Below are 72,089 nucleotides of genomic sequence, written 5' to 3'. Positions count from 1 at the left end.
CAGGGCTTTACAAACAAGAGTTTTCTTTCAAGCATACATGTTTCACAATAACACTACATCTGATTGTGTTGCATGAAAAATACCTTGTTGCCTCCAAATACTTTTTCTTCTTGATTGATTGATTTCATAAGTGCCCTTTGAAATTACAAATTAATTTTGTTAAGAATGTTATATTGCACCCTTGCATTTTGCATGTGAAAAATATTAAAGAAGGCAATAATGACAACATATAATTGTATCCATATATATTTAATCATTTTTATTTTATATAAGGAACAAAATATAACATAGTATCTGTTTCCCTTGTGACAATAATTTGAGGAATGAAATGTTATCATGTGTAGGCTACTTTGTAAACAGTGAACATTGTTAATACATTTTGTATACTGTTGTTGTATATCATAAACATGTCATCTCTGTATTTTTGCTATAATAATAATGCTAAAAAATAAAAATGCAGTAATATGAGGCATCAAGTTTGGACATAAGCTAATTTGTGTTGGCACAATTCAACTGAATAAATTCAGGCATAATAAACTAAAGGCATAATACATAAACTATGAACAAGTTCAAGATTAATTCAATTCACAGAAATAAAACTGGACAGTGAGAATCATTTTATTATGCTACAGTGCAAGACATTTAAACGTAGCGCCAATATTTTTGTCCTCCTTCGTTTTCCGTTCATCCAGCGGTGTTTCATGGCGCATGCGCAGTCAGCAGGGGGAACACATTCCAAAGGGAACAGAATCGACTGCAACACCGGCGGGAGAGAACAAGGTAGGGTTGCACCAGCCGTTCGTAAGTTCTTTCTTAAATTGGAACGTAAAGTCCACACTAGTGGCTTAGTAACTACTAGCTAGTTTGTAACTAACTCTGTACTTTATTCGGTTGCACCATTTGTTCTTAAGGCAGAACGTAGCTAGTAGCTCGTAAGGTCTCCGTAAAGTAATGCGTAGTCGCATAATATGACGTTTACCTTCAGTTATCCTTCAAATACAGGAGCAGAAGTTGTTGAAATTCCGTGAATTTCAGTTTATCCTTCATTCTGACTTATTTTGCCTCACGTAGCTAACAGTAAAAATAAGTTCCCATTAAATATAATAGCCTACTACTTAATCATAAATGTTTTTATATGTAAATAACATTCAGAAACTGTATTTGAAACGAAATTAATAAGGATCAATAAATAAATACTGAAACAACAACAAAAACATAAGAAATTACAGATTTTATTTGACATGCACAACACGGAGTGATAGGACCGATGCACACAGCGGTGCGCTGTTTAACGCTGTTGAAGAGTGTCTAACAAAGTAATCTTTTCACATGATGTTCTCTCTCTTAAAATTTAAGAGAGTGTAAATGTCAGCAGCATCATATATGTGTAAAGAATGAAGTCTGTCAGGTAAAACAAGAGCTTATTGATGCAGTTCAGTCAGTCTGCTATTTTATTCCAACCGTTACTCCTGATAGGAGGCTTCCGTAAATATTTAGTGTGTACGTAGAGTTACGCTTCAACTAAGGCTACGTTCACACTGCAGGGCTTAATGCTCAATTCCGATTTTTTGCAAGGCCGTTCACATTTTCAATTAAATGTGACCTTTTGTGATCTCCTGTGTGAACGTGAAATGACCCAGAAGTGACCCGCATGCGCAGAAGAGTATGCAACGGTCAACGACGTCACTCGTTGTTTGCGGAAGTAGACGGCCACTTTGTTTGTTCCAGTCTTTAACCTCCTTGTATTTGGCTCGGAGGCTTTTTATTTTTCGCTGACATTGGAGCCAGGATCGTCTGTAACCACGCTCGGCCATTCCGCTGGAAATGTTATCGTAAACCGCCCGGTTCCGATAAGAGCCCTCGAGTTTGGCCTGAATAGAGCTGTCACCCCAAATATTAATTAAATCTGTGACCTCGCTTCCCTTCCATTGACTGGTCTCAGCAGCATCGTCCGCCATGGTTGTTGTTTATCTTCTCGTTCCCGCCTACTTCAACGCACAATTATGACATTTGTAGCGTATCAATGACGTACGGGTCGGATACATGTGGCCTGGCCGTTCAGACGGAGGTCGCATTTCAAAAGATCGGATACGCATCGGATTCAGGACCACATACCCAAGTGGCCTGGGTCACATTTGAAAAGATCGGATCTGTGTCGTTCAGACTGTCATGAAAAGATCAGATACAGGTCGCATGGGGCAAAAAAATCGGAATTGGGTCGTTTCAGCCTGCAGTGTGAACGTAGCCTAAGTTTAATGGTGCAACACAAAAATATTTAGTAGTGCGTAAGTTGTAACTTAATGCCCATTTACATCAAAACTAGTCTACGTAGTAACTTGCGCACAGCTGGTGCAACTGGCCCCCAGTTCTACAGTTCCAGTAAGTCGGCTGTCAAGGCTATTTTATTCAAAAACATCGGATGAAGTGATTATTTTCTCTTTAATGCTGACGGTGCTGAGTAATTAGTCATAACAACAAAAAAAAAAAGATGATAACTGATGATTTTATTTTCAAGTGAGTCCGCTATTTTAGCGATTATAATGTTAAGTTACCTAGCTTATTTACCATATCTTGTTGGATATTATAAGAAAAGTCACCCACACCAACAACAATTAACATTGTGATACGAATATGTGAACTGTAATAAGGCTAACAGATTTACTGTTGTGTGTTCGGTTATGCTTAGTGTGTATTCACAAAGACTAAAAGGGACTTTGGTATTCATCGTATTTTGGTGACTTGGTTGTAAACAACTTTAAAAAAAATTAATTAAAAAAAAAATATATATATATATATAAGATTTTGAAGAATATTTTGGCCAATTTAGTCAGTTTTTTCATTGAACCAAAGAGAAACAATGAGCATAATGGCAGTCTCCATGCTACACTAATAATAGTAGGTTTTCTTCTCTGTAACATTACATATATTCTTTATAAGTAAAATTTTGGCTGTGTTATTTGTGTCCCCTTCAAAAATTGCTCTTAAGAAATGTTATGTTTATTGTCCCCCCCTACTGTCAGATGAAATTACGCCCCTGCATGTGGGTAAACTCTTGATTCTGGAAATTAAGCAAAATAACTGAGAAAAATGAGAATTAGTCCTCAGATTCCATGTCCGTAAATTAAAGCAAAAAATCTAGCGTTAATTCGATCTCACATGGATTCATTAAAATAAGGTATTACTCAACCACCTGCGTGACATCATTCACGTGGCTGAAAGACAGGTTTGCGACAATACAGTTTTGTGGAAACAGTCGTGACTAGCTAGTTGATTTTTTCAACGATACATCGTACTATGGCAGTGAAGCAGCGAGTTACACTACGTTGTTGTATGGGAAACGCACCCCTGGTAAGTTATCCACCAGCTACTATTCAAAGAAATTGTTTATATGCCATTTACTCACAGTCTGACTCTGCATTGCTCCATTTCATCCTCTGAACAACACACTCCTGTTTGGTTTTGCTATTCTGTCTTTGAGTCTGGTTTAACCTGACAAATACTCTCTCAATTACATAAATTACAAAAAAAAAAAAAAAAAAAAATCAGAAATTCATTAAATGAAGCCTACATTCGTTTTAACACGTTAGTTACCTATTAACAAAGTCCTTTTAAGACAAGTCATTTCACTCGGCGGCCATCTTTGAAACGCCTCTCGGGCATCCTGGGCATGATGCAATCTCTTTGAATGGGGAAACATCAAATTCTCCAAAACTGTTCGCCAACCTTACAACTAAATTTCATATTTGAAATCACCAATGAAATCTAACAACAACAGGCTCATAAATTTAGTTTCTAAACGCTCGAATCATGACAAAAAAAACTGTATTTTTCAGGCTGGATCAAGCTAATGCGCATGCGCAGACCTAAATGTGCGTCTCTTAGGAGGCGCTAGTCTGACTGTTTCTATAGAAACCGGTGATTCTAACAGCAGCTGAAGTGACGCGTGACTTTACCAGTCGGCGATTGGCTCTTATTTAGAAGGGGGGACTTAAACGCGAGATGCGGCGCTCAGGAGTGGTTTTAAAAAAAGCGCAGCGTAGAACGCGAGGGTCTCGAGACGCGCTTTTGAAACGTGAGGCAATAACGACAATAACGGAAATAATAGAAATAGGCAAACAGCAGAATTGAAAGATACAAGTTTTTGACATGGAAAAAAAGAAAATAAGATAATAATGAGCGCCCCCTCCGCCATGTTGCCGTCATATAAAACAGTTGTCATGCCAACTTGCTACTGTAAACAGAAGCTCGCAACGCTTGCCCCGCCTCCGAGTTCTTCTGGTTGGTTCACTGTTTTGGAACTGACATTGAGCGGCGCTGCGTGTAAAAGTTGAAATTCTTTTAACTTGACACGGCGTCTTAAAAACATGGCGCTCATGTGAGAGGCGCTGCCAAAGACGCGAGACGCGAGCGTAACGGTCATGCACGTCCGTCAAGCGCGTGTTTACATAGAAAAACAATGGGAAAGTAGCGCATTGGAATAGAAAAACGCGTTCTGTGTGAACGGCCCCTTATACTGCATTCACGCCACCTCGTATTAACCGGAATCTTGAGATAACGTGACATTTTTATTCGGAGCCGTCCTTTTGGTCCTTGGGCTGGGAATTATGCATTTCCATGGCACCACTATCAACGCCTAAATGAATCTACAGTGGACATGTGGGAGCTTTCAGAAAACTCCCAGCTTACAAACTGTAATTACGAGGTCTACGAGGACGTGAACGCTTTTTACAAGCTAGAAACCCGTAACTACAGGATTTACGAGGCCACGTGAACGCACCTTTATTCCGCCATAATGCGCGTTACACTTTCTCCCATTCAAAACAATACGGGTGACACGTCTTGTGTTATTCTATAGTCTTAGCTATTAACTATTTTAGTTGATAATATAATACATCTGATATTAAATACAATTTATAATCACAAAAATTGTTTATTGTTTTCACATTTGATCAATTCTTCATTTTTTTTTTTTTTTTGTTGTATGTAAAATGTGACACTTTTTTTTCTTTTTTAGTAAACACTAAAACGGATAGCTAACTTTGCCTGGGGTTACAATTAGATGTTATGAGTGGTTTTGCATACAGGGTATATGAGCAATTACCACTGTGCCCTTTAGCAAAGCACCTAATCTCAGCTTGCTCCAGGGGAGCTGCACCTGTAATAAATATACTGTAAAAAGAGAAAAGCAACTGTTAAATGACAACTTGCTATTAACTTAATAAATGTAAATCTCAACATGAACGTGATATTCATAATTGCTTATATTTAATTACAGATATAGAATATATCTGCAAGCATCAATTACAGGGCCAAGAACAGCCAATCTGCACAATGCCAAGATTCACGGACGACAGAGGTGCAACTCCACAATAGGTGGAGTTCACACACATCCTCTGGAGTAAAACAGCATTCCTTAGATTTATTTATTTATTTATTATTTTTTTACCAACATTGTCAAATACACAAGGGTGTGATTCAAAACCAGTTGCAAAAATCTTAAATCATACTAAATCTGATAACTTTTATTTGGCTTAAAAGTTAAATTTGGCCAATACTAATGGATTACTAACAAAATAACTAACACATACAATAGGAGCTGTGGGTCACAATACCAGGGGAAAAGTAAAAAATAAATATTTCCAGTGTAATACCAGTTTAATAGCACTGCAGATGGATGGATGTTTCCCATGTGTTTTGTGTTTAAAATCTGTGCATCAAAAAATGACAATTTATTTTAGTAGGCTATGAAAACGTGTCCTTTTTACAGCCTAATTATACATTTAAGTACTGAGTAATATTAATTAACAATGTGTACTTACTGAAGAGTAAGGAACAGGGTTTGGTTTAGGTTTATGTAATTATGCATAACTGTTATTACTAAATACTACATACTGTTATTGCTTCTAACATATGTAACAAGGACACCGTAAAATACAGTTACCCAAACTAGCTAAGGTTGTTTGAGATGCCTTTACCATCCTTAAACAATTAACAAAATTGCAAGGTAAAAGAAAATATGATGAAAACTATATATTATCTATTTTCAAGGGTAATGCTTTTGTGTGTTATTGGACTCTTGCTGCTCATGGTAATTAATAGATGTTTGACAAAGTACTTTTTTGTTCACTTTTATACAATTTTGCTATTGTGACTAATTTAAAATCTGGGTTCGGAAGCAGTTCACCACTAATCATGTAATGCAAAAATATACCATGTGCTTGTTTCCTGGAAATCTGCCCTCTCTCCTTTTCTCTGTGAAGATTGCAGAATGGTCACTGGATGTGAACTGAATAATCAGCAAATCTACATCTTCCTCCCAGTAGGATGGAAACGTGACATAAGACGAGAGAAAGAGAGCGGTGCAAGAGCTTGTCAAGTTATTCTTATTTTGTTGGAAGAGTGGGAAACAGAAGCTTCTCATATGTGATTCCACACACCTGAGGGTAAAGAAACAGAGGTCAAGAGAGGTTAGGAAATGTTGCTCAGAAGAAAAGAACACTGGTGCCTGTTTTAAGTGTATTGATTCATTGTTTGTCTGTAGCTTCTTTTCCTGTATAACACAAGCAGGGGTGGGGGGTCAGTTCTTTTGATCTACTTCTACTACAGGTTACCTTCAGTTAGACTGTAACACATGTGTTTTTCACTTATTCACCCCGTCTCATCACAGTGACTAAAATAGTTTTCACACATATCAGGAATGATATACTCAAGGTGTAAAACATGAGGTTCCAAACAAAGTCGCACAAATTCCGTGATAATAAAAGTTCAGCTTTTTAACACAACTTTGTATTGCTTTACTGTATACATAATGGTATTCATATATATTCTATCAAGAACACAGTCATCAAAGATGATTGACAGTTAGCTGTTATGGGATATAAGACTCAGACAGATTGTTAATGGAAAAATGGTGGAACTTTATTATAGCGAGTGAGCAAATGGAAATACAGCTAAAAAATTCAAAATAATAGCAGTTTGTGGTGATAAATGGATTGTAACTGGATTGTTTTGCAGGTGACGGAGGAGATCGTAAACTAGGTGATTGGTGATACCCTCGTCTGGGTAGTGGTATAAGGTAATCTTGCACAGGTTATCAGGACTGAAGACGCTGGAGATGCGAGGGAGCAAAAATACACGCAGGAGAATCGTAGGAGATACGCTGGAGCTTGGAAGTGAGTAGTCCTTGCTCAAACAAGACAGGACAATGTGTGCATCCGTGGTGTGTGTGTTTATATCTGCGTCTTGATGAGATGATGATCAGTGGCGGGTGCGGGTGATGGCTGAATGAGTGCAGGTGAGAACTAGGAGGGATGCTGGGAAACGTAGTCCAGAGTGTGAGTGCAGTGAAGGAGAACCAGTGCACTGATGACATTAGCATACAGTTTGGATTGGTGATATGGTTCTGTTCTGGGCAAGAACTCCCTGCCCATGCAGCCTAGCATGGAAAAGAGAAGGGAGTGCAGCGATAACCAACAGTATTGCAGATATCATTCATGTTCTTAATGACAATAATTTAATGTAGATAAAGATAAATGACAGTCTGATTTGAAGAGGAATATCAGAAGGCCAAGTCCTGATTGTGGACGAGAGGAGGAGCTGGGGATGGAAGAGGGTAATTAGCTCCTGAACAACGTGATAAACTGCTGATAATACTGAATGGATTTTATATTTGGATGCTGTGATAGGCGTTGTATTCCTATAGTTGGACGTGGATCAGCTGAGAGTCAGCTAATGCAAGACTGACTGACGTGACCTGCCAGAACTGATACTATGCTTGATTTGTGAGTAAACAGAAGGTTGACTTCAAGTCAAGTCAAGTCACCTTTATTTATATAGCGCTTTTTACAATGCAGATTGTGTCAAAGCAGCTTTACAGAGATAATAGAAAAATTATTTTGGCTTCACAGCAGCTTTAGAAGAAAATGGTGTCATTGTCCAGTTTAAGTAAGTTCAGTATTAATACATTCCGTTGTAAAATCTTTAGTTATTAATTTAGTTCATTTATCTTTATAAAACTGTTAGTTCCTGTCCTTGATTCTGATTGGTCAATAGCTGTGTTTTATTCACAATATAACACGGTTCTGTGTATCACTACACAACACCCTTAGCAACCACTCTTAGCAACGTAAACTGTATGTTCTCAATTGATATTGTTCATTGAAGCTTACTGTATTATGTAGAAGAGTATTGTGAGAAAAAGATCGAGTGAGCGAGTTTATTAAGTGCATTCAGATTTAGCATTTTCCTTCAGGTCAGTCCTATGTTCATAATAAAAAGGGGTTTTCCCCTGACTGACAGCGCTAGTCAAAGCATTTGTCAGTTGTGTTTTTTTTTTTTTCGTTTTCAAAACAATTCAGTCTTTTCAATATAAAAGTCTTCGCTACTGACTGACACACTGATAAAGACAGTTTTTGTCGCCATCTAATGGCGTGAAAATGTAACTTCTGTTGCTGTTCATGGTCAGGGACTATTTTTTCCGGTGGAATGAAGGCTTTTAGTGAAAGTTAACTTCATGAAAGTTGCATTGATACATATTTCTGGCTTTAATATTTGTATTGTGTGGTAACCATTTTATAAAAGCAATAAAGGTACTCGAGGCTAGTGCTATACTGTGAATAAGTCACAGCTTTACGTCGTGCCTAACAACGCCCTTCAGCCGCGACTTATTCACAATACAGCACAGCTCTGGAAAAAACAGTAATGTCATCGTCCAGCTCAGTTCAATTCGCACAGAATGGTGTCAATTAGGGCTGCACGATTTATCACATGACACGAAAAATAACATTGAACTTAAATGCAATTATTGCTTAAACGTGATTCATGGTGCGATTATGAAATCACAAAGGCTGCGATTTTTTTTTTTTAATTTATTTTTTTTAATGTGCAGCTTGTCAATAAAGTATGGCTTCAAATGCTAATCCATCTGAAAGCACTGCGAGTTTGAGTCGCTTATAATGTACATTTGAAAAAGCAACACGCTTAAAATATCGTTCCAGACAAGAGAACCATTTATTAACATCTTGTCCAACAAAAGACAACATTTAATAACATGTTTTTACTCCAAACTCACTTCATAATGACAGTTGAGCGTCCTTCTGTGAGATATGGCTTCTTACACAGAATAAAGGCAGTCATTAGTCAGTTATTAGTCATGTTTAATCAATCAAAGCATTTAAATATTCTGTTTATTCAGCTACAACGATATGACGCATGTTATCTTCTACTGCGGCATGGCATATTTTGAGTTTCTGCACGAGAGCGCCTTCTGGCTTTCAGATGAAGCATTTACTCTTGTTCACAGAGCCGTACAGCTCTGACAAGCTGCACAGTAAATAATATCAGCCTTTGCCAAATCGTGTGCGGTTTAATCGTGATAAATTGTGCAGCCCTAGAATGGAGACAGATCAAAAACATTGTTGAATATCAAGTTGAATGTCAAGTGTCCCCAACTAAGCAAGCAAGAGACAACAGCAGCAAGAAACCCAAACTCCATCACGTGACAAAAATGGAGAAAAAAAACTTAGTTTTTAGAAACCAGGCTTAGTTGGGGGGGCCAGTTCTCCTCTGTCCAACAATGAACAGTGCATGATTATGATTCAGATAGCGTTATGAGTCATAAGTCTGATTGGGATTGGAACAGTCAAAATATTTAATCCAGTTCAAAAACAATGTCCAAAAAATCTGTGTGTCTGTGCATTAGTGGTGGGGATCTTTTTGGGAGATTGTCACATTGATACGCGATAGGAGGTGACAAGCAGCTATCTTTATGGGGCAGTCATTTGAATCATTTACTCATTATGTCAGGTTGGGTGGGTGGTGGAAGGAGCGAGGACTCAATTGCAGGGAAGAGGGCTTTTATTTATAATAAAAAATAAAACAAAAACACAACAAAAACAACCCCGTGGGGGAAAACAGACTTGACCTTACTTGACTCGACTTGACTTGACAAAAGGAAACACATAGGAAGATACGACGACGAACCAGCCCAGGACTGCAAACACAAGGAGAATAAATAGGAGAGCAAACAAGGCAGGTAATGAGGGAGGACAGGTGGGGCAAATCAACCAATAATGAGGTAACAAGGTGGGCGGGGTCAAGACAATAGACATGAGAGCACATGGCACAAAGAAACACATGACAAGCCATGTGCTCACATCAAACAAAACAAAGACACAAGCACATGGCCAATGAAGACAAATCACAAGCCATGTGCTTACACAAGACAAGACATGAACACGTGACTATGGAAACTCATAAGCCACGTGTTCACACAAAACAAGACAACATGAGAGCACGCAGCCCGTGAAACACAGACTGCGTGCTACACAAGACAAGACAAAAACATGAAAGCACGCGGCAGGTGGAAATAACCGTGTGCTACACAAAACATGAGACAAGAGCGCACGGCAAGTGAAAGTACACACAAACCGTGCGCTCACAATAAAGACAGAACTGGGAGCGCGAGTGTCCGAATCCCGACACGAAACCGAAACCAAACTAGACACGAGTGCCGGGATCCGAACACCACGCTCCCAACATGAAACAAGGCGCGCAGACAAGAGAGCGCACAGCCCCGAGAACACTCGAGACTGTACGCTCACACAAAAACACGACAAGAACGGGAGTGTCAGAGCTCTGTCACAAAACCAAGAAATAAACTAGACCGAAGTGACAGAACCCTGACACATTAGCTTAAAAAAACACTGAGTTTCAGGCTTAGGGCAATTGTACTTTTTTTCCCCCAATATAACCAACCTATGTATATGACCTTTTTAAATTTACATTTGAAGGTGTCTGCATGTTTTATTTAGGTTGTTCTAATTGCTCGTTTGCTTTGAGCTTTTTGTAAAAATATGGCTTTTTTTCACAATACAGCAAGAGCATTTCATTTTTATATCAGTATGTGTCCTGAAATTCATTCCATCATACAAAGGTAATTAGTGGTCAGGAAAGCAACAGTGGCAAACCTCTGTTTTTTTCATTCTATATCAGATTCCAGAAGCTCGTCTTTTCTTCTTTTATGACTGGGGAGCGGAATTTCACAAGAACACACTGCAACTGCACTTCTCTATATAAATAACACATTGGCAGATAAACAACCAAACTAGCCTGCAGGAAACACTTTAAAGCGTGTACTGAGGCAATGCGTCAGAACAATGACGTCCATGTTGTGATTCTAGTAATATTATTATTTATTAGATAGCATGACAAAAATATCAGCCTTATAACCAATAATAATAAGAAGAAAACATAGGAAAACTCAACAGGAAATTAAAGGTCCTTATATCTTTTACATAAGGCAATGCTCATTTTTCATTACAAAGCTTATTTTCTGTATATGAAATGTGACCCTACTGAGAGTAATAACATATGCACTTACTTCAATAAGCAATAGTCCAGAGGCCTGTAATGGTGACACTTGCACCAGCACTGGATTACTCATTATAACACCTCTACTGAGCCCCTCACAGGTTATACATAATAATTCACAAAACAAATGCTTTAAAGAAACCCATCTTTGCCTGTATGAACGCACATTCACCGTTGATAAAGTTTGAATTGTTCTGCTGCTTGTGGGTGGCTGCACCTCTTTGAACGTGCACTTTTAAAAACCATCTTTCAAAAACAAAGAGCAGAGAGTGTGTGTCCATGACAACGAGGACGTGAGCCTGTACCTTGTGAAACACAAAGTACAAATGGCAATGGCAGGGACGTAGAAACCGCAGAAGGTAATGACTGTTCTTCAGGAAGCTACACAGATGAATCCAGACCAAATCAGTTAATAGTCTGAAGACTTCAGCCACAGCAAATTGTAACATTTATTATAAATAGATTATACCTAGAGCTAAACTTATCCTATTGGTAAATCTTGTTTTAACAAAATTTTGTTCGATTTATGGTATAAGAAGGATAAGCTTAAATGGGAACATATCATGAAAATCTGACTTTTTCCATGTTTAAGTGCTATAATTGGTTCCCCGGTGCATTTAGCAACCCAGAAAATGTGAAAAAGGACAACCCAGTAACCCTTAATCTGCATTTCCACCCACAGCGCCATATGGGGGTTAATAAAGGCCTTCTGAAGCAAAGTGATGTGTTTGTGTAAGAAAAATATCCATATTTAACAAGTCATGAAGTAAAATATCTAGCTTCCAGATCGCCTTCCATATTCAACATAAGAAGAATTCATAAGTTGAATACGGAAGGTGTAGGATGTAGCGTAAGTGTTTTGAACTGCGAGAAGCATTACACTTTCTTTGTGAGTTGAATAAAGAAGGCGGTCTGGCGGAAGCTAGATATTTTACTTCATAACTTGTTAAATATGGATATTTTTCTTACACAAATGCATTGCTTCACTTAAGAAGGCCTTTATTAAAGGGATAGTTCACCCAAAAATGAAAATTTGATGTTTATCTGCTTACCCCCAGGGCATCCAAGATGTAGAGGACTTTTTTTTCTTCAGTCGAACGCAAATTATGATTTTTAACTGCAACCGCTGCCGTCTGTCAGTCAAATAATAGCAGTGATTGGGAACTTGAACAATAAGAGTCGAAAAAACTTCCATAGACAAATCCAAATTAAACCCTGCGGCTCGTGACGGCACATTGATGTCCTAAGACACGAAACGATCGATTTGTGCGAGAAACTGAACAGTATTTATATAATTTTTTACCTCTAATACACCACTATGTCCAACTTCGTTCAGCTTCCGGCTAGTGAGGTCTGATCGCGCTCTGACAACGGAAGTGATGTCTCGCGCTCATTGAAGTATATGGGCGAGACATCACTTCCGTCATCACAATGCGTTTTTTGACCTCACTAACAGGAAGCTGAACGAAGTTGGACATAATGGTGTATTAGAGGTAAGAATTATATAAATAATGTTCGGTTTCTCACACAAACCGATCGTTTCGTGTCTTAGGACATTAATGTGTCGTCACGAGCCGCAGGTTTTAATTTTGATTTGTCTAAGCAAGTTTTATTTACTGTTATAGTTGAAGTTCCCATCTACTGCTATTATTTGACTGACAGACGGCAGCGGTTGCAGTTAAAAATCATAATTTGCGTTCGACTGAAGAAAAAAAGTCACCTACATCTTGGATGCACTGGGGGTAAGCAGATAAACATCAAATTTTCATTTTTGGCTGAACTATCCCTTTAATATAACTCTGATTGGTTTCATCAGAAAGAAGAAAGTCATATACACCTAGGATGGCTTGAGGGTGAGTAAAGCTTGAGCTAATTTTCATTTAAAGAGTTAGTTCACCCAAAAATGAAAATTCTGTCATTTATTACTCACCCTCATGTTGTTCCATACCTGTAAGACCTTCGTTAATCTTCAGAACACAAATTAAGATATTTTAGTTGAAATCCGATAGCTCCGTGAGGCCTCCATAGGGAGCAATGGACGCTTCCTCTCTCAAGATCCATAAAGGTACTAAAAACATTTTTAAATCGGTTCATGTGAGTACAGTGGTTCAATATTAATATTATAAAGCGACGAGAATATTTTTGGAACACCAAAAAAACAAAATAACGACTTATTTAGTGATGGCCGATTTCAAAACACTGCTTCAGGAGGCATCGGAGCATAAATGAATCAGTGTGTCGAGTCATGATTCAGATCGCGTGTCAAACTGCCAACGGCTGAAATCACGTGACTTTGGCGCTCCGGACAGCAGATTCGACACACTGATTCATCTGTGCTCCGATGCTTCCTGAAGCAGTTTTTTTAAATCAGCCATTAGTAAATAAGTTGCTATTTAGTTTGTTTTGGTGCTCCAAAAATATTCTCGTTGCTTTATAATATTAATATTGAACCACTGTACTCACATGAACCAATTAAATATGTTTTTTAGTACCTTTATGGATCTTGAGAGAGGAAATGTCATTGCTCCCTATGGAGGCCTCACGGAGCCATCGGATTTCAACTAAAATATCTTCATTTGTGTTTCTGAAGATTAATGAAGGTCTTACAGGTATGGAACAACATGAGGGTGAGTCATAAATGACAGAATTTTCATTTTTGGGTGAACTAACCCATTAAAGTGAACAAATCCTTTAAAGCTCCGCTCTCTTTTGAAAAGCGGGCAGGGAGCAACAGCTCATTTGCATTTAAAGGGACACACACAAAAACGTCATGATTTTGCTCACACTCAAATAGGGGCAAATTTGACAAGCTATAATAAATGATATGTGGGGTATTTTTAGCTGAAACTTCAAAGACACATTCTGGGACACCAGAGACTTATATTAATTATTGTGTAAAGGGGCATAATAGGTCTCAAGTAAATGTTTGAAATTTTTCCTCAAGTAATTTGTTGGATGGTGTGATATTTTTACTGGAAAACAACAATTTTTGTTGTTTTGTTTTTCTGTTTTGATCACTTGTCGCTTTGTTCACACTGAATATGATGAAAAAAAGTTTAAAAAAATTGAAATTGAAATTGTTTGGTCTACTCACACCAAGACCAAAGTGAATGAAATGCAAATTTACTCCAAAACCTTTCAGTTGCTTTCAGCTGCTCTACAGACTATAACAGAGAAACAAGTTCAATACTCTCATATCAGCAACAAAGATGTGAAGTTTAACTAAAGTTATTTGCTACTTTTGTGGAATTTAATCATCAAAGGCCAGCAGCAAATTGAGTTTTAAAGAGATTAAGAAATAAATTATTAAAGTCAAAATTTAAGTTTTTTTAGCTTTTATTATGAATATGTTAGCCTTTATGTTATGAATAAGCCAGTGTGTTCCAAAACAATGACAAAATTCACATTTTGGAAATGTAAGCATTCAAAACTTAGTCTCTAACTAAAATGGATCACAGATTTTCATGACATCACATCGCACTTCAGTTTCTCATCAAATCTTCGGTCCAATCAAATCCTCTCTAGAATCCGAAGTCCCGCCGCCTCCTATACTATCAACAGACACTGAAGCTAAGGCTGAAAACAGTCATTTGTTCACACATTTACTAGTTTCTACATGGTTAAGTGCACATAGCAATTCAGACTGTGCAAATATGTCTTCTATTGACGCGAATAAAGTCCATTTTCCTGTTAGTATAACGTGAACCGACGCAGCGCGAGCACAGTCTACTCTGGCCCATTGGACCCATTTAACCCTTAAATGCATGATTGTTTCGCCAATCATTCTTACATATTCGGGTCTTTATCGACCCGGATCAATATCTAACACGGAAGGATCTCTACCTGCCGCGATAATATAAAACTCCTCTGATATTAGAGTAACAATTACAGAAGAATAAAATAAATCATATTTTGTTACCTTTTGGAGCTTGAAAGGGCTCAGTTTGAGCAGATGTTTTATGCCATCATCACTGTCCTCGTCAGAGCTCATTTCCCAGTAAATTCAGCAAATAATGGGCTAGTTTTATGTTTGAGGTCACAAATATAAGCCCATTCGCGATATCAAATGTATTCTCAAAACTATATAATTTTCAACATTTTCATAATCAATATTTCGATCGTTAACAGCTTCACTAGATCCATCCAGTAACAGTTACAGTCATATTTGATTGCGTTCAGTACTTGCTCTGCAGTAAATCGCTGAGCCATTTCATGTTTTTCTTATTCTTTCGTTTTCTGTCTAAATGAGTCGTCATTTCAGCATTGTGTATCAGACATTGCCACCTTGTGGAATAAAGGTGAATTGCACTTCTTCCGTCATCTAAGATTCAATTATTGTTGTGCAGAAAAATATATATATACGTACACTCATACACACCTCGGGTCAATAGCGACCCTATACAATTTTTACAAAAAATGAATACAAAAATAGGCATACTTTTATAATTTTATGATTTTTTTCTTGTTATATTCTTTATAATGAATTGATTAAGGAAAACCAAGAAGGTTGATGTCTAACTTTAAAAAATGAATGAGGAGGAGGGTAGTGAATGACGTCCTGGGTCACTAAAGATCCGAGGTATGCATTTAAGGGTTAAATTCTGCACAGAATGCTATATTTTAAAGTGATATAGAAGAGATTAGGAGGATAAACGGTTAGATATTAAAAGGAAACAGAGGTTTTAATGAGTTTAACAGCTCTGACCGAGCTGTGATATAAACAAAACGCTATTAGCTATTTAAAAAAAAAAGGGGTGGGGCAGTTTTTTTTTTCCCCTTATTTTTAATTTAATAAAAATGTGAAGGGGAATAGATAGAAAAGGTGACTCTGTTCTGGGCCCTTATCAAACATCTGTACATCTTTTGCTTTCATTATTGTTGCTAGAAGTGATTTCTTGCATTTATATTCAGATTTACCTTGATTTCAGGTTTGTCAGACTAAAGAATTGTCCATTATTCTAGCTACTAAAACAAAAAAGTACCCTCTTTACTGAACAACTGATTCACACAAATGAACTTTTATTTTAGCCTGTACCATTCAATAATGACATCTCACCCTAACCTTAAACCCATCAGTTCCAGAGCCACTAATTCTCACTGTACAGTTAGGATGAGAGTCCTCCAGTGCTGCTTCTGGTTGAGAGAAATAACATCTATCTTGTGTAGAGAAACTCTTTTGCCAAATTTAGCAAACATTACCTTTCAGATATAAGCCCTCTTGTTACTCTTGGTGAATCAGGTGGTGATTCACTGCACCACTGATTGATTATAATAGCCTAGAAAAGACTTTTATTAGATTTGCCTTAAGGCAAAATTTGACTCTTAACAAGCAACAATCCAACCCAATTCTAAAGCATATTCAAGAAATTAGATTATGAGATGTTGATATTTAGTAAGAATTTGCCCTGGAGGTAAGCCAAGGAATTTATTTATCCACTAATAGTGAAACAACTGCAGAGCTCCAAGTTTTATTGTTAGTGTGTGAAGAAAACAATGGAGTACTCAAAGCTGGTAAGATGTCCTGAGGCCTTTTCTGCTGTTTGTTTTGTAGCGTAGGCTCAGTGGATGATGTTTCTAATCCTTCTCTGAGCTATACAACACTGCAAAATGTGCGACTGCCTGTGTGTGTGTGTGTGTGTGTGTTAGATCTGTGCACCCTGAAAAATGTACTGTTCAGAATATAAAATTAGTTCACTTAAATTTTTACGATATGTGAACACTCCAAATGCCGCCTTTAATGCGAAACAAGGGCCATCTTGGGTGGTGGTTTGAGAGCAGTTTGCAGCATTGTGAAAACAAAGGTCCTGGGTTCATTTGATGTTGTGCAGTGTCAGAGAAAGATGGGTGCCATGCTTTATTATTTCTATGGAGATAGAATGAGGAACATATTAAAAATCTATACGGCAGAATAATACCCCAGGACTGGAAATCTGCAGGAATTTTTCTCTTTGAAGAATAGATGGAAGAATTAATAAAAAATATGCCTGCTATGAGGAATTAATATACAAGATAAATAATGATTATAATACCTTTTTAAAGAGATGGGGCTCCTTCATGAATAAAATCGTTTAATTAATTTAGTCTGCTGTAGCCTGTTATCACCTCAGCGAATGAGATTATGCAAGATGGATATAGTGACTTCCTTCATTTATTGTTTGTTTGTTTGTTTGTTTGTTTTGTAGTGTTTTGTGTATTTTCAGTTTTTTTATATATTCATGTTTTATGTTTGTTCATGTATATTGTCAGTTATCACCCTATAAATTAACACAATTTAAATAAACAATTATTCTGAGGAAATTAAGGCTCAAAAGGGAAACAGGGAAACCTTGCAATGCCAAATGAAAGTGAAAAAAATAGAATAGAAATATATGGTCACACTTTAGATTAGGGTCCAGTTCTCACTATGAAGTAAAATTTCTAGATTCCACTAGACCGCCTTCCGTTTTCAACGTACGAAGAAAGTGCAAAACTCTTGCAGTTCAAAAAGCGTACGCTACGTCCTACGCCTTCCCTATTCAACTTACGGGAAAAGTGTAACTGACGCGACGCCAGTTTACACTTTCTTCGTAACTTGAATACGGAAGGCGGTCTGGCGGAAGCTAGATATTTTACTTCATAACTTGTTAAATATGGATTATTTTTTTTTACACAAATACATCACTTTGCTTCAGAAGGCCTTTATTAACCCCCCGGAGCCGTGTGGAGTACGTTTATGATGGATGGATGTGGATGGATACACTTTCTTCAGCTCTTACTCGTGACCCCTGTTCACTGCCATTATAAAGCTCGGATGCATCGGGACATTTATTAATATATTCCTCAAAAAGTTTGGAAACGCCCTAGAAAAGTGGGGTTTTGGACAATATTGTCCCTTATCAGTGCAAAATTATCACAAATTAAAAAGGATTAATGCCAACACAAACTACTAAAACATATTTTATTACATAAACAGTTTATACATAGAAAAAACTTTTTCGATTCATCAAAATATCCACCATTAGCAGCTATCTGACCTAAACTGGATTCTAATTGGTTCATTGTATTCTAAACTTAATTGGCAATCAATTGTTGAAGCTATTAAGGTGTGCTGACCCAAAAATCTTTTACAAACCTGGGCCAAGTTTAAACCAGTAACCAGGCATCACAGCTGGCAAAGGAGCATGTCTGACTTTGACATGTATGTATTGCCATTATTATGTAATCAAAATGAAAATTATTATTGCTGGTCTTCAATGATAATGTTGTTACTTTAATCTATTTGCACCAAAAAATACTAAGGATTTTTGCTGATATGCCCTCCAAACTTTTGGAGGGCAGTGTGTATATATATATATATATAAATTAAAAACATTAACAAAACTTCAATAGTATATCATTGACACTAAAAGAACATTGAGCAGTTTCTTTTTCTGTTTTATTTTGTTATATTAAAAATGTTTTATAAATCTCATAAATAAACTTCAACAGACGTAATTGACTATTGAACATTCAATACAACAATAACTAACATAATCATCACCAGTATTATATTACAATAATATTCAAGTGGGTTGTGTTTGAGTTCATTTTCTGCATCTAATTATACTCGGCAAAATATAAATAAAAAGTATGTCTCATACTTAGGCACATGTATATGCATATCATGATGACTAAATATTATGTACTTGTTTACGCCTGAGTGGAAGTGTTTAATCAGAAAAACAGAGAGAGAAAGAGACATATAAAAAAAAAAAAAAAAAAAAAAAAAAAAAACTGAAAGAGAGAAGGGGAAATCTGGCTGCAGGGCACAGAGATGCTCCAGCACTGCCACCAGGCTTGGCTCGCTATGAAAAGCAATTTTGCAGCAGATGATTCAACCTCCGATAGCTGTTTAGTGGCAAAAATCTAAGGCATAGGGAAAAAAGAATGTGCGAGGGGGTCCTGCCAGGGGGGCAATAAGAGAGAGGTTCAACAAAAATCCATTTGCTTATATTTGGAGCAAACGATCCTAGAGACTACTGAGAATATAATTGTGCTCTGTCACTGTTATGCCCAGAAGTAAGGCATTTAACCCGAGGTTACTGCTTTATGACTATCTCTGCAAGTCGTTTACTGTAATGGTCTTTTCACACTTAACCCAGTGCCATTCTAAACTCTGGGTACCAAGAGTTAAAAGCGACCTTAACCCTGGTCTGGGTTTAAAAAGATGTTAACCCAAGGTTAAGTGCAGTGTGAAAAGCCTTGAAGTCATACTGAATGAAGAGCTGCCAGCTGATCTAACAAAACGCTGTTAGATTATTCCATCAGCATGGTTGAAATACTTGAAAATCTTTTTTTTTTTTTTTTTTTTTTTTGTAAATGAATGTAAAATAAATCTCTAAAAATGTTATTTATCTTATTCCAGTCAACATCAAACAAAATGTGTGCTTGTTGCCCTGGCTTTTACTGTCCATCGCTGATGCTTTTATTGTCCCCGTTAATCATATCCACCTATTTATTATTTTTATAGCTCGTCTATAACACTTAAAACTCAGGGTCAGTCTAAGAGGACACTATTAAAAGTCTATCAGCGCTATTTACTGTTTCTCCAAACGCAGCTAAGCGCCGGCTCCTGCGGAAATCTTAAAACTTTATGACAATGACCTTGTTAAAGATAAAGCAGTTTGGTCCGAAGTTGACTGTGTCATAAAACTCTTCAGATGTTTTCACATGTACGTATATGAATCCAAATGCACATTTAGGGTGTTTAACGCTCATGTCAAAAAGAAAACCTATTAAATTTCTGTAGAATTCTTAAAATCCCTTCTCTATTTAGATTTACTTCACATTAACATGTTTCCCTCGTAGCTTACGCTTTCTCTGTCAAATATAGATGATTAGCATATTGTAGATATAGTCTTGCCATGCAGCTCGTATTAAGGCCCATTCACATCAAGATACATAAATATAATGATAATAGCGTCCACATCAACGCACAATAACCTTGTTTATAACAAACAGTTTTGTCGTCTTCCACTTTAAATGCTCAAGCTCTTTAAAGACGGGTGGATTCTGATTTTGCTGTCAATGTTTTTATTGTTCATTAGCTGGAAAGTGATTCCAACAATCTTGTTTGTGTCGTTATCATTAGTTGTGGTGTGGACTTTTGTCATAGAATGATTATTAAACCTTTATAGCTGTCGTTATAATTATCGGCTTTTGTGTGAACGGCCCTTTACTGTTATTTCTGTCATCTTAGTGAGGGGTCTCATCTGCTGAACACACAACCTACAAGGCAAAATCCTTTCTGCGACTCATATATTTCATTATTTCCCATGTCTCAACAGCATACAAAGAAATAGACTCATTATATTGAATACAGCCACTGACTCCTACACCCTTAGATGCTCACTTGCCCTGGTCACAACTTCATTATGGCTCTTTTTTTGCATTTTTATCTTTCTGCATGAATTCTTTATGAATGTTCTGCACTGGGAGGAAGCCTTTGAAACGACTGTGTGCCAGCTGAGAGCAGTTTTGGATGCCGCTGGTTTAAACTACCAAGGATCCAAAGGTGCCAGACAACTCCTGGTATTCATGGTCATTTGAATTCTGCACACAAACAAATTCAAGCCAGCATGGTACATATGATAGTCTGAGACATAATGCAAATATACATGCACAAAAGCATGGTAATTTACGAGCGCTGTTCTGTAAATGCACTATAGTGCTGTAGCCACAGAAGTGGCTAACAATGTTACAGTCATTACATAACACAAATAGCTTAATGGGCAAACAAGTATGGGCAACGCCATTTAGCATTAGCGACAGGTCTGGGGTCGCTCTACTGCATGCACATATCCCAGCCTCAATGATTGACAATAGGCAAGAGAGTAAATCAATACAACCTCCCTCATGTCCTCATTACAGCACTGCTCTGTGTTACTCAAGGCGACAGGCTACTGAAATTTTAAATAGCCATGAACAAGGAGCAATGCAGGAGCGCTGCCAGATGGAGAGGATGTGTCGATGGTGTAGCCACCTACCCGAACACACACACTTTCTCATGCTCCATTCCACGGAAAGTGTGTGTGTGAGGTTGCTAGAGGGGAGCAGAAGGAGCATTTACGTTAACGGTAAGGGAAGCAGTTGGAGTGGTTTTCTGAACTGACGATTTAATGGGACTAATATCCATTATTAATAGGCAAGATGTATGTAAATGCAGATTATGGATGGAAATCGCCAACATTTTTGCGAAAGTTGGGCATAATCTAGTCAGGCCAAGACCCTGGAGAATGCTTGCTCTTTTTCTCTCACAAATGAAGTCTTTCCTTCTGCATGACTGCATCTTCATTTGGTAGCTTTTCTCAGTCACATTTACAAATCTCCCACCCTTTCTTTCGTTGTCTCTCCCTTTCTTGACCATGTTTGCTTCCCTCCCAAATGGAAAATTGTATTGCTCAGTGGTTGCACTTTTATTGCTCAGAATAATTCTGTTTTACATTTTCACAAGTTTTACATTGGGTTAGTTCACCCAAAAATGAAAATTAAGTACTCATCTGTATGTTGTTCCATACCTGTAAGACCTTTGTTCATCTTCAGAACAAATTAAGATATTTTTGATGAAATCCAGGAGCTTTTTTTTTTTTTTATCCCCATAGAAAGCAACGGAACTGTCATTTAAAGGTCCAGAAAAGTGTTTTGTTTTTGCACATAAAAAGTATTTTCTTCACTTCATAAAATTAAGGTTGAACCATTGTTTTATTTTTGGGTGAACTAAACCTTTAATTACCTTTAATTAATTTTAACTTGTGTCATTTTTGTGAAATTTAAAACACAAACTCTGTCATATTCTGATATTGTATCTGAAGAGCGCGAGCCCTTGCACATTGCGCTGTTCCTGTCTGAACGGAACATCGAAACATCCCACCGCTGTATGGCCAGACAAACTATGTTTCTCTGATGGATAAAGCAAACCAGCTTCTTGCTATGAAAGTTTTGATGGATGAGGATTGGAATCAAAGTAAAGACGATTGCGGTGACATACAGGAGTCTGTCCTGTGATGCACGCATGAGTCTGTTATATTGATGCGCAAACAAATATGAGCGCTCTCGACGCACTGGTCACACATTGTATTTATGCACAGACACATTTTAGTACATTCACTTTTATTTTCACACACATTCAGGGTAATGTTTGGATTTGTCCTGTGTATGTTGCCGTGTACTTTAGTATATATGCAGGTCAAGGCAGTTGGTTTAGTTTTTTTTTTTTTTTTTTTTTGGCATCTCCATGTGGTCCTGTTCAGTATCGCAACTTGACTCGTCTAAAATGTAAACAAGCTCTTTGCTGTTGAACATGTTTTTTATTTATTTATTCATTTTTTATGAGTGCTTTGGTGTACATAACTGTATGTTTTATATGAAATCATATCATTTGGTGTCCTTTTTTGGAAAGACATCTAAATTTAACTTGAAAAAAGCTGAAAAATAGAGTTGTGTGAAAAACACACTTCAATCTGATGGTTTACTTTTGCTGGATATAGGCAATGATGGCAAAATGGATGTGTTAAACAAGATAAATGGTGTATGCTCAATTTCACTATAAGTGTGCGATTAATCGCGATTAAAAAAAATCTAGTGACAGCCCTATATAAACGCACAAGTCAACCTGAAGTTAAATGCTTGTCAGGTTGTGTAGCTCTGTCCATAACAAAAGACTAAAATACTTCTAAAACCCAGACAATTAACTAAAACCTAAATAAATCACAATATTGTATTACAAAAGTGTAGGCTTCACTGTAATGTTATTTTAGTCCATCAGTTTTTCACAAAATAGTCACATGTTGTTTTTGGTAAATGTTGAAACATGTTTGAATTAGTACAAAATTAATGAATATTTGATTTGACATTTTTCATTAAAGGTGCCCTCGAATCAAAAATTGAATTTACTTTGGCATAGTCAAATAACAAGAGTTCAGTACATGGAAATGACATACAGTGAGTCTTAAACACCAAATCTTGTTTGTTTAAAAGACCTCTGAAGAACAGGCGAATCTCAACATAACACCGACTGTTACGTAACAATATTTGTAAATTGTCTTTATAAATTTTTTGTTAGCTTGTTGCTAATGTACTGTTAAATGTGGTTAAAGTTACTGTCGTTTCTTACTGTATTCACGGAGACGAGAGAGTTGTCGCTATTTTCATTTTTAAACACTTGCAGTCTGTATAATTCATAAACACAGCTTAATTCTTTATAAATCTCTCCAACAGTGTGTAATGTTAGCTTTAACCACGGAGCACAGCCTCAAACTCATTCAGAATCAAATGTAAACATCCAAATAAATACTATACTCACATGATCCGACGCATGTATGCAGTATGCATGACGAACATCTTGTAAAGATCCATTTGATGGTTATATTAGCTGTGTGAACTTTGTAAATGCACTGTATTATAGTCGAAAGCTCAGGGAGCAGGGAGCACGAGATTTAAAGGGGCCGCAGCCTGAATCGGTGCATAGTTAATGATGCCCCAAAATTTAAATTAATTTAAAAAAAAATCTATGGGGTATTTTGAGCTGAAACTTCACAGACACATTCAGGGGACACCTTAGACTTATATTACATCTTGTAAAAACTGGTTCTAGGGCACCTTTAACTAAAATACTACACTAAATTATGCCATTTTAGTCTGACTGAAATGAATGAATATGACAAAACACAGGATTTTCTTTCTTCTGCAGAACACAAAATGAGATATTTTGAAGGCTTTTTTCCATGCAATTACAACTCATCAGTAAGTTCAATGGACAAGTACAGTAGCCTATGTAAATAAGAAAGGAAAAACCAAGCAGCTTCCCAAACACACTCTTGTGTGTGGAACAATGCCAGGGATTCATGATCAACTGTTCTAAGGATGTGCCCAAGCCTCTTTGACTAATTATAAAACATCACGTTAGAAAGTTTACTTGGGCCTTTCCTGTAACAAGGTGACAGCATGATATCGGAATTGTCATACTGTACTGACACGCTCAAGTTAAACATGTTCAGTCCAAAACAATGAATCTAATCAAGTGCCGTAAATTAGACTGAAGTATAAAAAAAGGTGCATCAGCAAAAGTGTGGTGTAAATTAGGATATTTCCAGTATTATAAACTATATTTTAGCTGCCAAAATACAAAAAGACAAAATTATTGCACTGTGTTCAAATTTTAGGATGATGCCAGACATGACGTCCTTGATAGCTTTTATTGAACAGTTAATAAAGAATAAGTTGATATTGAGTAACTTACATTTTAGTCACAATATTCCCAGTTACTTAAGCTGTTTTTGCTCCACCAACGAAAATATTTCCAGGCAAAGCCACAGTAGAAACGTAGCAACACACAGTAGTGGTATTTCATTCCTGAATGATTCATGTTAAATGAATGATTCAATTACTCACACTGTCTGTATCCGAAAGCTTAGGCAGCTGACTTGTTGCCTTGCTGCCTTATCAGTCAATGACTTTGCAGGCAGCGTTTGCACATAAGGTACCTCACAACAGACAGACTTCTGAGGTAGCGTAAGGCTTTCATGATATACAACAAAACAGAGAGAGCTTTGGTGATAACTACACAAATATGTAATTACCACAATACAATTTCATCAAAAATACATCAAAAGTGGAAAAAGTTGGTCAAAAACATGCATTTACATACAAACTGACCACTACCTGTAACTTCCAGATGCCTTTTTATTTTTAGCTTTCAAACATTGTTGTTTTACCTTTTTTGTAAATGACATTTAACTTAGTATTTGCACATTTAAAGGTGCCAAAGAACATGTTTTAAAAGATGTAATATAAGTCTAAGGTGTCCCCTGAATGTGTCTGTGAAGTTTCAGCTCAAAATACCCCATAGATTTTTTTTTTTTTTTATTAATTTTTTTAACTGCCTATTTTCGGGCATCATTATAAATGCACCGATTCAGGGTGCGTGGCCCCTTTAAATCTCGTGCTCCATGCCCTACGAGCTCGCGCTTGCCTTAAACAACATTTAAAAAAGTTCACACAGCTAATATAACCCTCAAAATGGATCTTTACAAAGTGTTCGTCATGCAACATGTCTAATCGCGTAAGTATAGTATTTATTTGGATGTTTACATTTGATTCTGAATGAGTTTGATAGTGCTCCGTGGCTAAAGCTAACATTACACACTGTTGGAGAGATTTATAAAGAATGAAGTTGTGTTTATGAATTATACAGACTGCAAGTGTTTAAAAAATGAAAATAACGACTTGTCTTGTCTCCTTGAATACAGTAAGAAACGATGGTAACTTTAACCACATTTAACAGTAAATTAGCAACATGCTAACGAAACATTTAGAAAGACAATTTACAAACACCACTAAAAATATCATGATATCATGAATCATGTCAGTTATTATTGCTCCATCTGCCATTTTTCACTATTGTTCTTGCTTGCTTACCTAGTCTGATGATTCAGCTGTGCACAGATCCAGACGTTAATACTGGCTGCCCTTGTCTAATGCTTTGAACATGGGCTGGCATATGCAAATATTGGGGGCGTACACCCCGACTGTTACGTAACAGTCGGTGTTATGTTGAGATTCGCCTGTTCTTCGGAGGTCTTTTAAGCAAATGAGATTTATATAAGGAGGAGGAAACAATGGAGTTTGAGACTCACTGTATGTCATTTCCATGTACTGAACTCTTGTTATTCAACTATGCCGAGGTAAATTAAATTTTTGAATCTAGGGCACCTTTAACTTGTAAACACAGAATCGGTACTTCTGCCTACCCCAAGCGTGACCTATTCAACATAATTGCGTTTTACGTGAACGCGCATCGCAGAACAGAGCAAGGCGAGCATTTGTGCTTATGAAACTTAAACTTTTTAAAAAAAAAATTTAAAAAATGACTGATCCTTTTTCATCGTCTGGTATCGTTTAAAGCCCTTTGAAGCTGCACTGAAACTGTCATTTGGACCTTGAACCATTTGATGCCCACTGAAGTCCATTATATGGAGAAAAATCCTGGAATGTTTTCATCAAACATTTCTTTTCGACTGAAGAAAGAAAGACATGAACATCTTGGATGACATGGGGGTGAGTAAATTATCAGCAAAAGTTTATTTAAAAGTAGACTAATCCTTTAATTCTGTTCAACAAATCAAATTTGTATAGTATATAATATTTGTATAAATATATCTCATATTTGAAATTCTCAGTAGCAGTTTATAGTACTTGTAGCTTGTAGCATGTTTTCAGGGAGATCAAGTAGAAAACACTGAGAAGGCTCATTTGAGAATATTGTCTATTTCTCAGAAGAAAAATCTGAGAAGGAGATTTAAGCAGAATTCTTCATGTGCTCATAGCAGTCCAAGATAAGCAACTGAGATATTAAAGAGATCTCATTTGCTATTTTTATTTCCTATGAGATGCTTCCCTCTTTTCAGTCTTTCTCCTTCTTTTCCACTATCCCCCTTCCACACCTCCCAGCTCTTCTCTTCGTCAGGTGCAGATGGATGTTATCATTTCATTTCCTGCCTGCTTTCTCTTGGGGGCAGCTCAGGGAGAATCCACTGGAAAAGACCAGGAAAGAGCCAGGGCTCAATTATTCTCAGTAAACAGGGATGAGGAGGCTTGGTCCTTTTTCCCACTGTCATTTGTTGGAGAGGGATAACAAGTCAATGATAAAGATCAGGCCCGGTCCAACAAATAAGGCTGGGACTGAGCTCTGTGCTTAAGAGTCTTGCCAAAGGCCATGAGTGAAACTGACCAAAGTTATCAGTTCACTGTCAAGTTGGATCTTTCTCTGGTTAGTGAGGTTGAGGTCTGGCTTTTCTGTAGGCAAGATTAGGTCTGGCCGCATATGAAGAGCCAAAGCCTGGGGATGATCTTAAACATATGCTAGAGAATACAGAATGGCAGCATGAGATGCATTGTCTCAAATTTAGATGGACACATAGCCATTGGTTAGACTCTTCTTTTGTTTAACATGAGATAATGTTCTCAAGTCTTTCATGAATAATATACTTCAAGTCACTCCGCTGCACATATATGCTGCTGATCATGTGAAATAAAGCATTTTTTCTTTACATTGAAGGTGATGTGTGTATCAGTGTTAAAACACTTTCTTCACTCTAAGCTTAATATGCAGTGACAACTACAAATAAAGCATTGGTTGGTTGATTTTCCTGGAAAGTGCAAAGGCTGCGGTCGTACCAAACACTTTTAACCTTTGACCTTTAATGTCATTGTGAATCACTGTAGCGGTTGAAATTTCAGGACTGGAATTTCTTATGGGTTTCAAAGAATGGATACTTGAGTAAAATAAATAAAAAAGTCATTTGAACTATTTGTTTGTTTTTTCAGAATTGCGACTTTATCTTGCAACTAGGGATGTAAAGATGCATCCGGAAACGGTTGAAAATTGATTCAAACGTGACGATTCAAGTCGGTTGAGATGATAAATGAATCACGATACATTTGGGGGCGAGGTTTTATGTGAATATATAGCTGAGGAGAACTGACTGTGTTCAGAAAAGTTTAAATGGTATTTTCTTTTCATCTTACTTCCGTGCAATGCATTTTAATGTAGTTTTGGCGCACAGCGCTGCTTTGTTTACAGCGGTAACCATGCAAGCGCTGTTCCATAAGCGCCACCTGCTGTCAAGACAGTGAATTTGCGTTCTCATGCAGCCCGTCTGCTGTTATGAAGTTTTATGTGGCATAATATAACAAAGCTATGCTTCATTGTTAAAAATTATACAATCTAATTTCAATTAAAAATATGCATATATGCAGCATCTTTATCAGGATCGTGATTAAAATGCAGTGGTTGCCTCTAATTTTAAATGGCTACTGATAATTCAGCCTGTTATAGAGCAAATGAACAACTTGTACTCATATGAAGAGATTTCTTTTATTAGTATTATTGATTTATTTATTTGATTTAGGATTTTTTTTTTAAATTTCAATTTAGTTTTGTTATAAAGATATTTCAATTTCACAAAGAAATGAATTTTGCATTTTGTCTGAGAAAATAAAAAGAACCCTTTTTCATTTTGTTTAAAAAAATCGTGAGAAAATTGAATCGTGAAACAAGTATCGTGAATCGTATCGAATCGTGAGTTGAGTCAATCGTTACATCCCTACTTGCAACTTTTCTCATATTGCCACTTTATATTTCCGAAATTGACTATATTACTTGTAATTGTGACTTTATTTCTCATAATTGCAACTTTTTTCTAGTATTAGTAACTTCTTAGTAAAATGCTATATAAGTGCTTCAATCATCCATTCATTCATTCATATCTCACAATATGACTTTATTTATTATTTTACTTCATCTAATCGGCTTCCATATAAAGTCTACACAGTATATAGAAACTTCCATATAATAAATAATGTAATAAAAGTCAATATCAACTTCCATAGGTTAAAGGTACAATTTGTGATATTTTTTTCCGCTAGAGGTCGCTAGAAGCCTGTTCAAAACAAAGGTGTAGTTTGATGACGCCAAGTTTTAGAGCGGAAACTTGGGACATGTGGTCTCCATCTCAGAGGACGGTGCAAAAGAATAGGGATTGGAGTCTGGAAGAATTCATGTTCGTGGATGCGATTATTAACGTTACTGTAGTATGAAGCAGAGCAGGACCGAGTGTTGCGGGAGCTGAACGAGGAGCTGGAGCGATTGATCAACACACGCCTCACGAGCAGCAGGACTTTTATTATGACACGGTCGCCGGCGCCGCTTCCGCTTTTCCGGTCATGAGTTTACGGGAGTTGTCCTTGTCGACAGAACCAGTGGCAGATGGTAAACAGTAATTATGTTCTATAAATAAGTAACACAATCTACCATAAAACGTGCAAGAAGTAAATAAGGAACTGCTTGAAGCAAGCTAGTGGTTTGCTGGACGCTCGACACTACTTCCGCATTTGTCCACGGCACTGTTGTCATGTGGTTTCTACGTCAGTAAAGGCGGTAACAAAGGTAACTGACGTCATTGACAGGCGACTGCACTGCCCCGTGTCACTGTTTAGAATGGGAATTTTCTTGTGATTTACAAGTAGTTGAAAACATTAGAGATATTGTTAGCAGCTGGACAAAATATATAACACTAGCCTAGTGGTTTTTGGATATTTTACTACAAAGATTTTACATATTGTACCTTTAAGTGGAATGCTATTGTTCTGTTCCAAAAAAAAACCCTACCACCATATGGCAGGTTTGCAGCACTTATGACAAATTGAGAGAAATGATGATTTTAAACATATTTATTTAATCATTACTAAAATGTATTCATAAAAAAAGCTTAAAATTATTTACCCCCCAAAAAAATGTGTGCACCTTGGAAATTTTGGTTCATTAAAGAATATTGTGACATTTCTGTCATGTTGCGTGAATTGAGTCGAATCAAAAGCACCTAAGGAGGACCATTTGTATGATGCATACTGTAGATTTCAAATCAATCCTTTCTTCTGTAGGCAGTGGTAGATGTCAGGATAGGTGTAGCTGTAGTCAAGCATGGCAAAGGAGATGTAAATAATAAACTGGAGAAACAACAAGGAGAAGCATACCACATGATGCTTGACATAAAACAAAGCTTGACAAATAACAGACAGAAACTGAGGGCTTAAATATGTGAGGGCTAACAGAGGAGCTGAAGAGATAATGACACACACCTGAACTGAACTAACGCAATCAATTAGAAACCATAGAAATAAACATGAAGGGAACAGAGGTAATTAACAGACTAGAAGATGAACAAAGGAGTTCCTAGAACTATTGGCTGAAGTACCCGGATTTTGCAGTGTTCGCACAACAGGAACTAAGAACTAAATTAGCTCCTACTTCAGAGAAGGGTCTAAACTAGCACTGTAATGTGAATGTATGTTGATTGGTCAAATGCATGTCAAACACCGGCACCCAGCATTTTTAAAAAGCCATTTCAACATATTTACTTCACGAACATGGAAAACAGCAACAACGGCATTTACCTGTTGTCTGCAGGGTTGTGTTTTTTCCCTGCCTCGATATTGAAAGTTGTCATAGGTGATTTAATCTCTTAGCCACAATTTTTGCTCTTTCAGTCGCACAAATTATGCGTTTACAGTCCATCTCTGTTATCACAAAACCCACAACACACAACAAACACAGTTCCGCTCACGGCATCTTCCATCCACCGTTTTTTAGCGTTTGTGAATGTCGCGCTTAAAGACGCCGCTTCGCAGTTCCTATTCCCGGTGCGAATGCAACCAGGAACATGGCCCGGGGGAGAAATTCATTCCTAGGGAATTATCATAGTGACTAATTCTTATAACTGAGTTCCTAGAACTATTCAGTGCAAAAGCCCCTAAACATGAACAGGACAGAGAAACAGATCTAAAAACACTCAAAACGTGACAGTAGTGAGGCAGATTACTAGGTTTTATCTTTCCAGATGCACTGAACTTTATTCTCTTCTACCCTCCACTGTAACCATCACTGCAGACTTGACATAGACATCACTGCGTGCTGCCCAGAAGGCATGGCTGGGGTACTGTGCAGAATGCAGAAAGTCCCGTGGTCGGTCACAGAGCGAGAAATAATAATCAATTTGGCATTCTGGCAGGGCTGGTAGGATTTGGCTGTGGGAGCAGACTACACACAGGCAACAGGTGTGAACTGACACCTGTTCTGTGTTTATGATGACAAGCCTCCACAGGAGGGATGGGTGAAATACCTGTATTTTCCCCTCAACCTTGCGTTCCCTCGCTTTCTCACTTTTATCATTTCCCAGAAGGTGTGCGGATGAAAGGGACTGAGACGTGCCATGTAGCCAAACTCATCCTGTTTTCATCATTCAGGCTCAATTTGAGCACTTTCATTCAGGGCGAATTCCAAACAGCGTTTTTGCGCCCTTGAAAGGGAACTTCAGGAAGTGGGCACCCCACAAATGGCATCCCATTCTTGAATAGCCCTCCAAAGGTGCAAAAACGCTGTTAGAAATTCACCCTAAAAGTGCTCAAATTGCACATGCGCACATGCCTGAATGATGAAAACAGGATGGATTTGCATACATCGGCCACATGGCACGTTTCCTTCCCTTTCATCTGCACACCTTCTGGAAAAGTTTCAAATGAAAGTGAATAACTGAATCCCTTCACAAAGTGCCCTTCCACAATGTGACTCAGGCTGGTGATCAGTGTTGGGGAAAGTTACCTTTAAAGGTAATGCGTTACAATATTGCATTACTCCCTAAAAAAAGTAACTAATTGTGTTACTTAGTTACTTTTTAGGAAAAGTAACGCATTACATCACTTTTGCGTTACTTTTTCTCACCTGGGCTGGGCTTACTTGTTTGTTTTTAAAGGTGTACTTCACCCCTGGAAAGATGAATGTGTATTTAAAATTGGTCATTTATGTAGTAGAAATGTGAAATTTTTTTTGAATTTGGAGCTTTCTAGACTGAGAAAAGGCAGAAAATGTATTTTTGACTAATGTGGATGAAAGACAACAACTCCCAGAATGCACTTGTTTTGCTGCCCTTGTGAGGCCACGCCAAACCACGCCTATGCGGCATTAACAGGAAAATTCAAACAAATAGGCTTGCTTTGTTACATATTAATTCTATAAATCGTGAGTTAGTTCATATATTTACAGCAAAATGGTGCTAAATTGCTTTGTACCTGGATGTACACCCAAAACCAGGAAAGGACAAGTAAGTTTCCATCATTTTCCGATTAAGTTAAAGATTTGGAGCGATGTAAACAGTGGCTGCGGGCCATCAAACACCCGAAGTTTGGAGATGACACCGTTATAGAAAACCTAAAAAAACGCAGAATATGTAGTCTCCATTTCAAGAACGAGGACTACGAACCAAATATCTTTGCAATGAAGAGAACCATTCTGAAGGACACCGCGATACCATCGATATTCACTTTCCCAGAGGACGAACAGCCTGGGCCATCTAGTACTAAGCGTATTCGCCCAGAGGTAAGACTCGCTGATACTAGACTGATAACACAGAAGCCTATATGTAGTGTTGTAGGTAGCAGTAAAACTGCAAACTTAGCAAAGTAACGTTAGATAGACAATTACATATAAGTTTGACTGTTATCAAAGTAAAGCCTCTGTTCTGTAAAACTGAGTTTATTTATCTATTTATGCTAACGTTACCACAGAAGCCTGTTGCTGTATTGGTTGAGATGACTGCAGAGACCGATACATTTGCGAGATGAACCACTGATGTAGTGCAGACAAAATAAAGTTAATTACTGTAAGCTTAAAAATATAATTGACACCCACTTTTGATAAAATCTTTGATCTATGTCCGTGATTAACCTCAAACGCGCATATGTATGGGCGTTGTGAAAAAATGCGTAACTACCTGCTATTACTGGCTGTAGTTTTAAGCCTCTGGCCAAAAAAGCCTCCGATGACGCAAAATGACGATTTTTGCGTCATCGGATGCTTTTTTACAGAATAAAAATGCATAAATCTCTCATCTCAGGCTGATATGAAGGGGGAAAGCACGCTAATTCGAAAATACTAGTGGAATTCTACTAATAGAAAGCTTAATGCTAAATCCTAAAGTAACCCTTTAATAACAACAAATAAATCTTTTTTTTTTTTTTTTTTTTTTTTGGCAAATGTAAAGGCCCTTTCACACCAAAAGTGAAATGAATAAGCCTCAGGCTGAAGTAAGTGCATATTTATGCCTTTACAGTAGAGGGCGCAGCTCAAACAAACCTTTCAGCTGTGCTGCCTTTCTGGATTAAAGAAGAACAGGACACAGGAGAAGGAAGTTCAACACTCCTACAACATGGAGACAGGAGAGCTGTCAGTCAATAAATGTGGAAAAGTAACTTGCGTTACTTTACTAGTTACTTGAAAAAGTAATCTGATTACCTAACGCAAGTTACTTGTAATACGTTACCCCCAACACTGCTGGCGAGTCCTTTTGATTAATTTCAAAGCTAGTTTAGGTGAGAGTGTGAGTTAATGTCTAAACAGAATAAGTTGTTTTGTTTTATGATATTTTCATCATGCATTTTATATAAAGTTTAAATAAGTTTCATAGGTAATAAATGTGTTTAATAGTAGATACGTAAATGTGACTATACCTGCAGGGTCCTAAGAAGAGATGGCAAATTTTAAAGTTGAGAGAAGAGAGGGAACACACACACATAAACAATGTCTATGTCTATATGTTTGCAACAGCAAAAATAAGAAATTCCTGTTGTAAGAATAGCTAATTGGGTGATGGACACTGTGCTGTATTGTCATGGTGAATATAATGAGGAAATTTGTTCACTGCATCTGAAATCGCATACTATAAATATGAAATAATAGAGTCCTTGAAGTGAAATAATATATATGAAATATATGAAATATATATATATATATATATATATATATATATATATATATATATATATATATATATATAATATATATATATATATATTGTAACATAAAGCTTTATGCAATATTGTAACTTTCCTAAACACTGCCTACTATATAGTATGGAAGTATGCATATTGGGACGCAGCTGTTGTCTCCCTTCGCCAAGAGCGTTCCAAATGGCTACATTGTGACATGCAAGTGCCCTGCTGCCTCCAAAGTCCCCACTTCAAGGACTCTGCCTTTCGGAGTGAGTTGGGCATATAGGAATGCTCACTTCCGATTGAAATGTGCCCTTAGCCATTTCTAAACCAGCATTTGGTAAAAACGGCTTGATACTATTCACACTGGGCTTTATGCAAACAGCAGCGCTGTGGCTCCAGCCGTGTTGTTGCGAGCACAGTTCTAGTCGTCTCACTGAGCAGAACTGCAGTGGGGTAATAGATGCAGGTGTCACACAGACCGTTCTGGCACTTTCCTCCTGTGCTCGTTCTAGCTGGAGGAGACTTAGCAGAGGGGGGAGGAGGGGGTGGGCTGAAAAATGGGGATAATTGTCCTCATGCTGCGTGGGTTCTGAATTGCGGCCATTGCTCTCCGTACAATGCCTCTCTTCTCTTTTTTTTTCTATGCTTTTTTCCCTCCCTCTCTTTTTCTGTCACACAGCCAGTGGCAATCGCCGTTGACCTGTCAGTCTGCAGAGCTCTCTTAATGCCGATGGCTACAGAAGTTAATGCTAGTGCATGCTCATATATGAGTGAGCGGTAATGTGCTTTGAGTCGTGTTGGCGTGTTGTGTAAGGAGTGGGGGAGTTGGCAGCGTGGCCCTCTTATGGTCGACATTCGCGCAGGACCCCTCTTTGCCCCTCCTATGAGGGCATGGGGCTTTATGCATAAAACTATGCATGTTTTTTAATCTACTGTAAAAGTATTTGTATGCACAAATGGCAGATTTTGTAATGATACAGTCTATTAATAGTAGCTATTCGAAATTATATGGGCTGTAAATGTCTTTCAGTCAAATACTAACATCAGATTTACATGTGACTTTTTAAACTATTTTATTTTTTAAATGTTGAGAAGACCAACTTGTGGTTTTTAAAAACATGCTCCCTGTGGAATGTCATTGAAAGGTTTTTCAAAAGCACATCCATTACGATCTTTTATAGCTGTAATGCATTTTCAATTAGTTATGTAAGATGTACAGCCAGCTGGTTATACTGCAAAATAAACCCAGACAAGGTTTCAGGACACCAATGTGAAGTGGCTTTTGGTTTATTTTATGACAATGACCGACTGACTGAAAATGATCCTACTTAATTGATGGCTACTTACCAAATAAATAAATACATGGATATGAACATCATTGATTATGATTTGACTTGTTGATTGTCTTAATGCTTCAGACAAATAAACTTAAGAAAATTAGCCAATTACAACATTTACAACATTTGGCTTTAACGTGATCGACTCCGAATCCGCCTTTTGCCGAGCTCACTCTTCTCCATTTTCCCATCACATATCACACCAGAAAGGTTTTTATTTAAAATAAACATTTAAATAATGTACTAAAAGTGGATATAACTGCTTAACAAGTGTTTAATAAAAATGTTTATTGGGTAGGGTTAGGGGAAGGTGTAGGGAGGGATTCTCCCAATAAGGCAGCATCCATTTAATAATTTTAATAAATATAATAATTAACACTATATGAAATTATTGCATCCTGTTAATGTACAAAAAATACTGAGGTGCAAATAGTATCTGTCAATATAGTGCTTAATGCAAATAGCCACTGCCTATTATCATAACTGTCAGTTCCTGGACTACATTATCCATAATACTCCCTGCCTGTCACATGCACACTCCAAACCAATCACCAATTGCCACATACAGCTGTAGCTCATTACCTGGACTATAAAAGACTCACACACACACACCACCACATTGCGAAGTCTTGTTAACACTTGTTTCAATTCTGAGCGTTATTTATCTTGTCTGTCTGCCTGTTACTGTTCCTGTCTGTTACCCGTTATCGACCCGTTGCTGCCTGTCCTGACCCTTGCCTTGTCTGCTGTTCTGTGAACGATATCTGCCTGCCCTGATCTACCGCTTGTATCCTGACCACGTCTCTGCCTTTCCTTGCTGTATCTGTTTGTTCCTGTTAGACCATGCCTGTACGATCACGCTCACCTTTCAATAAAGCTTTGCAGATGGATCCCTGCCTGAGCCCAGCTTCGTTACACCTATATAAAAATATTTGACCTCTTAATGAATGATCAATGTTACAAATCAAATATTCCAGAGATTAAAGGTGCAGTATGTAATAATTTTGTCTGTTAGAGGTCGCTAGAAGCCTATTCGTAGCTTGATGACGCCAAGTTTGAGAGCGGAATCTTGGGACATGTGGTTTTCATCTCAACGGACAGTGCAAAAGAATAGGGATAGGACTCGGGAAGAAATCATGTTCATTAATGCGATTATTAACGTTACTGTAGTATGAAGCTGAGCAGGACGAGTGTTGTGGGAGCTGAACGAGGCGGCTGGAGCGCAACACACGCTGCGAGCAGAGGAACTTTTATTATGCCACAGTCGCCGCCGCCGCTTCCGCTTTTCCGGTCATGAGTATGAGGTAACGCAGCTCTGTTTATCATATTAGATACATTTGAGTGTGTTAAAAAATGTTATAACGTTACTCTGTGCGTTCGCTCGGCGGCTGCTGTCAGACACTTTGCAGTAAGATAGATAGATTTTAGAATATCATATTAAATGCTGGATGGCTTGTGTTGATAAATATCATGCAATTCATTTTAAAACTTATTGTATGGTGGAGAAAATTCTGTATTAGTATTACTAAAAATAAAGCTGCATCTGATTATGCTACGTTAGCTACTTCACAAAATAGTGTTTTTCTCTGAGGCATGGTAAAGCATGGTACTCGCAAAAAATCAAGAAAATTAGATTTAAAAAAGATTAAACGTGTAGAGCTATATAACAATAATTCGTTTTCTGTCTATAAATATATCAAAACAGTTGTTCCATTGTCGATTAAAACGTAATATATTAAAGCGTCTTTGGTGTTTTCATGGTTTCTACAAAATAAAACCGGAAACCGAGGGTAACGTGGGTATGACGCAATTGACACGCGACTCCTCACACGTCCCGGAGCCTTGGTTAAAATTGCAATTTTCTCACGATTTACAAATAGTTGGAAACATTTGGGATGTTGTAAATACTCAAGTGAAAAAAATATATAACACTGGCCTAGTGGTCTTACAAAATCTTACATATTGCACCTTTAATAGATTACAGTTATTTACTAACTTATAGTTATTTAACTAATTTATAGTTACAATTACTTGGGTGGTGTTTCAAATGAAACACAATTTTGCTGTATTCTGTTCAATTTATTACTTGGCAATTTACTGATGTTACCACTTTTAATAAGCACAATTACTTTGAATAAATACTGATCCTTCTATGAGGTGGCTAATGCATTCTTTTTGTCCATAGGCCTACACACATAATGATTTATTAGAAAAGTTCAGGAGGAGCATGTTCAGATAATCTGCCCACTCAGCACAAGAGGAGGCTTATATACAGTATAGAGCTGGCTTACCTTTGTTCCACAACAATTTTCCCAGCACACCTCCTCCACCCCAACTCCTCACACTCGATTTTTCCTATCCCAGCAAGGGATAGGTGGGGAGTACTCTGGGTTCGGGGGCCAAATTTCAAGAGGGGAAGGGGGGTGCTACAGGTTCGGACCAAATTCCAGGCTCTGAGCCCACTCCTCGGACAGCACACCAAAAATGCATATTTTATACTATTTCTGATTATATGTAAACGTTAACTTGTGAATTAATGTAGGTCTGCACACTGTATTTATTTGCAGCTGTTCACCTCTGCACAGCATTTAATCAGATGGGCGGTGTAGTCTTGTTCAAGTGTAGTCTTGTTCAGTATGTTTATTTGGACTTAGGTGTAATTTCAATAAAGCTAAATGGGTTGGCAGCTTCAGTTCCATGAGGACAGAGCGTTGCCTTTCAGTGACCTCACCATTAGACTCTATAAACACTGCATGTTACATGAGAACACAGGATTATTCATAACATATAACACCTTTCCAACTGAGCTAATCAAGGGGTGAAAAGTTACTTGTAGATGTAGGCTGTTATAACTTTAATCACCATATATAAATGATTGCATAGAGCAAGATTGTCTACCATTGGCTGTCGTCCAGTTTCAATCTGTTATTCACTTAGATCTCTATATGTCTTCACTGTGAGTCAAGTATACTGCAATACTGCAAGTAGTTCATTTGAAGAGATAAAAAATTTAAATCCCAGCATCATATCACAGGGCATTTCTAACACTCTGTGCACTTTATTTTTCATATATGCAAATATGTCCCGATACATCTTTAAAGTGACAGTGACCCCTACTTTGCTGTCATCCTGCTTGACACGCAGTGCGGAGGGTAGAAGTGATTTGGTGAAACGGCTTTAAATGCCATACATTAAGCTGTCAGAACAGCATTGCTCTATGCCAGGGTGTTGGAAAAGAAATTCGTTCCATTTTCTGATGTCACTGCACCAGCCGATGAGAGAGTCAGATTGAAATATCAGAGCAACAACACATTGATATGAACGTGCTGCTGCGTGAAATAAAAAACAACGGCTTCTTCACACATTCCACTCATGAAAGAGAATAAAACACGCTCAAGCGCAAATAAAAGAGCGTAGGGTCAGCCTGAATAAGAATCTTTATATTGTCATCAGTTTAATCAATGGTGATGAATTGGAATTTAAAAGGCGTCGCTCCTGGATATGAAACGACTGTTAAGTTTGGTCCATTCTATTGGGTAGTTGCTTATCATTAGAAAGTGCCACTGGTAAATTGGATCCACTGGAGCCAATTAACCACTCCAAGACATTGAACGCCGCACATCCTCATGTATTTATTGATCAGACACAATTGCTTTAAAGTAGGGTTATCAGCGTTGTAAAAGCAATGCTTCGCTCTCTTCAACAACACACGTACTAAATATGTAATATGGCTAATTATACTAAGAGTTTGTACTTCAATTGAAAAACAAGCTCATTTGCCATTATAGCAGATGATATTTGCCATTTTAGCAGAAGCTTTCATCTAAATTGGCTTACAATGCACTAATTGTGAACACAATACCCGTGGGATAACCTGGGGTGAAGTGTTTTGCTCAAGGGCACAAAAATGATTGAGCAGGACCGTAGTACCTCAGCTGTTCACTGCTACCTGAAATTATATTACCTTCAAGCCTATGGCCACCTCTATTAGTACTAGTGTCCTGGAGATCAACACCATCTTCACATATATATTTTTGATTTTTTTTTTTCTCCATGGCACACCATTGGGTTATAAAAATGAAAGAAAATTCTATATTTTTACAAGCATCTGATTTGTAATGTCTTCAATATGTCTAACATCATGTCATTACAGTATACACTGCCCTCCAAAAGGCCCTAGAAAAGTGGGGTTTTGGACAATATTGGCATGAATCCTTTTTAATTTGTGATAATTTTGCACTGATAAGGGACAACACAAACTATGAAAGCATATTTTATCATATAAACAGTTTATACATAGAAAAAAAAAAAATTTGATTCATCAAAATATCCACCATTAGCAGCTATCTGACCTAAACTGGATTCTAATTGGTTCATTGTATTCTAAACTTAATTGGCAATCAGTTGTTGAAGCTATTAAGGTGTGCTGACCCAAAAATCTTTTACAAACCTGGACCAAGTTTAAACCAGTACACAGCTGGCAAAGGGGCATGTCTGACTTTGACATGTATGTATTGACATTATTATGTAATCAAAATGAAAATTATTATTGTTGGTCTTCAATGATAATGTCAAGTTACTTTAATCTATTTGCACCAAAAAATGCTAAGGATTTATGCTGATATCTTCCAAAACCCCACTTTGCCAGGGGTGTTTCCAAACTTTTGGAGGGCAGTGTATATATATATATTAGGTCAATGATGTGACAGGTCATTTTTTTGTCCAAAGACCTTAATAAAAATAAAAAAACTAAGATATTTTGCTAAATATAAAGGTATTTTAAAGATTTTGAAGTGTCAAAATGTCCAACCAAAATGTTTAACCATCCAAAGGCCAATACAGCCATTTCATTTTCATTTCATTTGTGATTAAAATATCTTAAAATGTAATAAATGTATTATTTTTTATTCTGGCATGATTTTATATCATCATATATCAACACAGTGCAAAATTGTATTAAAATGATTTGTAGTAGTCATTGCTTTGTTATGAGAAAAAAGGTCCGGAAAAATGAATTTCATTGATGTCATTCGGAGTTACCAATATAAAGGGACCATTTTGGATCAAGTATGCCATCAATATCATGTGACAGGATGTGACATCATTCAGATATCTGCACAAGGACCACAAGTAACTAACTTTCTCTTAACTAATTGAAAAATTCATGTTTTCACTTGCTCATACGCATGTCCCAAAACATCAGGTCATTCGGTACAACCGCTATAAAACAAGAAAAAAGGTTGTAATATTTTAAAAACTTGTACTAAATATAAAATGTTTGGTTGTCCTTTTGCTAGCTAGCTAGATATCAGCCTGTCAGGATTGTTTGAAAATATCGTCATTCGGTATAACCAAAATTCTGATTAAACTGAATGGCTTTTTTGGTGACAAATTTTGTCCATCTTGTAAATGACAAAAACAGTGTTAATTGATTATAAAAACCACAATCTCATTGTCAATACTTAATAAAACTTCAAAATTAATTATATCTCTATTATGTTTTTATTTACATGCTTTTAAAAAACTTATTCGTCAATGCTTACAGGTAGATATCATTGGGGTCATTGGACACTTTTGTTGTATTCAGTGTCAGATAGGGCCGGTCTTTTACATCTGAAAGAACCATTATTTGAAATGTCTGGTTTCAGAGCTTCTACATTACACTCACGCTGACTTAAGAGTCAAGTCTGTTTCAAATGAATCGTGGGCATGAAACATAACTTGGCATGAGGCTCATGATCTCCACCTAAAATAAGCATGCTGCACTCTTATTTATTCAGTAAGGGAGCACTAAGCATATTTCGGTTACTTTTGAGTTGATTTTTTTCCCCATTAATAATTTGAAACATACCATTGAATACTCCAAGTCGATTTCTGTGCAACAATAAGAGAGAATATTTTTATTATTAAAAAAATAAAATCAACACCCCTGAAGCTTTTGACTCTCTCACCAATGATGCACACCATGACTCCAACAAAGCAGTGTTTTTGCAGAGGTTCCCTACTGAGGAGAAACAGTGCCCCCTGGTGTTCAACAAACTATTTTACAAACAAGGAACTAGGCCATAGAGTCAGTGCTCAGCAAGCTTTCATTTTTTACAGCATTTCGGCAAAGAGCTCATCTCATACCAGACTGCCAAAGCTGGAATAAGTGCATCAGTGTGCAAGTCTGCACTACTTTATTCAGTTGATGAGCTGCACAAAACTGTTCCCGCCACATCCTGGTCTACCGCCCTCTGCAGTCTGATGGCGGCAAATAGCTTTACATTGACATCACTTAGTCTCTGAACTATATCCATTCTAATTACAACTTTATCAATATGCTGTGCACATTTAAAATGTACAAAAAGATACATATAAACAATTCACATCACATGTGATGCAGTTCATATTTCTGGAATGCTCTGAAACAAGAAACAGAAACTGAATGGATAAAAGCTGTAAAGTGTTTTCAGACTTTTAAAAGTCTCGGACTGAGTGGGACTCATGAACCGTGACAAGCAGGGAGCCTGGCAGAATCCTAACAGTGCCCCAGTTTCCCTCTGCAAGTCGAGTTATTATTATTCATGTGTTCCTCAAAATAGGAAGCCTGTGAGAGGGGAAAGTCAGAGTCTGGCCTGAATAATACCATGACACTCGGAGGAACTCCCTTGTCCATCATTAGCAAGCAGAGGATTAAGTAATGGGCGTCATCCATTTTGGAAAAGATCTGCAGAACTCTAATTACCTGTGCGAGCTCCCATCACAATCCCGTTAAAATGAGAACGAAAAGAAAAAAAGACACAAGCAGGGCTATTAGAGCCATGTGTTCAATCGAAGCTAAATTACTATTTGATTTACAACCGGATTAATTCAACTACGCCTTAGGTCAGAGTAGATACTTGCCATATGGACACTTAGTGAAGAACTCACTAAGAATGTACTGCGCCTGCTGATAGCCCTGTTTTAGCGATTGTGCTTAGGCCCATGCAAATTAGTTAACAGTGTAAACACAGCCACAGAATTTGTGCTGAACGCAAATGCTTCGTGCAAATCCCCATCTTGATGGTTGGTTCTAAGTGCTAGGTTGTGGAGGATACATCAGACTACCACAATCTGCTATACTTTTTTTATACAGATTCAGACTCATTAAAATGTGATTTTTTTTTTTTTTTTTTTTTTTTGAATAGATCATTATCTATAATGAGCCTAATTTACATAGTAAGGAGACATGTGCATCGCTACTTAAATTGGATTGCGGGTGCTCATCTGAATACACACGCACACACACTCACATATTTACATGATCAATATAATGCAATGTTAATTGCACTGGCAAATAGTGATGCATGTTGTGAATAAGGTGAAATCTATAATAAGCCTAATATATACATTTTTCATGAAAAGAGGTGTTTGCACTTAAAAAAAAGAAAAGAGTATTCATACTTTGAATCACTACTTGCGCTTTTAGCAACCGGTTAAACTGGATTGCGGTTACCCTTTAAAGAGCCAAAAGTGGGCTTGTCTAAATAAATACAATTTGACAAATAAATGTTCACATAAACAATAAAACGCAACGATAATCACAATGATGATAACACTTTAGTATGGGGTACACATATTCACATATCAACTATGATTTTTCCCTCAATAAACTCCTAATTTACTGCTTATTAATAGTTAGTAAGGTAGTTGTTGTAGTGGTTAAGTTCAGGTATTGGGTAGGATTAAGTGGTGTAGAATATGGTCATGCAGAATAAGGCATTAATATGTGCTTTATAAGTACTAATAAACAGCAGGCTAATAAGCAACTAGCTAAAAGTGATAATTGTTCTCCATACTGAAGTGCTACCACAATGACAAATAGCGATTTGTGTTTTGAATAAGGTACAGTTTATAATTTACCTAATTTAGTTAAAAAAGGAGTGCTTGTGCTTAAATAAAAATATTAATTATAGGTGATCTTTAAAAATCCAAAAGTATGCTTGTATGAATAAATACAATTTTTACAAATAACTGTAACCTGATCAACATAATGCTACGTCAATCGCTGTAGCAAACAGTGATATGTTGTGAATAAGGTGTAGTCTATAATGAACCTAATTTACATAAAATTAAAAATAGAATATTCATTGCGCAGCGCTATTTTAACTCATTTTGCTTCTGGTTAAACTGGATTAGGTGTTCTTTAAAAATCCAAAAGTGGGCTCATGGGATGCGTTTTGTTAATAAGGTGCTATAAAGAGGCTAATTTACATAAAAAGGAGCTCCATTTTTAGCACATTTACTTATTTGTTAAACTGGTTTGTGGGTGGTTAGAGCATAAGATGCAGGTTTTTGCTCTGAAATACAGCGAAAAGTGATGCAACTGTTTAGTGAATTTGCCCAATAGAGATTTAATGTTGGCATGGAATTAAATAGTTTTCGTTCAATAGAGTTTGTCATATTAACCAACATTAGAATTTGTGCTGCAGATTACTAATAAAGCTTGACTCCACAATGGAATAAAAAATAAAGGTAATTGCAACTTTTTTAAACTCACAATTGCAAGAAAAAAAGTCTGAATTGTGAAAAATAAACTCGCAATTCAGAGAAAAAAGTCAGAATTTTGAGCTATAAACTAGCAATTGCTAGTTTATAGCTCAAAATTCTGACTTTTTTCTCTGAATTGCGAGTTTATTTTTCACAATTCGGACTTTTTTTCTTGCAATTGTGAGTTTATATCTCACAATTCTAAGAAAAAAGTCAGAATTCTGAGTTTTAAACAAGGAGTCCGATAAATAAAGTAAAAAAAAAAATGTTTTTCAAAGCTTTTTGGAGAACAGTAAAGCACTCTGATAACCATTATCCTTTCTGCTTATTATTTGATTAAATATATCATTCATTCATTCACACATTTTAATTATATTTCACTTCATTGTCTCTGTAGTGGAGATGCCACATAACTGAGCATCACCAATCATTATGGTTACTCATATATTAGATTCTGAAGCAGTTCTTAGTTATTTTTGTGTGTCACTTTCACCATGATGTTATCATATGGTGAACCGTCTTCTTCGTCACTGTCCCTTTGCTTTGACAGCAAGGCTCTCCTAGGAGGTTTAGGAACCGCGTAGTCGTCCGCAGAAGCGTTGTATGGGTACTCGTGACCGGTCGGATCCATTACTGTGCCCAACATCTTCCAAGCATGACCTTTGACCTCCTCCGGTTCATCATAGAGAGATGGAGGCACACTTGGGGCCACACCGCAACCTTCCGGTTCATCATAGATGTGCTCCACTTTGTAAGAATTTGCTTTTCTCTTTGTGAAACGGGTTCTGATAGCAGTTTCATCTATAATGTCATAAAGCGGTTCTGTGTTCTCTGCGTTGCCTTTCTTGTCATTTTCACAGCTGGGTTCCACTAAAGTAGGTGGAGGGTTTGATGCGGACAAAATGTCTACCATAACATTCTTGGCAATGGTGTCAAAGGGCAGTGAGTAGTCCGAGTCCTCAGGGTTGGAGCATGTGGAACGTCTGTCTATTGGTTCTCTCTTCTCCCCTGGACTTCCCCGATCTGGATCCGGTGCCATGGCCCGGGAATACATCTCATCTTCCGTATTGGCCAAGGGACAGCTGCGGAAGTTCTTGACTTGGCTCTTACGTGGCGGAGGCCTGGTGTCCAGAGTCAGACTCTTGACTCCCGTCAGAAGCTTCTCTGTAGGGGCTTCAAGTCTGGAAAGCTGAGGGTTCTGAGGTGGTTTGGGACAGTCTCTGATTGTTCCGTCAGTCACCATACTGTAGACCGACGGATCCTCACCTCTCATTCGAGGTGAAGAGGGCATGGGATCTCGCTCCACACTTGATATCTGCTTCACAGGTAAATGGACTCTGTGTAGATTGATGGCGGCCTCTACAGATTGGAAGATGGCGTTGCCTTGTTTTGTGTCGAACTCAAAGTTGCCTTCCCCAGAGTCGCATCTTCGCCCAGCCTCAAAGGAGAATGTTGCCTGTTTATTGAGAAATGATATGTGTTATTAGAAGTTAAATTAGTAGTAAAAAGACACTCCACTCTTTGTTCAATACATTTTGTTTTTTTATTTAAAAAAAACTTTGAATGGTAGTGTACCTTTATAGCTTTACTGATTGATTGCCAGTGATGGTTTATAAAGTATTTCCCTGCTTAAAGAAATGCAGCTTAAAGGGATAGTTCACCCAAAAATAAAAATTATCCCATGATTTACTCACCCTCAAAGCAATGGGTATTTGTCAGAAAAATATCCATATTTAAATCTTTATAAACTAAAATAACTAGCTTCTGGCAGACGGAAAAGTAACCACTGACCCAACGCAATGATGAGTGCAGAAGTGCAGAAGATAGACAAAAATTATAAAAAATATAAGTCTAAAACAAGAATTTTTAAAGAGAAATGTTGGAGGATTTCAATATAAGAAAAGAGGAGCTTGAGTTTGTTGCCCAGTCCTATTTGTTTAAACCGCAATCTAAGCTACGTTCGTCTGCCAGAAGCTATCTATTTTAGTTTATAAAGTTTTAAATATGGATATTTTTCTTACAAAATCCCATTGCTTCGGTTCAGAAGGCCTTTAATAACTCACTGGAGTCTTATGGATTACTTTTATGATGGATGGATGCGCTTTTTGGACTTCAAAATCAGGAGTGTCATTCATTACCATTATAAAGCTTGGAAGAGTCAAGATATTTTTTAATGTAACTCTGCTTGTGTTCGTCTGAAAGAAGATAGTCATATACACCTAGGATGGCTTGTGGGTGAGTAAATCATTGGATAATTTTCATTTTTGGGTGAACTTTCCCTTTAAACCAGCCTATTGTGGTATGCTGATCTAAGATGATCTAAAGTCATGACAAAATGATTGGGAGACAATTATTTTCAAGAAACAGTCTAGATTTTTTTTTTTTACCCCACATGAGTGACTGGACATCACTGTAACATCTCATCTGAAGGACTTTTACAATATCATCACTATACTGGGGCATTAAGACTCAGACAGAGATCACACACCATGCCTTCCTTACTAACATTAAATGAATGATTGCAGGTCACCGTGAAAGGCATACCTTGTCTCGTCCGAACCTGCGGAGGAAACGGTAGGGCCAGGAGTAGAGAACCTCTCCTGTCTTAGGGTCTTTCAGAAGAAGGCTATCAGAATCAGTCCGTAACAGCACTGTTCCTTTCAGGCCACATCTCTCAGAAGCCTCTGTGCGCCTCACTGTCACCTTAAAGTCTTTCATTGCTGAAGACAACAGGGAGGAGAAGCTTTATATTAACAATGTGCCAAAAGAACACAATATAAGCCGCTTTACACACAAAGATGCACTCAGATGGAAAAACAGTAGATTTAGCACATGGTCTCCTGAAGGCATATGAGTCTTGTTGCTATATATGTAAAAAAAAAACAAAAAAAAAACCTGTATTAGAATCTTTTTTTATACAAATGGGGTTTTTACATGTTTTTAACTAATTTGCAAGCAGATGGTATGTATCAGAGGTTACATTCTCACATATGTACAATAATTCAAAGCAGATTTCTTTTAATATGACCATGTAAGCATTATAATTGGTTTTTCGCACAACTGTTCAGATTTAGCACATGCACTGCTGAAAAACAAGCATCTTATTAGATGTTCTCGGGTAAGAAAGGTCAACACCCCATTCGTTACTGGTGAACTCTGTGGCACGCACGATTCCGCTGCTTCTCCAGAGGGATTGTCTACTGGAGGGCTCGCCATGCAGATGTTTTTCTACACGGGAGCAGACATGGGTGATGAAACTCCATTAATTTCCTGAGGTGAAGTGTCAAAAGGAGATTTTCTGCTTCAGTCAAAAAGAGTCAGCCCAACAGTGTGGGCTATTAATTAATAGGCTCTGCATACATTTATTTCAAATGTGCATGTGAAATGGGCGTTGAACGTTTTGAACGTATGAACGTTTCCAAGAACAAATCATAATTTAACTTTTGTACTAACATTTATTCTAAATTTACGAAAAATGTAGGAACTGAAACAGTCCATTTAATGTTAGTGAGGCTATTATTTATATATATATAATATAAACTTCCGTTTTTGTGGTAGCTCTGTATATTTCGATGGCATTACTGTCAAAGAATAATTAACTGGTGAAGTGGATTTACTTGTAGAGTTAATGAAAGTTATCATGAGCACAGTTATGTTTAAAGCAAATGTCTACATAATGTCCATAACAAATGTCTAAATGTCCATAAAAAATGTCAATACACCAGGAAGATTTTAAAATGAGCTGTTCATTCATAAATATGTAAGATCGCTGTGAAAATATAAACCGGAAGACAAAAGACAACGAGTGCAGCGCTGAAAAAGAGGCAGAACTACATAAGCGGTGCGTTCCAAACGGCATATATCGCCCTCCGAAAGGGAGCTTCAGAGTGAAAATAGTCATGGCCGCCATGTTGAAGGATCGTTCCAAACCGAAGTGCTCAAAACTGGCCACTTCAAAGGGCCCTTCAGAATGAAGGATTTCGAAGGATACAACTGATGGACACTTCGGGCCCCCATGATCCTTTGCATAGGGAAGTTGTTTGACGTCACAGAATGCGTACAAAAGGCTCGGAGTTGGATATGAATAAATGTATTTTTCTATACTACTGTAATGTTTATACGAGTTAGATTTGGTACATTATTATGGTCAAAACAACATTGATTAAGGGAGCTGTAAAGTATTTTTGTTTAAGTACAGTCCATTCAAATGTTTAAAATTCATAGATACAATATAGAATTTGGTGCGATAAACCAAAAATAAATAAATAAATAAACTAGCGTTAAACAAAGGGCGCAGCTTGCACAATCTACTGCTCCTTGATTGTCACGTTAAGATGACGCAGAAGTGCGTTCCAAAAGAAGAGTTTTTTTGACGCCTACACCCTTCATCCCTTCGAAGCTCTCACTCTAGAGCAGGGGTCTCAAACTCAAATTGGCGGGGAGCCATTTCTGTGATTGACACCTTATAGGAGGGCCATATTAACATTCAAGCGCAAGAAAGTGCAACATTTCAGAAAATGTACTTTCCTTTGTGTTATTTCTCATTTACTTTCATTAGGCCTACTAAAATGTTTTTATACCTATACTATAAATATTTTATTTACCATACTAAATGTAAACAGCAGTGTCTCTCTCATCGTTACAGAGTGTAATATAATTATATAATAATAATACTACTAATATAGCCTACTAATATAATACTATTAATTGCAATAGTTGTTACAGATCCCTTGTTTCCCTGGACTCTATTTCCCAGAATCCTCCTGTTCTCCTCACCTGCACACACTTCCCTCGTCAGTTCCTCATCATCACGGATCACCTGCACCTGGACTCTATTGTTAGCACTCCTATATATTGCACTCACTCCCTTCACTCCTTGTCCGTTCTCTGTTGTGTTAAGCGTATGTTTGATGTCTCCTTGCCTATGTTCATTAAAGTATTGTCTATTTGTGGAAATCCGTGATCTGCCTCATCTCTACACCAGCATCCGTAACAGAAGAACGGACCAATACCAACTGGATTTCCACAGGAAAAAAAAAATGGAGACTTTCCCCAGCTCCCTGGATCCAGCTCCTCCATCGCCTCTCACCCTAACAGCCAGCGAACGCCTTATCGGGCTCCTGCAGGTAGGACGTTCGCTGGAGAGGTATGTGGAGGAGTTCGTTGAGCTTGCTTGTTTGTCTGACTGGCCTGAAGCAGTTTTGATCTCCCTGTTTTTGGATGGATTGGATGACGACACTATCCGTTTTGATGAACCTGTTTTTTGTTTCTCCTTAAGCGAAACTATCAATTTAATTTTGTGGTTAAATGGCTCCAAATTCTTTGTGGAAGAGGTTCAGGATCAGTGTTGTCGTCCGGTCCATCCAGAAACACGGTTGGCCGGGCCAGTCAGTCAACCTCCGGCTTCCTCCGCACACCTTTCCAGCGAACTCCCTGCCTGCCTCAGGCTGGACCCATATTCCGCTACTGGGCCCAGTAAGCGGAGGAGGAGGAAGAAAGCGGCCCCAATGTCTCCAGAGCCCGCTCCAGTATCTCCAGAGCCCGCTCCAGTGTCTCCAGAGCCCGCTCCAGTGTCTCCAGAGCCCGCTCCAGTGTCTCCAGAGCCCGCTCCAGTGTCTCCAGAGCCCGCTCCAGTGTCTCCAGAGCCCGCTCCAGTGTCTCCAGAGCCCGCTCCAGTGTCTCCAGAGCCCGCTCCAGTGTCTCCAGAGCCCGCTCCAGAATCTCCAGAGCCCGCTCCAGTATCTCCAGAGCCAGCTCCAGTCCCCACAGAGCCAGCTCCAGTGCCTGTGGGGATTTTAATTGTATTTGAGGGGATGAAATGGCCCTCAACCCCATTCTCCTCCGAGCCAAGTTCCCCAGTCTCCTCCGAGCCAAGTTCCCCAGTCTCCTCCGAGCCAAGTTCCCCAGTCTCCTCCGAGCCAAGTTCCCCAGTCTCCTCCGAGCCAAGTTCCCCAGTCTCCTCCGAGCCAAGTTCCCCAGTCTCCTCCGAGCCAAGTTCCCCAGTCTCCGCCGAGCCAAGTTCCCCAGTCTCCGCCGAGCCAAGTTCCCCAGTCTCCGCCGAGCCAAGTTCCCCAGTCTCCGCCGAGCCAAGTTCCCCAGTCTCCGCCGAGCCAAGTTCCCCAGTCTCCGCCGAGCCAAGTTCCCCAGTCTCCGCCGAGCCAAGTTCCCCAGTCTCCGCCGAGCCAAGTTCCCCAGTCTCCGCCGAGCCAAGTTCCCCAGTCTCCGCCGAGCCAAGTTCCCCAGTCTCCGCCGAGCCAAGTTCCCCAGTCTCCGCCGAGCCAAGTTCCCCAGTCTCCGCCGAGCCAAGTTCCCCAGTCTCCGCCGAGCCAAGTTCCCCAGTCTCCGCCGAGCCAAGTTCCCCAGTCTCCGCCGAGCCAAGTTCCCCAGTCTCCGCCGAGCCAAGTTCCCCAGTCTCCGCCGAGCCAAGTTCCCCAGTCTCCGCCGAGCCAAGTTCCCCAGTCTCCGCCGAGCCAAGTTCCCCAGTCTCCGCCGAGCCAAGTTCCCCAGTCTCCGCCGAGCCAAGTTCCCCAGTCTCCGCCGAGCCAAGTTCCCCAGTCTCCGCCGAGCCAAGTTCCCCAGTCTCCGCCGAGCCAAGTTCCCCAGTCTCCGCCGAGCCAAGTTCCCCAGTCTCCGCCGAGCCAAGTTCCCCAGTCTCCGCCGAGCCAAGTTCCCCAGTCTCCGCCGAGCCAGCAGCGCCAGTCTCCGCCGAGCCAGCAGCGCCAGTCTCAGCCGCCGCCGAGCCAGCAGCGCCAGTCTCAGCCGCCGCCGAGCCAGCAGCGCCAGTCTCAGCCGCCGCCGAGCAAGCAGCGCCAGTCTCAGCCGCCGCCGAGCAAGCAGCGCCAGTCTCAGCCGCCGCCGAGCAAGCAGCGCCAGTCTCAGCCGCCGCCGAGCAAGCAGCGCCAGTCTCAGCCGCCGCCGAGCAAGCAGCGCCAGTCTCAGCCGCCGCCGAGCCAGCAGCGCCAGTCTCAGCCGCCGCCGAGCAAGCAGCGCCAGTCTCAGCCGCCGCCGAGCAAGCAGCGCCAGTCTCAGCCGCCGCCGAGCAAGCAGCGCCAGTCTCAGCCGCCGCCGAGCAAGCAGCGCCAGTCTCAGCCGCCGCCGAGCAAGCAGCGCCAGTCTCAGCCGCCGCCGAGCAAGCAGCGCCAGTCTCAGCCGCCGCCGAGCAAGCAGCGCCAGTCTCAGCCGCCGCCGAGCAAGCAGCGCCAGTCTCAGCCGCCGCCGAGCAAGCAGCGCCAGTCTCAGCCGCCGCCGAGCAAGCAGCGCCAGTCTCAGCCGCCGCCGAGCAAGCAGCGCCAGTCTCAGCCGCCGCCGAGCAAGCAGCGCCAGTCTCAGCCGCCGCCGAGCAAGCAGCGCCAGTCTCAGCCGCCGCCGAGCACGCAGCGCCAGTCTCAGCCGCCGCCGAGCAAGCAGCGCCAGTCTCAGCCGCCGCCGAGCAAGCAGCGCCAGTCTCAGCCGCCGCCGAGCAAGCAGCGCCAGTCTCAGCCGCCGCCGAGCAAGCAGCGCCAGTCTCAGCCGCCGCCGAGCAAGCAGCGCCAGTCTCAGCCGCCGCCGAGCAAGCAGCGCCAGTCTCAGCCGCCGCCGAGCAAGCAGCGCCAGTCTCAGCCGCCGCCGAGCAAGCAGCGCCAGTCTCAGCCGCCGCCGAGCAAGCAGCGCCAGTCTCAGCCGCCGCCGAGCAAGCAGCGCCAGTCTCAGCCGCCGCCGAGCAAGCAGCGCCAGTCTCAGCCGCCGCCGAGCAAGCAGCGCCAGTCTCAGCCGCCGCCGAGCAAGCAGCGCCAGTCTCAGCCGCCGCCGAGCAAGCAGCGCCAGTCTCAGCCGCCGCCGAGCAAGCAGCGCCAGTCTCAGCCGCCGCCGAGCAAGCAGCGCCAGTCTCAGCCGCCGCCGAGCAAGCAGCGCCAGTCTCAGCCGCCGCCGAGCAAGCAGCGCCAGTCTCAGCCGCCGCCGAGCAAGCAGCGCCAGTCTCAGCCGCCGCCGAGCAAGCAGCGCCAGTCTCAGCCGCCGCCGAGCAAGCAGCGCCAGTCTCAGCCGCCGCCGAGCAAGCAGCGCCAGTCTCAGCCGCCGCCGAGCAAGCAGCGCCAGTCTCAGCCGCCGCCGAGCAAGCAGCGCCAGTCTCAGCCGCCGCCGAGCAAGCAGCGCCAGTCTCAGCCGCCGCCGAGCCAGCCCCTATTATGAACTTTGTGGTTGAAACAACATACAGCCCTAAGACTGTTTACCCTCCCTGCCTCCCTCTCCCACCTCCATCCATTTGTGTTTGTACTGAACCTCCACCTCAAGCCCCCTCGCCCAGATCTCCACCTCGGACCTCTGGGCGATTACCTACACCCTGGCTCCAACCTCCCTCTGCTCCACCGTTGCCCATCAGTCCTCCAGCCTCACAAGTCTCCATCCTGCCCCCGTTCACACCTTGGTCCCTCGTCAGCCTGCCCTCCCCTCTGGACTGCACTCCTCCGTCTCCGCTCCGTCCCTCCATCCCTCGTTTCCAGTTGGCTTCCTCACTCCCCCTGGTGTTCACTTTGTTGTCTGTCGTCTGTGTTCAACTGCGGCCTTCTGGAGCCCCGGCTGCGCTTCGGTCGGCGGAGCCATGGATTCCGCCATCTCCCGCCGGTCCTTCTGCGCCGACTGGGCTTGACGGCGTGAGGACGTCAGCTCCTGACCCGCCATGGCGGCCCGCTGCACCTGACCCGCCATGTCTGCCCGCTGCACCTGACCCGCCATGTCTGCCCGCTGCATGTCTGCCCGCTGCACCTGACCCGCCATGGCTGCCCGCTGCACCTGACCCGCCATGGCTGCCCACGGCTCCTGACCCGCCAGGGTCACCTTCGGCCCCTGACCCTCCATGGCCGCCTTCGGCTCCTGATCCACCATGGCTGCCCACGGCTCCTGACCCGCCATGGTTTTTGGACCTGCCCTGGAGACCTCCACTCCAGTCTACTCCTCCCCCTGCTCCGGTTTGAGGTCTCCAGGGCGCCCGCCCCCCTCGAGGACGCGCCTACCGGGAGGGGGAGGTACTGTTACAGATCCCTTGTTTCCCTGGACTCTATTTCCCAGAATCCTCCTGTTCTCCTCACCTGCACACACTTCCCTCGTCAGTTCCTCATCATCACGGATCACCTGCACCTGGACTCTATTGTTAGCACTCCTATATATTGCACTCACTCCCTTCACTCCTTGTCCGTTCTCTGTTGTGTTAAGCGTATGTTTGATGTCTCCTTGCCTATGTTCATTAAAGTATTGTCTATTTGTGGAAATCCGTGATCTGCCTCATCTCTACACCAGCATACCGTAACAATAGTCTGGTGCAACTTCTCACATCCAACAAGGTGCATGGAATAAAAAAAATTAGGAACAAAACCAGCAACACTTGTGACTTGTCAGAAATAAACAAAAAACTGGAGCTATATATATCAACTTTATTCTGTCAAAAAATAAAAATCTCTCATTGTTACATACATTACTAGTTTTTAAAATTTAGTGGAAGTATTTTAAGTAATTTTCCCTTACTTTATTTTAGTTTAAATAACTGTACTGAACAAATACAATCCCTGAATACATTTGTACACTCTTCTGTTTCTTGACAGACACCTGCAGCGCTTGTGCTCACACAGCTGAGACACATTTGTCCAAGATGCCGTTTGAGCATCAGTAACGTTTAATGGTAGCATCGGACGTGTTTCGGTGGTTTAAATCGGCGCTTGTGACTTAAAGTCGAGTGCTTTTACTGTGATTTAGGCAAGCGCGCTCATAATAGAAGCGACGCGGTTGAGAGCGCTGCTCATGGGTGCATAGCAACGACAGACGCCACTGGAGCAAAAGCGCATTGGAAAGAAGGAGAATGCGGCGCGGCCGCTTATGTGACGCGATATGTGAATGCCCCCATAGAAGGGCGACTTTTTCTTTGCATATCAGTCAGGTAGCAACTAGGGAATAATAATAATTTAGCGGGCCGGGTAGAGGGGGAGGGCCGTATATGGCCCGCAGGCCGGCAGTTTGAGACCACTGCCATAAGTGATAACAAAATAAAACAAAAGTTTCAGAATAACTGGCCGCACTAACACTAAACTTTGATGTCAGGTGGGGGGCCACAAAATATCATCCCGCGAGTTTGAGACCCCTGCTCTAGAGGGTAAACCCTTTGAAGGGCTTAGGGCATAGGGATGAGCCCTTCCGAATGGAACGCAGGGAAGGTCTACAGACTGAACACTTAATACCAAAGTCATTTCACTCGGCGGCCATCTATGAAATGCCTCTCGGGCATTCAAGTGCAGCTTCTATCTCTTTGAATGGGGAAACATCAAATTATCTAAAGCTGTTTGCCAAGCTTTCGATTAAATTTCATATTTGAAAACACCAATGAAATCTGACAACAACTGTCTCATAAATTTTGTTTCTAAACGCTGTAATCATGATAAAAACTGTATTTTTCAGGCTGGATCAAGCTAATGCGCATGTGCAGAAATAAATGCGCGTCCCTTGTGTCTCATTTCGGAGGTGCACGTCTGACTGTTTCTATAGAAACCGGAGCTTCAGGTCTACAGGTCAACTACAGGTCAAGACCTTTGGTCGCCTGAGATATGGCTACCAGTATTTCTTCATGCCATCCATCGTTTATGCCAAGGACTAAAACTCTGTTGCATAACTCTGTTGATAAAGATACTAGAAAGGGGAAGAGGGAGAAAGACAAAGAGAATGACAAAGAGTGCGATGTGGTTTGGAGGTATCTTTTTCCGTTTGAAAAATGTGGCTACTCCAGCCACAGTCAAACTTCACTGAGAGGAAGTGTGCCTTTGCAAAGACAATACTAGCTTCTGTTTGCAGCTGTCAGAACAGAAGCGAACACTCCACACCTCTCAGCAAATGAAAAAATGACACTTCCTGCAAAAGAACAAAAAAGCCACAGTATATACAGACTAGTGTAAAAATTTAACAAGAGACGCATTTCCACATTTGCATCCTGTTGTCACTGAGCAACAAGTGGTAAGATTCAAATGCTAGATTCTCTCTCTCTCTCTCTATTGCTCTACACTTGGCATTGCACCAAATTTACGGCAACTGTTTTGTGGTTGTAACCCCCCATTTCCACCTCACTTTCCACATGACCTCATTTGCATAACATTCTCACATATTTTATCTCCTTCTCCCTCCAGGTGTGTGTTATGTTCAGGAAGTTGTAAAATCATAAATGTACATTTGATGTAACAACCCATTTCATGTAGGCATATATATATATATAGAGTGAGGTCTGAAAGTCTGAGAGCGCTTTCACTGCACGGCAGCATAAGCAGAGAACTTTATCAGATAAGATGAAGGATTTCTTGTGGCATCCAATAAGATTTGCTAGTAGAAGGTTACTAGGCTACTGGTCAAGAATAAGGTTACGAACAGCCAGAGAGAAACACTTTCCTGAAAAAGCACTGAAATATAATATATATACTTTTTTTTTTTTCATTTTTTATTCTTATAATAAAGTCGCAAAGCAGTCATCTGTGGAAATAAAATATGGAAAAAGAAATAAAACATGATCGTCTTGGTTTGGGGTTGGTGAGTTTTCTTTGTTGTTTTTTTTTTTTTAATAATTAAATGAATACTTTTTGCAAGAATGCATTGAAGGATTAGTTCACTTCAGAATTAAAATTTCCTGATAATTTACTCACCACCATGTCATCCAAGATGTTTATGTCATTCTTTCTTCTGTTGAAAAGAAATTATGATTTTTGAAGAAAACATTACAGGGTTTTTCTCCATAGAGTGGACCTCAATGGCTACCAATAGGTTGTTTGCAATCACGTTCTGGTGACGCGCGAAATACCGGTGGAGGGCAAGCAGAGAAAATTAGACTGGAAGAAATGGAGAAAAGTCCTTTCTGTATTGGTTTAGAAAGGTATAAACAGAAAAACACAACATATGTTGGACGTGATCTTTGTTATGAAGATGAGCGACTTTCCCAATGAATTGAAAGACTTTCCTGCCATCGAGGAGGTAGATATAGAGGATGTGAAGCTGCCGTCACGCCGCGTTCAGATCTAGTCTGGGTTTGTTTACATCGCGCTGCTTTTCTGCTAGTGAAGTTAGAGCAGTATTTTTGATTTTCTGTCGCGATTGTGAAAAATGTTGCCATTGTAGGTCATTTATGCTGAATCGAGAATTGCAACAGGAGCTCACATCATCGTTCAAAGAAAAAATTGGACGGTGTAATACAATTGTTGCATTTTATACGTGTAAAAACACACTAAGTAAGGGAAGCAGGTTGAGGAGGTGACGGAAAGACGCCGTATATCAAATCTAATAATGTCACTGATTTAACCCAATCCCTCGCTCAATAAAATAATCACATAGCTGAATGTTTTTGAAAGCTTTGTCTTTGTTGTTGAATTGACTTCTGTCAGCTTGTTAAACATTTATTTATTTGGACATTTTCTACCATATGATGGCTGAAACAGCAGCGCGTGACACTGTTCTCATGGTAACCAGATCAACATTGTGAACGGAATACTACAAAACTGAAGTGAAAATACCAAATTACCATTCAGTGGGATAAAATAGCTTCTCTTCCCTGCAAACAATACTATGAAGAATGTGGATATTTAACCAAGTCAAAAACAAATAAGGTAAGCAGGTAAGTTATCCATATTCATTTCAGTATCAGCAGACGCAAAACGCTTTTAAAGTTAAAAAACGATATAAGTTATAAAAAATGGTATAAGTTATGTAAACGATATAAACACCTTCTGGGTTGGAGAGGTCACACGTGAGGTAGAGGAAGTATTTTCACATTGTTGTTACCTTTTTTTTTTTTTTTTTTTTTTTTGTAAAGGCTGTTTGACTTATGCCCTGTCCAAATACAAACACATGCAGTCTTTGCACTTGACCACTTGTCAACAGATGTATTTCCTGTATTTGGCTCAAGTGTTCAAGTAGGCATTAAGATTGCAATTGTGTATAGAACTTTTGACTACCCGAAGGGACACACTTACAGTGTTACAAAAAATGCAAGTGTTTACAGAGGTTTTTTTTTTTTTTATATTATTTTCAAAATTTTACATTTTAAAATAAACGTTTAAATGTCTGTTCAGTGGTCACTATTTTAACAGAAAACACAATATAGAAATTGTGGTGCTTTTAATTAAGTGATAAAAAGCAATTGCAAACTACAGAAGCCCTAAATTGCCATGGATTATTATTATTTTTTTTTTTTTTCTATCTTGTTTTCTTGTGATTACGACTTTTCTCGTGATCTTGAGAAAACAAAAGTTGTTTTCTGGTGATCACAACTTAATTTTCTTGTGATCTCAACATAAAAGTTATTTTTACAACGATTGATTCTGTAACACACTGCACCCAGAGTCTACTGTTGCTATAGTAACGAACGCATTTGATCAACGGATAAATTATGCGCTCTTATATCTTGTGGATATTTCAGAAAAATGTTTACTTCGCTTAATAATAAAGTCTACAATAAATAAATAAATATAGGCTAATCAATCACTGTTCAATCAATGTACGCTAAACATTTTTTGTGTAATTAACATGTTTAAATGATCAACAGAGCATTCAACACTTCAAGCACCAGTGGAGTGCCTTCAGAAGGATGCCAGATTATTCTATAAAAACTTTTAGAGCTGCTTGGATTAAACCCACTTTATTTTCCTCATTCCTTTGAAATAAATTTATATTACTTCATGTGTTTGTTATTTTTATTTGTCATGTAGGATAGGCTGTGATATCATGTGTGTTAAACTGTCTTCCTCCTCCTAGCTCTTCCATTAAAAAGAGGTGCAATACTCCAGATTTCCAAAAAACAAAACTTTAATACAGTTGATATAGGCTAAAACAATCTTGGGATGCTGTTTGAGAAGAGTGTTTATGTGTATGTGTGTGGTTTCCTACAAAGAAAAGTAGACAATACAATAGGTGACATCAAAATTGGTTTTAATAAGCAATATATCACACAGAACGCTATTGCGGTAGTGATGAGTCATGCATCTAGCAGTCAGATAGACTTTCAAGCAAAATAATCATATTCAAGCATATAGCAGTTAAGTTAATTACTTAACGCACACAATACTGCACAAAATAAAGTGATCACGAAGACTCTCTCTGTCCGATATTCGTACAATCTTGGCCGATATTAGGGCCCTATAAAAATTTTTTTCCGTTTTAATTTTTCTGGATTCCGTTTTTTTTCCATTTTATTTATTTATTTTTTGACTCCATTTTAATGGTAAATTAAATTTTAGTAATCAAAAAGCATGTCTAATTTATTGAAATAATGAATCTTGTCCAATTTACCAACAATTTAATAAAAGTTTAACAAAAAAATTACATTTTTTAGTACCATTTTAATTGTTTAATTCCATTTTAATAATCAAAAAGCATGTCTAATTCATTGAATTCTTAAAAATAATATTAATTAAAAAATGCTGTTAAATGCTGATGAAGTGACTTTCAGAGCAGCTCTGGAGATGAATTTGTGCGTTCATAGTGAGGCGACAGAGGACGAAAACTCCGCGAGCGTCTCGTGCTTCAGCGTGCGTGCGTCCCCGCGTGAGTGTGTGTGAGGTAAATGAAACCGCGCTTCCGCATCATTCATTTCAGAGTCACACAGGCATGCAGGATTCATGTTTAAATAGTCTTTTTGCAGATTAATTTTCAGTCACTAGTCTATAGCGCGATTTAATTTAAGTGTACTGACCTGCTTTTAATTCATTCATCAAAAATTTGACAAATTTGCGTTATATAGTAAATTCAGTTTTTATGACTGGATTCCGCGATTCCGTCCGCGATTCCGTGATCGCGGAAATTATAGGGCCCTACAATATGAACTAACACAGTATAGTGGATATTTACCGCACCCTATCAGTTATATTTGGCACATTTGTGTAACTTAGAGCAGAGATTAAGCCGTGATAATGAGAAAACAACTTTATCTGGAGATCATGAGAAAATAAGGTTGTGATCACAAGAAAACAAGATAGAAAAAATAATAAAAATCCGTGGCTGTTTAGAACTTCCGTACTTCCGTACCAATGTGTACTTCACCAAATGTGCAACACTATATAGTGTACTATCAAATTATATGTAATGTCTAATTAATTTAACTTACAGTGCAATGTTTTCAAATGACATCTCGCGATTTAAGGACACACCAGTTCCCGAACATAATGCATGATGGGATGCGCTTAGCCTCAAATACCGCTCCGAAGCCATATTCGAGATAGTGTGGGTTTAGTGTGCATCAAAGGCACTGCACTTTGGCATTTTTAAGAAATGGGACAGTCTTGCGCACTTATTCAGTGTTGTGTGCACGCGCTCTCAAGTGGCCAAGACCGGAAGTGTGGGTATTACTTCCAATATTTCCAAATTATGTTCATTTTCATAGAGCTGGCCAATATCGTGACGATTATTTAAAATCAATCGAGAGAAGCAGATATTGTTATCGTGATAAAATACGATTAATCGTGCAGCCCTAATTTAATTTAATTTGACTTGACATTTGATATTCAACAGTATCCTTGACATTTATTCAACAGTGCTTTTGATCTGCCTGCATTGACACTATTCTTTAAAAGGGAAAATTATATACCAATTATCAATGTAAAGCTGCTTTGACACAATCTGCATTTCAAAAAGTGCTATATAAATGAAGGTGACTTGACTTGACTTGACGTCTAACATAAGTGGTGATTTTTGTTTATATCTATCTTTTGAAATAGTGTCTAAACCGCTACAATACAGACTTTCCTCTATGTCTTCCATTCTGTTTTTGAACTTCCTGCCATCCATTAGAATTGTGCATGTCATCAGAACCATGTGATTGCAAACAAGCTATATGCATTAATTCATACTTAACTAATGCACAGATGATCTTAAGTTATTGTTTGACTCATGAAGAACTAAACCATTAATAATTACTGCATCAGCATCTAATAAATCTGACTGAGAGATTCAGTTGCTATTAAATGAGTCATCACAGATTAATTCCCTACATCTACTATTAACTAATAGCGTAAATTAATGTGTCAATGGGTCTCATTCATGAAACACGAGCAGAACGAATTTTTGTGTAAATCATGTGTAAAGTGGTTCTGGTGTAAATTTTCGGATTCATTAAAATGTTCGTATTTTCCAAATGTTAGTTGGTATGAAAGAAATCTACATCTGCTCCCAGCAACGCGTAAATAGTGCGTTTAACATCCAAACGTTTTGCTCATTAATAAGGCTGCATTTTAATTCACCTTAATAAGGTACATATTTACACAGCATTTTGAAAAAATATTATATATAGTAATTACATACGTTTTTTCTTTTTACTTTTATTGTAAGAGCCAGTAATAGCATCTGCAAACGGAGCACTTTAATCAAATAATAAATTGATTCAATAGGCTGGGCAAACTAATGGCCCCAAATGGCCAAAATCCTTCGTTTGGTGTCATAATATAATGCCCATATATAGTTGTCAGTCGGATTTAATGGGTGGGATTTATGGTAATTGAGAATAAACGTGCACGCGCGTCCCATTTACGACTGATTGGAATTCATACACACACACATTTCACTATCACTTCTGACGTTTACGAAGTATTTGTGAATCAGGAGAAGAGTTTTCGGGAAGGTCTCTTTACGTGCAAATCACTCACATATTTACTCGTATATTTACGAATGTTTCATGAATGAGACCCAATGTGTCGAATCTGAGATCCAAAAAAATTGACTCTTTTTTTGAATCTATCATGTGGTTTAAGATATTATGAGGTCTGCTACTATTTGATGTGGTTTACAGTTTTTAAGTCTCACTAATTTCGACACAGGGTTTATTTTAGCTGATTTGTTAATATATAAATTGTGTTTGTTGTGAAAATGATGAATCCTCAGAAATAGTTTCATGTACTACAAAGCTGTAGTTTCACAGTTCCCTTCTGATCATATAATTCCTTGTGCACCCTGTTACCCTGCTGTCGCTTGACAGAACAAGGCCTTCTGATATTTAAAAATGAAACAGATGGATTTTATAAACCGTCTGAATCTGAAATCCCCCAAGCCCAATACATTCCAAAGAGGAGAAAGCAACAGAACGCTGAAGCTCAGAAAGACATATGGGCTAAATTTTTGCAGACAAAAAAAGAAGTCAATTAGTGTAATGAGATTATTTAAATGCTATTTCTGTATGCGGCCACATATAGTAACACAATCATCCATGATTAAACAGTCAGGGTTGTATTCATATGCCCAATGAAGTTCGACTGGCTGGAGCAGATTGCCTGGCACCTGCACTGCATCAGTGATGTATGTTTTTGTACTTCCACTTCTCCTTTTGACTGTCATCAGGCCGAGAGCCACAATATGAAATATGTCCACTGAGGACTTTTATCTGTCTTTGGGAATGTGTTTTGGTTATTTTTTGTTTATGCATTTGTAGCACAATGCTACTGTTTTTCTTTTTTGATCAAATATGCAGCCTCAGTAGCCTACATAAAAGACTTCTTTCAAAAACATTAAAAACTTTTAACAACCCCAAAGTTTTGAACAGTAGTTTATAAAAACATAAATTTGTTGAAATGAGATTTTGAATCCAAGAATTCCAATGCAGACTCAGACATTTGGACCTCACTGTATTTACTGTACATGTTTACATCCTCAAATGTTGCAACATTTTAAAATAATGATTAGAATTTGATTGATGAAATCAGATTATTTGGAAACAGACACAGCTTTGATATATTAATGAGAAAATATGTGCACAGTCTGTTAAAAAAAAGGCAGCTAGGCAGTTGTTTTGTGTAACTGCAAAAGAGCTAATGTTCTAAATGACAAGGTACACTAAACTAACCATAAAAAAACAGCACTTACCCATCATTATTGAAGAATTAAAAATATAAATAGATGTAAAGGAAGTCAAATGAGGTGCTGAACCATCTTTGAGAACAGCAGGATATTGCGCATTTACAGAGGTGGTCAATCTGCTAACAAGGCGGACACTTGTGTGATATTTTTTTCCACCACAAGTGAACAAAGATGAGCCACAACTTTCCACTACGTAATAGTGGAATGAAGAAGTAACTCTTGGTTCACAATATTTACAGCACAAAATGAACCAGAGGTGTCAGACTAGAGAACAAGCCAATCTCATAAACATGTCAGCAGTGTAGAAACGGTGCACCTAATCGGTAAGAATTGACCTCTGTTACTGCCATGAGTTTGACTTTCTGCTTGTCTTTTTCACAGAAACTGGCATATGAGCTGGCTGTGTGACCTTTTAAGGTACTTTACCAGCTCATCCATCAGAGCAGTGCCATATGCGTGTGCGTTCATAAAATTAGAAAACAAAATAATTCCAAAACAACTATTGTTTTGTAAATACTGTACACTTTCTTACCAGTTTCTCTGCTGCAGTAGAGAGTGTTGTCCGCCATTGTTACATCTTCATATTCACCATGTAAACTGTTTCCTCTCACTGCTCCTCTGTCTGCCCAGCTCATCTACAATGAACCCAAATATACGGCAGTTTATAACAGGCATCACAAAAAAATAGTAAACCCTAAAGTTTTCGTTTACTACTGTAGAGGAGTTATAGTTTGATTGGTCCCATCAGATTTGTTAGGAAACTTCACTTGTACTTGCATTTTTATGTCATGTCTGTGAACACAGAAAAGACGATTTGGCTACTATTGTGGCAGATTTTACTTGCTTGTTTAGAGAAATATATTTTGCATATATATCTTTTTGTCTAAGGGATTTTGGTGTAGCATGACAGATCCACTCCAGTGTTATTATTAACTAAAAGTAAATCTACTGAAAAACATTTTTGTTAATTGAAATAAAGCTGACAATAAAATTAAATATAAATAACAGATAAACAAAAAATTAAAGTGCTAAAATTACTAACTGAAATAAAGCTAAAACAAAAATAAAGGTGCCCTAGAATTAAATATTGAATTTATATTGGCATAGTTGAATAATAAAAAGTTCAGTACATGGAAAAGTCATACACTGAGTTTCAAACTCCATTGTTTCCTCCTTCTTATATAAATCTCATTTGTTTAAAAGACCTCAGAAGAACAGGCGAATCTCAACATAATACCGACTGTTACGTAACAGTCGGGGTGTACGCCCCCAAAATTTGCATATGCCAGCTCATGATCAAGGCATTAGACAAGGGCAGAATGTCTGGATGTGCAGAGCTGAATCATCAGACTAGGTAAGCAAGCAAAGACAATAGCGAAAAATGGCAGATGGAGCAATAATAACTGACATGATCCATGATAACATGATATTTTTAGTGATATTTGTGAATTGTCTTTCTAAATGTTTCCTAACGAAACATTTAGAAAGACAATTCACAAATATCACTAAAAATATCATGTTGCTAATGTACTGTTAAATGTGGTTAAAGTTACCATCGTTTATTACTGTATTCACAGAGACAAGAGCCGTTGCTATTTTCATTTATAAACACTTGCAGTTTGTTTAATGCATAAACACAACTTAATTCTTTATAAATCTCTCCAACAGTGTGTAATGTTAGCTTTAGCCAAGCAGCATAGCCTCAAACTCATTCAGAATCAAATGTAAACACCCAAATAAATACTATACTCACATGATCCGATGTATGCATGCAGCATGCATGACAAACATCTTGTATAGATCCATTTTGAGGGTTATATTAGCTGTGTAAACTGTGTTTATGCTGTCCGGGGGAGGGGGAGCATGAGAATTAAAGGGGGCGCAACCTATATATCAGTGCATAGTTAATGATGCCCCAAAATAGGCAGTTAAAAAAAATGAATAAAAAAAAAATCTATGGGGTATTTGAGCTGAAACTTCACAGACAAGACACCTTAGACTTATATTACATCTTTTAAAAAGAAGCTCTAGGGCACCTTTAAGACAATTAAAAAAAAAAAAAAAAACTAATAAGAATGTCAAAATAATCATATAGATGCTTCATATATATGCATTTCATAGTTCATGTACACTTTTATCCTGAGTCTCGACTCTTCTGAAAGAGCGAACAGCTAAGTTCAATGCCATTTGTTCTATATTACAGTAAATATCGATTACTTTATTTTGATGGTCCCCTTCAGACATTTTGTTGACTATAAGTAACATTGCCTACATGTCAACTAACGACCATTAGGGAAGTACAACATGTTCCTGGATCAACAGCTTTGTTGATCCTGGAACAATTTTCCAATCAGATTTGAGGGACAAGTTTACAGTTTAAGTCAAGTTTAGGCTTACAACCAGGGTGAGGTGCTTCTACATCAGTGTTATTCAGCTATAATTTTCCTCTGATTATAGGGATAACTTATGGGTAGGGTTAGGTTTAGGGGTAGGGAAAGGATTAGGACTAGATTTTCAGACAGTAATGTTCTTCCAGGATCAACAAAATATGTTGATCCAGGAACATGTTTTACTTGGAGTGTAATCTATTTATTTTTTTATTAAATATATAGTCTTTAGGATGTGCTGGAGTATAATTTACAAAATGTTCGACTCTTTGCTAATGGTTGTGAATGAGGGGTTGCATTTTGAAGTAAAAAATAATCATCCATCCTTAAAAAAAGTAATCCATACGACTCCAGGGGGTTAATAAAGGCCTTCTGAAGCGAAGCAATGCATTTTTGCAAGAAAAATATCCATATTTAAAACTTTAACTTTGCACAACTGTACGCAGAATGCTTAAGTCAACTTGCGCCAAATGAGTAATCCTCTGATGCGATGTAAGACGCAGGATGTAGGAGTATTGTAAGCTTAGACGTCTCTCGCTGTTCAAACAAATAGGGCTGTGCAACAAATTTAAGTTCCTCTTCTCTCATATCAAAATCCTTTGAAATTTCTCTTTAAAAACTAGCGTTTTAGACTTATAATTTGTGACTGATTATTTGTTTTGCTCTATCCTCTACGCCCCCACCCCCCCATTCACAACCATTATAAACCTTGGAAGACTAAGGATATTTTTAAATATATCTCTGATCGTGTTCATCAGAAATCATATACACCTAGGATAGCTTGAGGGTGAGTAAATCATGGGATAATTTTCATTTTTGGGTGAACTTTCCCTTTAACCCCTATAGTTATATTACCCAGTATTTTCTTAGAGACGTACACGTACAGTAAAATAAAGTGCAACCCAATAATTGATGCATCTCTTAATGGAAATATTACACAACATTTATTTCCATCAAGAAGTACATCAATATTTGGTCAGATCTTGTATTGACAATGCAAGAGCCGAGCACTCCGTAAAGTCTACTCCAGCACATCCCAAAGATTTTCAATGAATTTAAGGTCTGGACTCAGAGGTGCCAATTCATATGTGAAAAGGATTCTTCATGCTCCACCCCAACCATGATCTTGACATTGTCGTCCTGGAATATGGCCATGATGTGTCTTCCTATATGGTTGTTTAAGAAATGAAAAGCTACACACTCCATCAGTTAGGGTTTGACGAACTGTTGGCAAACATATAACATACTAATAATCAGTGTAATAATGATCCAATCATAGACTCTTAGCATTTGCCTATTTAAATCCAGACAGCGACTGATCAGCTCTGATATGGTGATCACAGGCAACCGTAGAAATTGCTCAAACCATCAGATTTATCTGCACAATGGAGCAGTGCTGAAGCACAGATTACATAAAAAAAAAAAACTAAGTTGCAGGTTACAACTTTAATGTCCAGTATAAAATCCTGGTCCTGAATAAAAACTGTTGAGAACCATGCACAGTCCTAAAGCAATCACAATTACAACTACAACAATTATACATCAGCAAAATATGCTCTTTTTTCACACTGTTAGTCTTTTATCTGCAACGGTCATCAACACTCGTATGTGCTATGGAAATTGTCTTTACACTTCTTTTTGCACCAGCTGAAATGCAGTTTAACTTCACCACATGAGATTTGGACAATTGGCCTTTGTTCAGTAACCACACAGTGAGCCAAGAAACACTCTCCAAAACTGTGCCAAAGTGATCATATTATGTTGCACAAAAGAAACCTTCACAGCATAAAGCCGTATTCATTTCCCCCAATGCATTACATCAAGCGCTTCTATTCCACACAGCGTTCCTCATTCAACATGCACAACACAGCTTCTACTGTTGGCTTTCTGTAGCACCTCTTCAGATTCTAATTCTAAAAGACAGCAGGCTTTTTTTAGGAAAAGCTAAAAAGCTGGAGAAATCATACATAATCTCAACATTCCCATTAGTTTATTTCAATATGGGTCTGCCTTGGCCTGTTGGTAACATGAATCAATTAATCAGTATCAGAACACCAGTAACTAATATATAGAATTAATATGACAAGTCTTAAAAAATGAAAACTTTTAACTTGCAGATAGCACTGGTGTTCTGTCTGTGATACTGATTAATGGGCCATGTTGCCAACAAACCAAGACCAGTATTGCGCTTTGACCCATATATTGAAATGATTGTTTCCCAGGGTAGGGATTTGAACAAACCTCTAAGGGTGCTTTCAAACTTGCAGTTGAGTTCGAAACAGGGCACGTTTCACATGAAAAATTGGTAATCTTAAAGCTGTCTTGCGGACAGGGGTACCAAACCCGAGACTACCTGTAGGAGGTGGTCTGAGATCGGTTCCACTGGATCGGTGGTGTGATTTGCCTGAATGTGAAAGCAACTCAGATTCAAGTACACACTCGTTCAGGAAATAAAGTAAGCAATTTTGCATCCTGTTTGCTATCTCAATTCAAATGCAGGAATCAAATTGGAGTGGTGCACAATTCTTGCTGGACAACAATATCCGAAACCCAGCTATATCTAGGGACCAAAACATAATTTGAACCACTCAGAATTTACTTCAGGTGTCCATTAAAGGTGTTAAAATGTAGTTCAGGTGGATATGGAACTAAAGAGAAGAATGTAATATAAGCATTTTAGCTCAATTAAAAGAGTGTGGGGTCAGGCCATCGGGTGGGTCATACTACAGTACTGAAATGAGAAGTTATGATTAGAGAACCTTTCATAACAGTTGACTCTTTGAGTACAGGCCCCTCTGCTCCAAACATACTGTCATAGTTCATCATGTAATGTCAAAAAGCATTTACTCTGACTCATGGCTAGTGCAGAGCAAGAGCAAGGCTCTGCATGTTGCAACTGTCTGATGAGAGCTTAGACCTCTAACATCCATTAAGTCAATGTAACTTGGCATTTACTTCCTTTATTTGAACTATAACGGTCACCCACAGCATAGCACATGCATGGTACAATGAGATATGAAAACAACTTCCCTTCTTTAAAGATAGAAAAAAAAACATGTCTGCCAAATTCATGGGAAACAGAAGTTCTTCTTTGTGCAAGCATTAACTAGCAGCATGAGGAGTACTGTGATTCACACGAGCAAGTTTCTGAAGCTTTGAAGCTTTTACATTTGCTGATGTGACAAAAAACCCTGGCGAAAACCACTGCAATTTGAATCCTCACGTCTGCAGAAATTTTAGCATATGGAGCTGACAAGCATTCAGCAAATATAGAAGGCAGAAGTAACAAGAAGGCAACAAGAGTTTCAAAGTACAAACGCAACTGTGGTTACAAAGCCAGCAACACAAGACAGGACAAAACCTGGAAACTTTGATATAACCGTTCTACACTTTTGCAGTCCGGTTGTCAAGTGAACTGTTACACCACAATATTCTATAACAGGAAAAAATACTGGAAAGAGATGATCACACTATTTAAATTCAGTGTTAAATACCGGAAAGGCGATTTCACACAGTTTCTGGATCCAGTCCTCCAGTTCAGCTGTCTCAACGGCGAAAACAAATGTCTTTTCTGTTGTTTCCACCAAAAAGGGCCCACAATCCCGTGGACAGCCTTCGACATCAGACTCCGAAACACGAATGCAGTCGTTCATTTTTATCACCTGTAAAAACAAGAAACTCAGGAATTGAGGTTTAAAATGCTTTCCAATAAGTGGACAAAAAAGCTTTAAAGGATTAGTCCACTTTTAAATAAACTTTTCCTGATAATTTACTCACCCCATGTCATCCAAGATGTCCATGTCTTTCTTTCTTCAGTCGAAAAGAAATTAAAGTTTTGGATGAAAACATTCCAGGATTTTTTTTCCCCATAAAGTAGACTTCAGTGGGCACCAAACAGTCGAAGGTCAAAATTAGTTTCACTGCAGCTTCAAATTGTTCTACACGATCCCAGATGAGAAATAAGGGTCTTATCAAGAGAAACAATTACTCATTTTCAAAAAAATTAAAATTATTATATCATCTTGAACTAGCTCTCTTCTTCTCCTCCATTAGAATTCCAGCAGTGTAGACGCTGCTAAGTGTATTACTGCCCTCCACAGGTCAAAGTTTGAACTAATTTTTAATATGCTAGTTCAATAGTATATAACAATTAGTTCAAACTTTGACCTGTGGAGGGCAGTAATACACTTATCAGTGTCTACACTGCCGGAATTCTAATAGAGAAGAAGAAGAAAGCTAGTTCAAGATGAGCATTTATGGTTAAAACTTATAAAATTTTAAATTTTTTCAGAAAATGAGCGATGGTTTCACTAGATAAGACCTTTATTTCTCATCTGGGATCGTGTAGAACAATTTGAAGCTGCAGTGAAACTAATTTTGACCTTTAACTGTTTGGTGCCCATTGAAGTCTACTTTATGGGAAAAAAATCCTGGAATGTTTTCATCCAAGACTTTAATTTCTTTTCGACTGAAGAAAGAAAGACATGGACATCTTGGATAACATGGGGGTGAGTAAATGATCAAGAACATTTTATTTAAAAGTGGACTAATCCTTTCATTCAAATTTTTAGACAGCCTACATACTCAATATGCATTTTGACTGCTTAAATAATCTGAGGTGAATCTGTATCATACACATCAGAGCAATTTAAATATGCTCCAACATGATCCAGATTTGCCATTTGGGTGGGCGGCTTGATGTTTGAGCATTTTCTCTCTCTATCTCTCTCTTTTTTTTTTTTTTTTTACATCATGCAAATACTTTAATTTCAGAAGATGGCTTTTTTCTTGACAACCATTTTTTGGGGATATGGTATTTTTTGTTCGTCATATCTCATAGCAGAAATGGGAACAGATTTAATGGTACTTCCTGCGAACTGTTTGCACATGTCCGCCCACACATAAGTCATGTGTATGACCCCTCACAGAGTTTGATTGTTTGTGTTCCATGGCACATCAAGGAATTACATGACTGTCAGATTCACCACATCTTATTTATGTTTGCAGTACAGGGAAAATCTGAGCTCCACGGTTTGTTGTTTACCTTTTTGTTTTCCTGTTTGCGGTTGGCTTTCTCCAGCGTGTTGCCAGCTCCATCTTTAAACTCAAAGAACTCAAGCCGGGAGATGGAGCAGGAGCTCTCTCGGTACAACACGGACCAGACCTTTCGCCATTTCTGAAAGAGAAAAAAGATGAATGGAAAGTTATGTAAACTGTGCCACTTTTACTTACGTTGTCTTGTAGGCATGAAAAAATGAGATATCTAACTAATGGACCTTATTACATTTCAGGATGTCTACTATCAACTAACATTAGAGGAAAGCCTCTAGTGAAATATATTAGAGTCATAAAAATATGACTTATTTAAAAAAAAAATGACATCTTGTCTCACATGTCAGTGAGTAAGCTCAATCATTGCGTAGACCTGGATAAATCTGTCACAAGTTTCATTTCATCTGGCATGTAGAAAATCTACTGTGACATGCAAAAATCAATTTTAATATTAAAAACTGCTTATATAACTGCACTCATACTCAGTATAAGCACATCAAGGTGCCACGTCTTACCCACTGACACACTTTATCCCACGCTCCCTCATAGTAAACCGAAAGTAATATTTATAATGTCAGCAATCCAAAGTATAACCATGTTTTTGCAATTTAGCTTGTGTTTAACCTTAAAATTGGAAGTGGTTAAAGGCAGAAATACCCCCAAAAATAAGGGCAGCATTGTTTTTATTGGAAAAGACCAATAAAGATTTTTAAATGAAAAGCAAACAGTCAAACCAAGTCCAAAAGTAAACATATCATTGTAGAATATGGATTAAGATGAGGACTTGTTACAGCTTTAAAATTGGTGCCTACACTCTAAAAAATGCTGGGTTGTTTCAACCCAAGTTTGGGTCAAAAATGGACAAACCTAAGCATTGGGTTAAATTTTTAAATGCATTTTTTAACCCAACGGTTGGGTTTGTCCATATTTGACCCAAATTTGGGTTGAAACAACCCAGCATTTTTTAGAGTGTATGCTTGGATCATGAGGGCATCAGTTGATAGTATTTAAAGTGTGAGATTCCTCAGTCAGGAAATACCCATAATAAGAGAATCTCTGAGGTACGGATATGACCGACCATTTCAGAGAAATTCATGGCCTCAAACAACACATAATCTATTACAGTTGCAACATACTCCTTATGGTTTCCTAAAGAGACAGCCCTGATCCTATTGCTAACATTAGCTCACTTTAATGGACTCCAGCAGCCCATAAGTCCTCTAAATTATGCCAACAGGATAATTCTGTATTGCAGTCCCATATGGTGGAACCAGCACTATTATCAGTAGCATCAATCAAAATGAAGTGAAAATGGTTTTAGATGAGAATATTAACGTGTTAAAGTGGATCACGCTCACAGTTCAGGAAGTTGTTCATGACACTGCCAGTGAGCTTAATATTATGATTCATGCATTTCTCTCTTATTGTAATTACTCTATAGATATGGAGTATTTGCCGACAAACCTGTGGTTCAAATTAGGCAAAGTGAAAGCAGCTGATTGAAATTTATAAACCATGCCTATCAAGCTTGATTTGTATAATACAGAAGTCCTCTTCTGATGACATATTTATCTTTTTCATTCGATTGACTTTGGAATTGGAATAGAATTTCTGGCAACACTAACATACTTTTACACCCTTATAAAGACATGAATGTCAAATCTCCATCAGTCATTGATAAGTCTTTAGTATTGGGTATTGATTCAAATAATAACCAATTTAATATGTTCCCCAGGGGTTTAAAAAAGAAAAGCAATTCCTTTCCATGAGGCCTTGATGTTTGGGTAGGTATTTTAAACCAAATTTGCACACTTATCAACAATGTTTTGTTACTGTTATTATTTTATATTGTATTCTTTCATCTATCTGGCTTTGTAATTTTACGAACAACTGCAGACAAAATTGTGGGTGTTATACAGGAAATAAAGAAGGGGCAACTGTCCAGTATTTTCAAAGATAAATTTGCAATTTTGACATAACAATATGTAGACAAGCATCCAACAAAAGGGTTTATACAATATTCACAGATTTCATTATTTTGTGGTAATTTATGTAATGGAGCAACTACATCCTGCACTCAGGCCACTTGATTTAAGCCTTTATTGTGTGCTATTGACAGCACTTACAGACAGACCATCATTGTCCTCAAAAACATCCACGCTGAAAGAACACGTTCTTTGATTTTTGTCTCTTAACGTTCCTTCAGCTGGAAGCCCCCTGCTAAATAAAACACGTTCTGTCTTACCTTCCCAAACCGCTGCTGTTGTAAATACAGCATCCCCTTCTTTCTAATGTCCTCCTCCATTTTTCTCGGCCTTATCTCCGACCCAGCTCCTAGAGACTGTCTCATCTAGTGTAACATACTTCTTCTACTGAATTTGCTTGTGACGCAAACAGCATCTCCAAGTTCCGCCATATCTACTTCCTGTATAGCCCAAAAGAGTTGACACTTCTTTGCAGAGCTGTGCAAGAGTGTGTGTCGAAGCCACAATGATTACTCAAGATCATGAGTTTCCTCACGTTATGTTGTACCCAAACTAAAGGAAACAATAACGCTATTTAAATTTGAAAACATTTTAAACCCATTAAACTCATTAAACACAAAGAAATTGGGCAAATAAAAGAATTTTACATTTTTAGGTTGATTGCACAAGGCCTGAGGATATTGCTGTCTCATATTATTATTATTTTCTTTTTTTGAGAATTTAAATTGTTATTAATTTCCAAAGTATTCATCAAACAGGTAATGTAAAGAGAGTCACTGATTTATATTTGTCGCATGAGAGCTATTTTAGGATCTGAGGTCTTATTTTTTCAGGGTCTGTGGTCAATTGCATACTTCCTGTTCTACGGTGTGTCAAGTTTCCATCACACACACACACACACACACACCAACTTACCAGCAAGACAGCGATGGGTACTTATACTGACCACTGCCTGCAGCTCTCCAGTTGCTCAATCTTTAACTTTGTCTTACGTTAAATCATTTACTTTATTTAATAAACAATAGGCTAATAATAAGTTTGTGTAACTAGATAATAATTAGCATGTGTGCATTTATTGTTGTGTGCCTTATGAGTTTCTGTAAAGCTGCTTTAAAAGAAAATAAATAGTGAAAAACACTTGCATGTGCTTTTGTAGTATTGGTTACACATTAAAGGCCTTTGATATAAAATGTATTTAATTAAATGTGTTTAATCATCATGTAATGACCCAATGCCAGTACTATTCACTCATTAGGCATCTGCCTTTTGGCCTG

At 38.6% G+C, this 72,089-nt stretch overlaps 1 protein-coding gene across 1 annotated transcript; it reads right to left on the bottom strand.

The window, feature by feature from the left end:
- Positions 1–43,735: 43,735 nt before the first annotated feature.
- On the bottom strand, positions 43,736–71,230 carry dok2 (docking protein 2). Its single transcript, XM_067395130.1, is given in 8 exon segments — positions 43,736–45,015; positions 46,104–46,279; positions 61,924–62,026; positions 67,273–67,440; positions 68,823–68,954; positions 71,076–71,138; positions 71,140–71,193; positions 71,195–71,230. Coding segments are annotated over 8 exon segments (1,722 nt in total). The 3' UTR covers positions 43,736–44,025.
- Positions 71,231–72,089: the final 859 nt, after the last annotated feature.

Source organism: Chanodichthys erythropterus, chromosome 9 (genome assembly GCF_024489055.1).
Source record: "Chanodichthys erythropterus isolate Z2021 chromosome 9, ASM2448905v1, whole genome shotgun sequence".
Lineage (NCBI taxonomy): Eukaryota > Metazoa > Chordata > Actinopteri > Cypriniformes > Xenocyprididae > Chanodichthys > Chanodichthys erythropterus.
Note: the sequence above shows the minus strand (reverse complement) of the source record. Positions and strands in the feature narration are given on the sequence as shown.